This window comes from Ixodes scapularis, unplaced genomic scaffold (genome assembly GCF_016920785.2).
Source record: "Ixodes scapularis isolate PalLabHiFi unplaced genomic scaffold, ASM1692078v2 PGA_scaffold1__304_contigs__length_218370807, whole genome shotgun sequence".
Lineage (NCBI taxonomy): Eukaryota > Metazoa > Arthropoda > Arachnida > Ixodida > Ixodidae > Ixodes > Ixodes scapularis.
This window is the reverse complement of record NW_024609846.1, coordinates 20,119,475-20,191,563: the sequence shown is the minus strand read 5'-3', so window position 1 is coordinate 20,191,563 and position 72,089 is coordinate 20,119,475. Positions and strand designations below refer to the sequence as shown.

General features: G+C 47.5%; 1 long non-coding RNA gene and 2 pseudogenes across 1 annotated transcript; all 3 read left to right on the top strand.

Annotated features, from left to right (window-relative positions):
- Positions 1-17,189: 17,189 nt before the first annotated feature.
- Positions 17,190-19,872, top strand: LOC120836675 (annotated as a pseudogene).
- A 26,670-nt stretch (positions 19,873-46,542) lies between these two features.
- LOC120836670 lies at positions 46,543-47,753 on the top strand. The gene is made up of 3 exons (XR_005714715.3): positions 46,543-46,669; positions 47,285-47,434; positions 47,516-47,753. It is a non-coding gene; the product is annotated as an uncharacterized LOC120836670 (long non-coding RNA).
- Positions 47,754-52,377: 4,624 nt separating this feature from the next.
- On the top strand, positions 52,378-57,861 carry LOC115329113 (annotated as a pseudogene).
- The last annotated feature ends 14,228 nt before the right edge of the window (positions 57,862-72,089 follow it).

Genomic DNA, 72,089 nt, shown 5'->3' with positions numbered 1-72,089 from the left:
CCTACTTATGACTGACTGCAGTGGATGCTACGAGCCATTGCAGCCAATCCAGTGCTGTGAATGCTTCACCTGGCTACACAGCCCACACATCGCTGCACCTTTCCCAAAGGTCACGCACAACATTGGATTGCCTCCCATGGCTCATAGCATTTGCTGCAGTACACCATAAGGGGAAACTGAGTATAGCCGGTCATCTGGCGTCCCAGGTGTAGATGAGAAATTTATTCCGTGAAGTGCCACTGGTTGCCTAGGGCCTAAAGAACATCACAAAGTAGTGATGGACAATTCCCATTCGGAAGTTGAAGATTGAGAACTACTCACTCTCTCAGCTTTGCAGTGCAGTTCGTATAAAAGCGAGTTAACTTTAATCTTTGCTTCATTCCAGAGGCAGGCTGGCAGGTTTCTTATCTCATTTCCAACGTGAATCCCATAAATCCTAAAAGGATCGTTACTGTATGGGTTTTCGGCCCGACTCGCCATTTGTCTCGTCGACTCCTCGACTATGCGACGAAGAGACCCCTCTTCCTCCTGGGAGTTTGCCCGCCCCACCTTCCTTGCCCGCTTCTTGGCCGGCGGCTGATCAGCTGCCTGGGCAGGCGATGCGTGCTGCTGCACTGGAGCATGCTGTGAAGCTGGTGACCGAGCTGGCACCAGCTGCACAGGGGTGGCAGCTCGCGGTTTTGCTCCAGCTGCAGCAGCACCTCGCAGGTCTCCGAGGGTTCGAAGTCCTCCAGCATGGAGTCCTAGGAAAAGAATTCTGCAAGGCAAAGTTGCGGCTAGTTTCTTCAACATTATCAATACCGGAGAAAGCAGTTGCAACACCAGCACACACAGCAATCTAGTCAAATGGGGTGGTGTAAGTAGAAGCGAGGACACTTGGTCCGCACAGCACTATACTTATTTCCACCCCAAGAAGAAAGGAAGTTTTGCGCATTGTTCATACGACGGACAAAGAAGTTCTCACAAAATTTGATTGTCGGAGGCAAAAGTGATGCCTTTGATGTTCGAAACATGTACATCCTAATAAAATGGCATATATCTTTGCCTCCCATGTGAGTGGCTGCATCTGGAACGACCGAAACAACAAACCTATTGGGTGTTACGGAAAGCACAACCGTGCGCCCTGTGTTCTGGTTGTGATTCCTCCAATCCAGTGACGGACATGGTACCAGCAAACATGGAAATAGTGAAAGGTTATCCTTTTTCACGTGAAGTACTCTCCTTATTCGTGGGACCAGGGTTGTGTTACAATGGTAAAATAGCATGTCCCATACTCCGTTCAGCCCTCAGCTGAGACTGTGAAGGGAGCTACTTGCCCGCCGGACCAATCAGCCACCTCCCTTTCGTCACCTCATCCCGCTCTGCACGTGGGTGTGGGCGGGAGCGTGATCACATGGCGAAAGACACGTGTGACAGGTCCAACGAAGACATAGCTTCCACTGCATGCAGTCTCAGCTTAGGGGTGAACGGAGTACTCTAAAAAATGCTTGTGCATCTACTTTCACGCACAACACTCGGAGAGCCAATCACCGCAATTTACAGAGGCAGCTCAGCGAATGACAATTCCGAAACATATGTTTAGACCGAAAAAACGCAGTCTGAGTTGTGACATTAAGCAATGCAAAACGTCACACTTGCATTGCTTAATGTCACAACTCAGACTGCGTTTTTTCGTCTAAACATATGCTTCGGCATTGTCATTCACTGAGCTGCCTCCGTAAGTTGCGGTGATTGGCTCTCCGAGTGTTGTGTGGGAAAGCAGACTCACGGGCTTTTTTTAGAGTGAGTCACTGGCAAGGTGTGAATGGATGGGTGTCTCTTTCAAATGCCCCTGCCTCCAGCATGCGGCCACTGACTTTACCCATGCTTCGTCCGTGCGTGCACGTCAGAGGTTCAAGAGACTACGAAGCATAATCGGAGGTAGGAAGCTCACGCTGAAGGTCGGACAACTGAAACTACTGCCTGAAAGGGGGAAATTTTCATATGTTTCCATCTCGGAGTAAATCGATTAGTGCTAGCATTTGCACTGCTTGCTTTGTCTACGTGATCTCAAAATGAGACTTTTATATATATGTTGATATATTGCTGCTAAAATTTACGCTGCGAGCTCTATCCTGTAAAAATGAAAATAAATAAAGCTTGAGGCTATTCAAACCTGTCTGCCAGCAACGGAGAAGCGGTTGAGGTGCTGACAATTGCCATGTGTGCCAAAATTGCTGCATTTCTTCCAGCGGTTGCAGGAGTGTACATGCAGCGCACAGCTGTCATTCCAATCGCTGTGGTCACAACGGACGCAGTCGTTGTGACCAGTGAACTGGAACTGACTGCAGATCTCTGAACTAAGATTGCCATAGCAATGGTTAGATGATACTCTGACCACCAACCTCCCCATGCTATGCATCTATACTCCGTTTCACGATAAATTCGCAAACTGTGGACGTCACGGCCCCTCCGAACCAATAAGAGCATCGGAGCGAGGCACGTGACATCATGTTACTGGAGCGTGTGTCGCTGCGCCAAATAGGAGGCCCGGAGAATCTGGTTGTCGTCTGCTGGCCAAGGGTCGTCTGCTGTGAAACTAACTTTGGGCGTTTCCTCCCAGTTTCCTCCCATAGAGACGCATAGGATGAGACCTGCATGCTCATTTGAATTACCTGCGAGTTTGAATTAACGAGATTTGACTGTATATTGCCGATAGAGATGGCATCGTGTGAGTTCAATTGCCATTCAAAGGAAAAGAAGCCTAGAACTACTTTTTGTCATGGACGGCGCTGTTGCTGTGACGGTAACGAGGCCTCTGTGGGCTCAAACATGGAGGGTCTTCACGTGCCTTATGACGCACTTATTGGGTCGCAGAAGCCGCAGCCTCCACAGTTCAACAAGTTATGGTGAAACGAAGTATAGGGGAGTTAGGAATTACAGAAAAAGAGCAAGTGTGAGGGAATAGAACATTAGACGGGTGTCCTCCACGCTGTCGATGCTTCAAACCCCAGACTGCCATTCGTCCTCTTCTTGAGGACTGTAGGCCTCCATGAGCAGATCTGCGCATCAAAAAACAAAAATGGAAGTAATTCAGCACTGTCATAATCTAAAAAGAAGCGGAAGCATAAAATAATGTTCTAACATTCCTTATACAACAAGGCCAATATTCCTAGAAACTGGTCCCTGCCACTTAAAAAAATAGAAATAGAACACAGCTTTTGCTTGTGTGCTAGTTTTTCTGTTAAAGCATTTGTACATATACGTATAATGCCCGTAAACTTTTACTTTATCTGAAATAGTAAAAGGCGGTTCCACGAAACGCCTTTTGACTTCTGGTAAGCTGCGTCTAGCCATGTTGATGAACAGCATCTGCCACTTCCCTTTTTGCTTTCAAAAAGACGATTAGTTATTGGCATCATTTTTTTATGATGGTGAAATGCGAAAGCATGGAAAGCACCATCGCAGATGAAAATTAAAGAGAACACCTTCAAGGGACATTGACATCCCGGAACAAATGTTTATGTTTTGCCAGGCGATCTATTATGGTGCAAGACGACTACCCAATCAGCATTTTGCTACAGCGTCACATATATTTTTCATGAAGCCAAAAAACGCAACTGCTCGACACTGAAACCGAAACTGGACTGGGGAGGAAGAAAAGAGAGGAGAAAGATACCAGAAATTACGTGTCTGTGCTACTTTTTCTTTTTTTCGATCAACGTATTTGCAGTTTTTTAGAAGGCACAAAAAATGTGTATCATATTTTTGTCGATTTCTAGTATTGAGTGTGCTCCTCGATGACCCTCGACTTTGATTAGCTTGGGTGGTTGTTTCTAACCATAGAAACCGGCATGTGCGAAAGAAATCGTGCCCCCACCGGATGAAAAACAGTTTTCATTCTCAAATCCGCAGACTTGAAGAGGCAGGGTACCCCCGTCATGTTCTTCGAGATGTTTCAGAAACCTTAGAAAAAAAGATGAAAAAAGACAACAGCGCAGTGTGCGAAACGGTTCCAAGAGGGTAGGTAGGCCTGTTGTCTTGCCTTACATTCACAAGATGTCCCACAATCTCAAGAAGGTGGCCCATCGCTTTGACATACCAGTCGTTTTTTCAGCACCGAATAAACTATCTTCACTGTGTAAAAGGATAAGCAGATTAGGAGAGGAATCCGATGTGTCACAAGAGTCGTACAAAAAACTACATGTCACTAAGTTCCGCGAGTGCGCCACCAGTGTCACGTACAAAATCTCCTTGTCATCTGGTAAGGTGTACGTTGGCGAGACGGGGAGGTGGATTAATGATAGGGTCAGGGAGCATGCGTTGGCGATCAGGCAGTCCCCGTCTGGCCACTTAGCAGTCCACTGTGACCGTTGTGATTGCGGGCCCAACTCTGAAAAGTGCAGCCCCATCTTTGGTGACACCTGTGTCATGGGCCATTAGAAAACAAAAACGGCAAGAGAAATTCACGAAGCCTTCCTGATTAGGTCCCACCACGACAATACTTGTATAAGCGCTCCCTTTTTGTACTTGACTGATAACGAATTCTACTATTTGAAGAACCAATGACGCTGACATCTGAGGGTGGTGTGTTTTTAGACCATAGCTTTGGTGTTCTGCCAAGTGTGCCTGCTTTTATATTTTATATATTTTTTTAATTCTATCATCCAAATACACAATTCAGTTGAAAGTTACGCCGCGTCCTATCTAGTTCTCCCTTCGTTTTTTGTCTCTGTTGTTTTGGGCGTATTACACCATGATGTCTATGATACTTGTGATAATCAAAGTACCATCGTAGCGTCGCTGAAATAAATGACGGAGCCAGTGGGGTAGCCAGGATTGTATTTCGGGGGGGGGGGGGGGGGGGGGGGTTCTTTAACATTACTACTCCGAAACAGTGTGAACTCGGCGGTACACCCTTAATCTGGGGCCACCTAGGGAGCCACCTATAGCCGTGACAAATGAGATCCAACTTGTCACGGCAAATTTTGGGGCCACCTAAGATTGCCAGCCCGTTTGCCGTCCCTTTTTAGGTGGCCCCAAAATTTACCGTGACAAGTTGGATCTTGCCGGCCCGTTTTTTAGCTGGCCCGTTTTCTAGCTGCCCGTCTTCTAGCTGGCCCGTCTTCTAGGTGGCCCGTTTTCCAGCTGGCCCGTTTTTTAGCTGGCCCGTTTTTTAGCTGGCCCGTTTTTTAGCTGGCCCGTTTTCTAGCTGGCCCGTTTTCTAGCTGGCCCGTCTTCTAGCTGGCCCCTCTTCTAGCTGGCCCGTCTTCTAGCTGGCCCGTCTTCTAGCTGGCCCGTCTTCTAGCTGGCCCGTCTTCTAGCTGGCCCGTCTTCTAGCTGGCCCGTCTTCTAGCTGGCCCGTCTTCTAGCTGGCCCGTCTTCTAGCTGGCCCGTCTTCTAGCTGGCCCGTCTTCTAGCTGGCCCGTCTTCTAGCTGGCCCGTCTTCTAGCTGGCCCGTCTTCTAGCTGGCCCGTCTTCTAGCTGGCCCGTCTTCTAGGTGGCCCGTCTTTCTAGCTGGCCCGTCTTCTAGCTGGCCCGTCTTCTAGCTGGCCCGTCTTCTAGCTGGCCCGTCTTCTAGCTGGCCCGTCTTCTAGCTGGCCCGTCTTCTAGCTGGCCCGTCTTCTAGCTGGCCCGTCTTCTAGCTGGCCCGTCTTCTAGCTGGCCCGTCTTCTAGCTGGCCCGTCTTCTAGCTGGCCCGTCTTCTAGCTGGCCCGTCTTTCTAGCTGGCCCGTCTTTCTAGCTGGCCCGTCTTTCTAGCTGGCCCGTCTTCTAGCTGGCCCGTCTTCTAGCTGGCCCGTCTTCTAGCTGGCCCGTCTTCTAGCTGGCCCGTCTTCTAGCTGGCCCGTCTTTCTAGCTGGCCCGTCTTCTAGCTGGCCCGTCTTCTAGCTGGCCCGTCTTCTAGCTGGCCCGTCTTCTAGCTGGCCCGTCTTCTAGCTGGCCCGTCTTCTAGGTGGCCCGTTTTCTGCTGGCTATAAAAATGTCCCGTCGTCTACTCCCCCGCAGAGTATCTCGGAGGGTCCAGGACTGTGATCCACGAAGAAAGCCAGGGAATTGAGAAGTACAGCAAATATTCACCATAAAAATAAAGCTGTGACGTACCACTGAGCCTGACGTCTTCTTGTGAGACGTCATGCACGTAGCCAGGTCGCAACTTTATTTTTTAGTCGCAAAATATATTGGAAAAGCATTGCCAAGCTCAACTTGTATACTTTAGAGACTGACTTTCCGAGTGCTCTAGGGGAAAGTAAAAACACATGAATTGTCTCAAGGGCAAGGCCGATGGTTTCTAAACATTTAAAAGAACAGTGGGTTCGCAGGTAAAAAATCCATTTATTTATTTAAATTAGATGCACAGCTACAGGTGGATACAGGTGAAGATACAGGTGGTGCTTTGTTGTAATAAATACCAAACTCAAACAATAAAATAGAAACGTAAATGAAAACTTGTGTCACTCGCTGAAACATTGGTGGAAGCATGGTCGTTGCTCTCACTTGACACACTTGGCGAACTAGGACCCTCCGCAGTTGAAGGTGCGCTCTCCGAGCCAAGTGTGTTGCAGTCAGCTGGAGCCTCGTGCCACAAGACGGGTCTCCGCGGCGCGTCCGAAGGCCACTTGCCTCTGCCGTCAAGGCACGATGCTGCTGCGATTAAGAATTTTCAAAACTTTATTATAAGAGAATAAGGGAGAGAGAACATGTCTTGGTATATTAATTACGTTCTAAAATTTATCAAACAGCTTTTTTTTTAGAAAGTAGCTTGCTGGATGTAAGACTCTATTCAGATGCTGAGTCATCGGCCACAAACATGGCCGCTAACATAATGTTTATTCATATGCTCTACGGAAAGAAAAGCAAAAGAAATTTGGCAATAAGATAACCGCTTTGCTTTCGGCGGCTATGCTTGTTTGTAGTTAGTCGACATTAAAAAGCAGTCTGACGTCATATGAATAGACCCTATAGCTTCGATGGCAGTTTGAAGAGTGGGAACAAAACAGTAAATTTTGACGCCAGCAGCAGGCAGGGGAGCTGAGGTTTTCCACTTGCCAGGATCTACAGGTCCATCGCTGAATCATACAGGCTGCGTCATGAAACGCTGGCTAAATCGTTGCTCAAAAACTACACGTTGCACATAAAAAGCTAATTTTGTTTAATATGAAAATTTATAAAGTTTGATGTTCAAATAATTATGGTGTCAAAAATTTTGAACAATTAACTTTCTGTAATTAGTAAATTTAAAAGTATGGTCAAGTCAGGGTAAAGACCTTGCTAAACTGCGTCATATATTGTAAAACAAATAGTTTGACATTTTATTTTCAAAAATATTGTTTAATACAATGCATTTCTTAAATTCAGTTACCCTAATGAAAGCTTATAAACTCATTCACACAATAAGAACGTTTCGGCCGACGTCGACGGCCGCGTGAGCAAGCGAGGGTGGACGCACAAGGGCAAACTTAGTGTGTTCTAGTTGTTTCATTCATCATCAATTTTAGTATAAATGTTCCTTGTGTGGCCGTCCTCCTTTGCTCAACGCGATCGTCGACGCCGGCCAAAACGCGCGACTATTCGCGACTCCAGCAAAACGAACGCCACCAAGCGGGAAAACCGGGAACCAGCCGGTCCAGGTCGCTCCGCGCCCCTCCGCGTCTCTTGTGGCTTTCGCGGACACGTGTTGTCGGCGCGGTGGCGAACAATGGAATTTGAAGAAGGTCCGAAAATTTCACAAGTTTGCCTGAGTGTTTACTAGTGTGGTGAAGCCTCAGTAGATTGTTTCCTTCCATCACGTGTTTGAAAGCCCGCTTACTCCACAACACACGGTCGCGTGTTTTCGATTTCTTGGATGGGGAGGAATCGCGTAAAAACGTTTTGATTTCTTGTCTGTCTCGAATCACATTCAAAGTGACGACTACTTGGTGACTGATAAGGGGCTTCTTTGTAAGGATGTAGAACAGTGGGAGGACGACAGACGAGGCATTTCACTGGAGGGAACACCAATGTTGCAGTCAAGTGAATGGGAAGGTTCGATAGCTGCTTTTCTTGAGTTTGGTTGTGTTCGATTAGCTTCAAGTTTGAGCCACCCACGCCGGTCGGTGCGTTGGCTATTCATCTTGGCTGCTTTTTGTCCAAAAAGCCTCTGGACCACTCTGAAGGAGTTGGGCTGATTTCGCAATTACTTGATTCAGGAAAACCTGCTCGCTGCAAATGATTTATGACGTAAATTTTCTCTTTTCAAAAAGTGGGGGACGCGTCTCACAACATTAGAAGCTGTTACGGCATTTTGATCTTTCACTCCTCCAATATTTATATTATATCCCCGTCGAAGCCAGCAGCAATATATGTCTGCATTGCTCAGGTTGACCGGCCACAAAAAAATACTTTTTTCTCCGTTCAGGATCCGAAGCAAAGTTCAATCCGGAGAGGTTCTGCGCGAACTCCAGTGAAGACTCTCTTGAGTTTGTCTCCGTGATGCCGGTTAGAACTATTTGGCTAAGTTTAAGTAGTATCTCTCTGTCTGTCAAATATACTTTTATTCAGCAGTTCACCTAATAGCTACTCAATTAAGCTCATATTTCAACCCGAAGAATATACTAATACCGCTTTAGTGGGACCCCCCCCCCCCCCCAATAGTACGTAATATAATACATACCCGCTCGTCAAAATGAATTCTCGATTGCTACAAAACCTGAATTGAAATACGAGTATCAGCTGCTTAGTGGGGTGCCGGCGGGTTAACATGATCCTTGGCTCAAGAAGCGCTTGCTTAATTTTCGTAATTTTCGTGCCGCCTGTGTTGTTGACCGAGCAGACGACTGGAGCTGTTTCTTAAACGCGGATACGCACAAAAGCTCGATTTCGCGGACAGATTAGTCGGATGGTCGAGGCATACGGGTTGGCTGAAAATTACTGTCGGCGGAAGAATTCTGCGGTTATTGCCGCTTTTCTTAGATGATCAAAACTGTTTAGTATATTACCGCCTCTCCAGTGCCCATATAGTTTCGGTTTTGAACGAAATCTTTGAAACGACAGTTTGACATGAAAAGAACAAAAAACACCGGGAAAACAAAACTATGCTCTGCGAGTTTTTGTGCACAGGCTACACTTAACCGTCTCAGTTTAAATAGCTATAAAATTGGGCATTAAACAAAAGAAAATCTGTTAAATTGAACGCGCCACCTGTTCAGGCGGCCCGGCCGAGCCGACGCGACCTGGACTCAGCCGTCATGTTTGTTCGGTGGTGGCGCCGCTTATAGGTCGCTGGAGTCGCGAATATACCTCGGACGGGGCAAGCTGATGAGTGCGCCGTATCGGCGCACTATCGGCGGACACTTCGGCAAGAGAAATGTACACCCCTATAAGCTATTTACACCTTGTCGCTGTAAAATGCTGGTGGCTACCGTCGAGGCAAAGCCGGGTAGCTTTCTTTGCCTCACCTTACCATAGGCAAACCGTAAGGGCTGCGACTGTGACCCGATAACTTTAAAAATTGTCACCCACCACGAGTGCTTGTGCACAGCCGAGCCGGCGTCATACGCGAAGAGTCCGCGCTTGTAGCCGTTATGGTAAGTCTATGCTAAGGTGAAACGAAGTAAACCTGTTTTCCGCTTTCCACCGGCTACGCCAGCCGGTATCTGAATAATATGAAAAGAGGCGGTTCCAAACGTGCTCTTTAGAATACAAATATATTGTGTATAGATACCTGTATCGTCCAGGACAGGGTCCCACTTGTCCTCTGTTGGCGAGAACACAAGTTACTAGTTAGGAACTCTTTCAGCAATGGGCTCTAATTCGTTATTAGCCAGTGAGCTACATAATTACCCAGTCGGTTATGCTGAAGAGGACTGTGCCCGCAGTAACGGCACCAGCCAAGTTGGCTCAGTAGGGGTGGTCGTGCTAGTCGTGCCGCCAGATCAGCGGGCCGTGTGAACCCATCGCATTCACATGTTTCCTCATAGTTACACCGCCCGCGTAGAATTCCTTTGGTATCTTTAGACGTCGGCATCCTGAAGAACTAACTCACTGTCCCGCGGCTTCGGCGCATTCTCTAACATAGGCTTACATCACTATGATAAGAAAACAAATGTCACCCGCAGATGCTTCCGATTAGATTCGTATTTCGTACGTTCGAAATTCATCGTCCTTGCACGCTGGCTGTGCGCGCGGAGAACACTGGGCGGCCTCTACTGCCTCCATCTAGCGGAGAGTAGAGTGTTTTTTTCCCGCTATTATGCGCATAGCCGGCCCGTTTTTGCCGGCCCTCCACAAACGGGCCGCCAAAAATTACAGGGCCGCCTACGGAGCCACCTATATAGCAAGTCGCACCATCAAAGAGGGGAAGGGCCAACTAGAGCCGTGACGTTGCACACGGCTATTTTGACGGGGCCGGATCAGTTCGCGGCTAAGTCCTGAAAACTTTGAACGTCACGGCTATGGCCGTGACGTTTGACGGCCCCAGATTAAGAGTGTACGGACGCTCATGCAAAGGTTAGAGAGGCGCTGTTGAGATAAAACGGTTAAAGCTGCATTGACATTTTTTTTTAAACGGAGCAGGCTTCATTTACAGGAATACGGGCGTGGGGGCTCACCGTACTACTATCGTCGTAATTGCGGCCCACCAACTATAAAAGCTTCCTCACAGAACACAGCTCCCTCCGCTTTGTGAGGTACCACTGCATTACCAACGCGTACCGGCCACATAAAACAAAAGAATAGCTATACTGTGATAAAAATTAAACAGTAACACAAAAAAATGAAAAATTAGATCAAGCGTTCATGCACAAACACTTGGCAATATTCCGAGCCGCTATTAAAATGGCCGAGACAGCGGAAGTTGAATTTTAGATGCCGTGAGTAAGAAGTAAGCAACGTCACCGCTCTAACATTCCCGCTGGAAGCACGGAAAAACATTTTAAGCGTTCCGTGTTCCTTCCTCTCGTGAATAACCTGATCATACAGATGGGAGATTTAATAAGCACCGGCGTACGTTGCAATTACCTTCGTCGCTTCTGCCTGCAACGATCTTGGAAAGCGGGGCAGGTCTTAACGCTGAAGAGTTTTTGGAGCTCTATTTAAGCCTGGTTTTAATTCCTGAACTCCAATGTGAGCTGCTCATATAGGCTGCCAAATGCAAGAGGGAGAAACGTTAAATGCCCGTTACGTATATGCTGCAGGCGGTCGCCCTCTGTCCGGAGGCCCTATTCCAAAATATTCATCGTCTCCTGAAGGTCCTAGCGACTCTGCCGGTAACAACGGCGGAAGCTGAGAGCTTGTTCTCTTCACTACGACGGTTGAAAGCATACCTGAGAGCGTCCACTTCGAATGAGCGGAGGACGTCCTGGGTATTCTTTGCATTGATGTTCAAGCGGAGGACGTCCTGGATATACTTTGCCGTGAACACAGGCGACTGCATCTTAATCTGTAGGCGCTTGGCCTAAGTGAGAGGATCAAGAGAGCCTGTAAATTGCTATCTGAAATAACTAGTCACAGTTACTTTTTTATTCATGATAATTTACGGCGTGCTAAAGAACGCTACTATTTCAATGTGCTCAATGCAGCAGAGGGATGTACGGACGTCACGTGGAAGGAGTTACACTGACTTTTATATACAAACCATTCATCTATTTATATTATTAAAATGGTGTGTAATGCCCGTGTCCCACTTGGGCCACAGACAGAAACAAGACAGCGACAAGCCTCAAACCCATGCAGCATGCTCGCGATGGTGCCTTTGACAGGCGTTTCGTCATTCGGTGCTTGTGAAGTAAGCACGAGCGATTGCAAGCCTGCCAAAGATACCCTTGCGTGCATAATGCTCGTGTTTGAGCATAGCCTCCTTTATTCTACAAAGCCTCTCAAATCGTGAAAGACTCTGGTTTGAGACTTGTCGTTGTCGTTTTTTTCTGTCTGTCGCTCTAGTGGGACACGGACATAACGGTGTTGAACTAACCGGATGTTCTATAGCGAACGCTTTTAAGGAGCATTTTGTTATTATTGGAAGCGGGATTGACTGTAACGTCTTGTGTTTTTGATGATGATAGAAACAGCGGCTCGATTGTTTTAGAACCGGTTGTAGAACCTGAGGTCATTATTGGGATTTTAAAACTTAAGATAGTGGAGCTTGTGACGTGGTAGTTTACAAATTTGGTGTGTTAAATACGTAGTTCATTTATTAGCGGCACTGCTAGCGCCTATATTTAATGTTTCTTTGGATAGTGGTATTTTTCCTAAACGAATGCAAATAGCCAAAGTGACAGTACTACACACAAAGAAGAGTGTAAACGATATGGGTAATTACAGACCGATCTCTATATTGCCAGTATTTTCTAAAGCAGTTGAAAAGGAACTTCATACACGTCTAATTTTTCAACTAAGCATAAGTTAATCGACATCAATGGGGTACTCATGTACATCAAAGGAGATAAGAGAGTGCCATGGCTGCCTACGCATTTGCCTAGTCTGGTGTAAGGTTATCCCACGACCATCCTCTAAGCGCCCACGCCGGCTTTTTTAAAACAATGCGACGTACCCAAGACCAATTTTTCTAGTTGGGCATGAGGGCAGATATCTCTCGGTACGTTCGTTCCAGCCGTCAGTGCCGACTCTGAAGCCACGGCAACAAAAACCGGAAGGCCTAATGGACAGTACTTGTGCCAGAGAGCCCATGCAGCAACTCAGTGTCGACCTGATCGGACCCCTACCAACAACATCCAGGCAAAACAGGCATATTCTAGTTGTGATCGACGAATTTACCAAGTACATTGAGTTATTCCCCATCCGTGCCCCAACGTTGAGGACTATAGTGGACAAAATGGTGGAAGTTTTTTGTCCGCATGGAGTCCCACGGAGCATCTCCAGTGACATCGGCAAAAACTTCGTGAGCGCCCTGTGGAAAGGTGCTTTGCGTCACTGAGGTATCGTTGACCGGGACAGAACGCCGTATTGACCATGTGGACAATTGGTAGAACGCCACAATGCCACCGTCAAGCAAGCCATAATGGCATACTGTGATGCACATCTTGATTGAGATAAACGACTTCTCGAAATAGCTTCTGCCATGCGAACCAGCGAAAGTGTAGTGACAGGTTACATGCCGGCCTTCATATGCTATGGTGTGGAGCTCCGCACTTCATGGGACTCAACATCTGCCCAGGACACAGATGCCTCGTCCTCTGCACGCCAAGCCTTTGCAACGGAACTTGACCAGCTCCTACAGGATGCCCTGGCCTTTGCGAGAGCACAGCAAAACAAAAGCCCAGGAAATTCAACGACGACAATACAACTCGACCCGACAACCAGGACACTTTGCTGTGGGTGATTTGGTACTAAAAGACGCATACTTTCAGCAATGCTAGCAAGGGAATTGCCGCAAAGCTTGCTCCTAAGCGATATTTACCCTTCATTATTACAGCTGGAGTCGGCTAAAATGTCTATAAGCTGAAGAACACATCCACAGAAAGAGCATGCGGTTTGGCTAACGCAGACCAACTCGCCCTCTTTCACAAGCCTTGGGTCCCTTTCACAGAATAAGGAGGGGGGTGTTGTGAGGGTGCGGGCAGTGCGTGCGACGGTCACGCACAGAACATAGGCGCTCGCGCCACACGCCGTGCTCGGCAAGGAGTTCACGCCCTGCCCAGTGGGTGGCACATCAGGGCCCGTTTGCTCGAAGCTGGTTAACTTTAACCGCGGTTAAGAGCTCACCGCCCTTCCCTACTAGGTACCTACAAGTACCTAGCCAAGTTGACGAGGGCTGGATGAGCGATAGCTCTGTGCTTTATTATGGGGTGGTAGCTGGTGTCACCTACCGGTTGTAGCGAATATAAGTGGCTTCCGCGGAAAAAGTCCCCCCCCCCCCCCCCCAAAAAAAAAAGGGGGGGGGGGAGCACAGAACCGCGCGCAACCGTGTTTTCGCGACGCAGCGCGGCATCCATTTTACCTTAAGAAATGTTTTTTGTTGCTTGTGGTGCAGATATTGGGAAAGATAAAACTAAATTAACCCTTGTTTGGAAAATTTCAAAATACTTGACTGTTTGAATTGAAGAAAATACTCTTTGAAAGTTTTTTCCAGGTTTGAAAGATGACGACGAAGTTCAGTCCTAATTACAGTAAGGAAGAAGTTAGCAGTGAAAGGCCGGCGGTACACCGGCAGCAACGTTGGCCAGCATGTAAGAACTGTATACAACACCATCATAAATTGAAACACCTGTTTATTCGGCTTCAGTGAAAATAGACTTATTGGTAAATTAACCAACCACCGAGGAGGACGCTGGATGTATAATTCTACGATCCGCGCGCGCTGTCCTTCCCCGTATAAAAAAAATTTCAAGTAAATAATCATAATAATGCTTTGACGAACGCGCGTGCAAGGAAAAATTTTTTTTAGTCTTTTTGCTTTAGAACAGTCACTACTGCAGACGCCGGCACGTGCAGCGCGTGTAACTGCACTTGTAGCATGCACATTGGTGCTTGGGACGCTGGCTGCTTCTGCGTGCTATCAATGCCCGCCCGATTGAGTCAAGGCAATCCACTCTCCGAAGACGTTGCCATGCCGACAATTATCGCGTTCATTTAGGCTTAGGTATGGCCACAATCGAAAGATTATCTAAAAAATGCGGCAAGGTCAGTGCTCATGCTTTGCGACTTAAGTGAGGTACGGCAAAGCGAAAGCCTCCTGCACTATTCGTTGCTGACTAACGCGCCCGATATTACAGCTGCAACGGCATATTAGTTACAAAGCGGGCGGCGCTCACTGGCCGGGGCACCGCCATGTTTCCCCGCCGTCCTTACTCTGCCGATCACGTGACCTAAAATCGCCCCTCGTATCGAAACGCGGTTAGAGTTAACCAGATTCGAGCAAGCGGGCCCGGGACAGTGTTGCTCATGGGGGACAATCCGATGGGACAGCAGAGCGTGCGCCAGGTCGGAGACAAGTGAAAAGAAGGAAGTTACGACGGTAACGGTTGAAAAATAGCTCATGTTGAGTGAATTTATGTAGAATAAACCCTTAGACCCTAACACTTTATAAAAAAAGTTGTAGGTGCCTTTCTAGTTTTGGTAGTGAGATTTTCAGTGGACTATTTGTCGTGTGTAACGCGCAAAAGATTGACCCGCGACCTTCTTGACGTACTTTTTCCGGTGCCGCTTTACGGACTGCCGTATGTGGCAGATCCTGGACAAGATATACTGGCCCGTGTTAAGAAAATGTGTGCGCCGCCGGCGGTAGAAACGTTTTTCTTCCGTTTACATACTGCCACCCTGCCAGTGAAGGTATGGCTTCAGGAACGGGGCATGTACGTTCCTTGGGATGTCAATTGTTTGCTGTGTCGACAGCCTGGTACTATTGAGCACGCGTTCCTGCATTGCTGGGACGCTGTCTTGTTTTGAGATGTTTTACAACGGACCCTGAAAAAAGATATATTGATGAATGCACTATTCATTTTCTTCGCGTGGAGAAAGGTGAAACTGAGCCTTACGATTTGTTTATTGCCCTTGAATTGTGCGGTCTGTGGAGGTCCCGTATGGCGGTGCGGTATGCCGAAGTCCGCCCAAAGTCTGCGCGTTTATTTTTTATTCAAGTTGATTTGCAGGTCAAGAGTGTTTTAGAAAGCAGTGAGACTCCGCCCTAATGGGTCGGCCTGTTAGATGGCTTAATAGGCATGACGGAGTTTTAAGGATCGTTACGGCCCCCAGCGAGGCACGTGGTGTTTATGCCCCAGTTTCTTGTGAGTGTTTTGTGTGTATTACGTATTTTGGGCAAATATAAAGAAGAAAAAAGTGGCCGAGTGGTACACCAGCTGAAAGCACGTGGAGCGAAAGCTCGCGCTGCAGAACCCAGGGACCGGTGTGCGGTTGTGTATCCCTACTGCGTGGTGCACGTTAAAGACCCCAGGCTAGTTGTTGTACTGCAGTGGCTAAATTGCTCATCTACAGCGAGTGACGCGTCGCAACTTTGAAATGGCTGACACGCTGTATAAATATCCACACAACCCCAACTATTTTCCGGTGGCGCTTGAGTCCAGCCACCGACTGCGCCTGTGCGCCGCCCCTGATCCGCATTACCAAGGCGGCGCACGCGATGTGCACGTGGCCGCCTTGATTACGCTTCCACGTGGGAAAATTCGCCACGTGTGCCCCGCAGTCGGGCAACGTGGCTGGGGAGCCGCCAGGGTGATCCCCCCCCCCCCCCCCCCCCCCCCTCAAACTTCGTCCAGCAAGTCGATGACGGAAACGTTGTTCTGGGCGTCAGGGGGTGGATGGCGCTGCTAGGCGGACTGGCATTGCAGGTCCTGTCGGCGCCGCTGGACGAGCGTGATGGCCCGATGGAGGTCGCGCTCGCCGCGTTGGTTGACGCGCGTGATGCGTTCGGCGTCCGCCCTCTCCCCAGCTCCTTGGTCACATGCTGCTCTTTCTGCTGATGCTCGGTCAGCTCCAGCTTGTCAAAGACGTCCTGCATCTCGTCCAGCTGTCGCTTGAGCTCCTTGTTCTGGCTCGGGGCTCGGCTGGCAGCCACCTTGTTACTCTGGATCATCTCCCCAGCAGGCGGCTGCTCTCCACGTGGTCCTCCTTGATTCGAGCCAGCTGCCTGTAGGGGTGGCCGCTGTTCATGGTTCCTTGGGCTGCCCCCGACGCGCCGATATCCTTGGTGGCCCAGTGCACTACGAGATGGCGGGTATGGTGACGGTGTTATCCACGAGCCATCTTCGTGGACACACAAGAAAGCAGACGACATAGGGGCTTAAGGCCCGTTCACACAGTTGCGTTCGGAGCGACCACTATGCTTACGAACGAATGCAACCGCTGCGACTTCAACGACAACTGTGCGCGACATGTACACACACTTGCAACCGCATACAACCAGACGAATCAACAGCCAATAAGAAACGAGCTTCAGCTCTTGCTCCTAGCCAATAGTAGGCAACCCAACTACGCTTACAAACATGGCGGACGGTTTCGTTCCCGACGCGAGGTCCTCACCGGAGTAGCCGGAGGTTTCGGCTACGGCGTGCAGTCACGGCGAGTTGCTGTACGCCTACAATAGCTGCGTGAGGGCTTATGTTGCCCGTGCAGGCAGCTGCACTGACTGGGCACTAGTCGCGCGGTCATCCGCTGCGATGTTGCTTTTGAGCCGCCAAAGACGCCCCCGCCGAGAATGGGTTCGGTTCATCCTTCGTTCGCGCGAGAACCTCGGCGAGCACCACCACCTTGTCCGCGATATGCGGCTGGACGACGGACGAGACTTCTTCATGTACTTCAGGATGACGCGGCAAAGGTGTGTACTGTACCTCACTCTTTCCAATGCTAAATGCATATCAAATAGCTTGAAGTCCCGCCAACGTGTAGGAGGCGCTTGTTTAGGGCACGGACTAGTCTGATTACCTCGCTCGCCCGCTGCCATTGGAACTGCCGAGTCCTCGTAAAATAACGCGCAGAAATCACATAAAAAACAAAACAAAAAAAAAAAAAACGAGGCAAAGAGCGTCGTTTCCATGGTGCGCGCATTTTTAAAGGTTCACTTTATAGCCCGAACCGAAGCAGCTAGGACTGGAGACGGCCTGTAAACGGTTTCCTCTGCAGGTTTGAACACCTGCTGTCCCTTGTTGGGCCACTGCTGCTGAAGCAAGCCACGTTCTGGAGAACGCCGATCACACCAGCGGAGAGGCTGTCCCTGACAATCAGGTGAGTTGAATAACTTCACTCTTTTCGGCTCTTTTTCAAACAGCTGGGTAACTCACCATTTAATGCGTACTCAGTTTTAAGTTTGTTTTCATTTCACCAGTCGGCTCTAAAAGTTGAGATGATCATGTTTTACTGTCTCTGAATTTGTTTCCCTCATTTCACTATTTTAGGTACCTGGCTCACGGAGCCTCTCAGGCAATATGCGCGACCAGTTACAGGATCGGCCGGTCGACGACCTCCGGGATAACCAGGAACACGTGCCTGGCCCTCCACAAGGTGCTCGACCCACTCTACCACCCTGTGAGTAGACATCTTCAAGAAAATGTTAATGCTTATGTGACGTCATGACACGCACTTTTCACATCGAATACAGATCTCTAATACCATCTTCGATCAGCACATACCGGAATTGCCCTGAAACCGAGACAGTCCACAGCGCTCGGTCGTGCAGCGCATAGTCGGTGCAACATTGAGGACAAACTGCGCCGTACCGGTACACCGCGGCGAGCACCACTACGCGTCACTTCGCGTTTTGTTTGTTTTTCTTGTGTACGTCTGCAGGCAGTGCCTATCTGCTGTCCATTCCTCCTGGCTTTTTACTCGTGTCTTTAGCATTTTTACACAAATGGGCATTGTCGACGTGATTGTCTATAGCGTCATGAAACAAGTAACAATTCCACAGGTATATTTTGCCCATTATTGTTGGCAAGAGTACCACCAGACAAAAGCCATACCTCGGTGTTATTGTAATGCTTCACAAAGCTTTCCACGAAGTTCGTAACTTTCGGGTGCTCCTTGCCACTGCAGCAATCACCGGTGATCGCAGAGATGGTAAGAAGCTCGTCTTTACTGTCAGAAGGGTTGGGAAATTCATAGAGTACCGCTGTTAGGTGTGTTTGCTTTCACAAAATCTCCATCTGCTCTTCCCGCCATCTCCTTGTTTCCCGGTCCTGGCTGCAAAGCCTGATGGGGCTGCACCCCGGTGCGCTGTTGATTTTTTTGGTGCGCTTTGGGGCAACAAAAAGCCGCATCGGGAGGGTGCGCTCCGTTGATCGAGTATGTCCGGTGCGCAACGGTGCACTTGATCGAAGACAAGGCGCACCTCAGCGCCCCGGTACACACCGGAGCGGATGATCGAGGAAGCTCTGAACGTTTAAATTATCTGGCTGGTAAATCAATGTACCCACTAAATTCAGGTTTCTTCTAAGCCTATCCTTCCTAATCATCAGATGCTACACCCTTTCTTCTTTGCTCGTGTGAAACAATTCAGTTGTTACTGAATTCTGGCTATAATGAGCGTTGTGTGCTATGGTGGCATTTAAATAAAATTACCCAAGAGCATTTTTTGACTGACTTTGCAGGCCCCCTACACTGCCCAGTGGAAGCGGCTCGCAGCGCAGTTCGGCAGGCTGTGGAACTTCCCGAACTGTGTCGGAGCCTGGATGGCAAGCACGTGGCCGTCCAAGCTCCACCTGGTAAAGGCTCCGACACATTCAACTACAAGGGGTTCCACAGCATTGTCCTCCTCGCAAGCTGCGACGCCAGCTACAAGTTCACGCTGGTGGACGTTGGGCAGCCAGGGCGGTTTAGTGAAGGGGGCATCTTTCGAGACTCCGAAATGGGACAGTCTCTGCTGTCGGGAGGACTTGGTCTCCCGCCAGCTGGGCGGCTACCCCATACATCAGCCAAGCCGCCTTTTGTCTTTGTGGCAGATGAGGCGTTCACCATGCTGACTAACCTCATGCGCCCTTATCCCAGGAAGGACTTGGAGCTAATGCAGAAAGTGTTCAACTACAGGCTATCCAGAGCCAGGAGGATAATTGAGAACACTTTCGGCATCCTGGTGGCACGTTGGCGCATTTTCAGACAAACAATCCACTGCAGGCGTCTGAGGAGACTCTGGAGGCCATTGTCTGGTCGTGCGTCAACCTGCATAACTACCTGAGGGTGTGTGAGGAGAGCGAGCAGGGGGAGCGTCGCTACTGCCCCGTCGGTTACGCAGACCAGGAAGCTGCATCTGGCGCTGTAACCGGCGGTCAGTGGAGGAGTGATGCGGCTGGCAGTGTTGCGCTGTCGGATGTAGGCCGTGTCAGCTCAAACAACGCATCCGACACTAACAAAGCAGTGAGGGACAAGTTCATGAGATACTTCTGTTCCTCGCAGGGCGAGGTACCATGGCAGTACAATGTAGTGTTCAAAGGTTCTGCTCCTGAAAGCTGAGTTCTTTTTATGCAAGCGTATGTAAGCTTCTGAATTGTTTTCTTTATTGTGTTCTTTACAATCTGAATAGGCAATTCCGCTTCATCTTTTTTTCTTTTTTTTTTTTAAACAATGCAGCCCTCATCAGCATCACCCAGGAAGACTGCACGTCGAATATTACGACATAGTTGCGTCTTGATGTTTCCTAAATGGCCTGGCAAACCTTGCAACTCGCCAAGTTGCCGAAATCGGCCGATTTGAGCGAGCGAATTGAGGTGCAACCAACAGAGCAGTCAAGGAAGGCTACTGCGTGGACATAACCAACATTGAGCTAAATGTCATCACATTTTCCCCCTTTTGCTTGTTTTTACTTCTCTGTGCAAATGTAACAGGTGACGTGAGCAACGTTTCCTCTCGGCGCTCAGCGGAGTCCATATGATTGGAGAAACGTGCCTGCGCAGCGCGCTTCTTGGAAGCCGTACGGTCACCCTGTCATTATTACCGTCGTCGTCTCACCGTTTCTGATTATTGTCTCTCGGGGTTTCGTCCACACTTCGGACATTATGTGCGCAGACTTATGCCGCAGTTGTGCAGACGTCGTCGAATGTCGTAGACACCAAGACGTGGTGAAGAGTGCGGTGCAGACTACACTTGCACCTGGCACACGCCCGCCCCAATCCCGCCTGTTGTTGTGTGGAGGATCATGTGACATCTCGTACCACGTTATAGCCATGTTCTTGGCGGCCAGAGGCCAATGTTGCCAGACGGAGCAGAATTTTCGTTTTAGTTTCCTGCTTGTGCTATATATTCCATTTTTCGGGACACAAATAACGTAGTCTTTCCCTACGACACTTAATGCGAAATCACTCATTAATCCGAAATATTTGAAATTGAGCGGAGTTGCCCTTTAATTAAACTGGTCTGGTCATTGTTGACTACAAAGAAATGAAGATATTTAAGTGATCCAACGTGCCTTTCTACCCAAGCCTTGTCGGGTGGAAGGAAGTGGAAACGAAATGAGTAAATGTTCCACTAACAGGTAAACAGCACAGAAAAAATATACTATCTTCACGACTCTGCGGTGTGTATATACTTAACCTTCCTTCACCATGTCACCATTCTCCCCTGCGGGTCTGGAATGCATCTGCTACTCTGCTTTAGACCATGTTTTTTTTTTTTTTCTCCTCATGACCGTTTCGGTTTTGAATGAAATATATTCTTCCTTAATTGTCCATACTTTTTTGTCTCTTGCCATTTAAACAAACTTTTTTAGAGCAACTGAGGGCTGTGACAAGTGTTATTGTTGTTGTCGCTTCCAATTTATTGCAATTTTATTTTAACTGTATTGCTGTTCTTGTGTTGCTCGGCATTTTAGTCATGTAACATGTTGCTGGCGTATTTGTTTAGCATGGGAAATGTGCTCTGAACTTTACAGGGGGTGGGGGTCCCTGTCATGCAGCGATGTCTTTTGCCCCTGCCTCCCTACCCGGTAATGCCGGTGAAAATCGAAATAAATAATGAATGAATGAATGCAGAGGCGAGTACTGGACTGGATGTTTATTCATCATGATCATTTAACATTTTCATGTAACACAGCCAACTCAAGTGTGTGTGCAACAAACATTGTTAACAAAAATCTAAGGAATATAAAAAGGATACCGAAAGGAAGTATGAGGAAAAAAGAAAATTAAACCCTGCAGTGTATGCAGGAAGTATATTGCTCATAGAAAAATCACAAGCAATATAAAAAGGCTGCCGAAGATAGGTATGACAAAAAGCAAAATAACCCCCAACCTTCCTCCTTCCTTTCTTTCTTTCTTCCTTCCTTCCTTCCTCCCTCCCTCCCTCCCTCCCTCCCTCCTCCTCCTCCTCCTCCTCCTCCTCCTCCTCCTCCTCCTCCTCCTCCTCCTCCTCCTAAAAACACAACTTCCAGTCGCCAAGTGGCCTCGAGGAACAGTATCAAAAACAAAGAAATGAAAAGTTATTTAGAAAGGTAACAAAGTGTGACGAGTTCGGGAAGTAGGTGATTTTCATGGGTAGCGATACAAATGGGGACTGTTCTCGAAAAATAGCATACTTGCCAGCCTACCTCTGTTTGAAGTAATTGTGCTGTGCCAGAGCTTGTACTCTATTTCACCTTATGACTGACTGCAGTGGATGCTACGAGCCATTGCAGCCAATCCAGTGCTGTGAATGCTTCACCTGGCTACACAGCCCACACATCGCTGCACCTTTCCCAAAGGTCACGCACAACATTGGATTGCCTCCCATGGCTCATAGCATTTGCTGCAGTACACCATAAGGGGAAACTGAGTATAGCCGGTCATCTGGCGTCCCAGGTGTAGATGAGAAATTTAATCCGTGAAGTGCCACTGGTTGCCTAGGGCCTAAAGAACATCACAAAGTAGTGATGGACAATTCCTATTCGGAAGTTGAAGATTGAGAACTACTCACTCTCTCAGCTTTGCAGTGCAGTTCGTATAAAAGCGAGTTAACTTTAATCTTTGCTTCATTCCAGAGGCAGGCTGGCAGGTTTCTTATCTCATTTCCAACGTGAATCCCATAAATCCTAAAAGGATCGTTACTGTATGGGTTTTCGGCCCGACTCGCCATTTGTCTCGTCGACTCCTCGACTATGCGACGAAGAGACCCCTCTTCCTCCTGGGAGTTTGCCCGCCCCACCTTCCTTGCCCGCTTCTTGGCCGGCGGCTGATCAGCTGCCTGGGCAGGCGATGCGTGCTGCTGCACTGGAGCATGCTGTGAAGCTGGTGACCGAGCTGGCACCAGCTGCACAGGGGTGGCAGCTCGCGGTTTTGCTCCAGCTGCAGCAGCACCTCGCAGGTCTCCGAGGGTTCGAAGTCCTCCAGCATGGAGTCCTAGGAAAAGAATTTGTTCGGCATATTTCATTTTTAAGAATTTAAATGTAATTTATTTATAGCTACCCTGCTGGAAAATATCGATGATGGAAAGATGACGGCAAAGGCTCATACAAGCGTAACCGTAATATGGGACATCCTATACAAGCGAAAAAGGCGGCTCCAGTATAGTGGAATAAGGCGGAACCATACAGGTGGGCGGAACCATACAAGCGTGTCGTATTATGGGACATCCTATACCAGCGTAGTGGATTAAGGCGGAACCATGGAGGTGGACGGAACCATACATGCATAACGTAATATGGGACATCCTATACCAGCAAAAAGGCGATACCAGCATGGTGGCCATATGGCTCCAGCATGTTGGTTTCGCCTTTTCACTGTTGTACAGGGCGATTTAGTTTTAAGCTTTACATATATGTTTAGAAAGGTCGTGAAAGCTAAATTAATGCGGTTTGTGCAGGCGAGTTATACGGCCAGGCGTACGTAGTATAGGGACCTAGTTGTAACGATCAGTCAGATAATTAAATACAATTTGTTAATCAACTTTTTAATTAGTGAAAATGAAAATATGGTTGCAATAAGAAACTTGCTGAGTCATTGAAAACCACAAAATCAAGTTTTTTTAGAAGGATATAATGCAGGGGTAACGTTTTATGCGTTCTGTAAAAAGCTTTATTTGGATGAGTTTCTAGGTTTCAGTTTCTTATCAGAGCTCATCTCTGCGCCCACGGTCCTGTTCCCCAGGGGCTTAGACACGCAACACACGTGCGCCTTGCTTCCCTTCATCCTACGAGGGAGGCGAGGGGGCGGCTTCGCACTGTGGCCACTGGGCAGCTGGACCGCAGGTGCAAAGATGCGCTCTGGTAAGAAACCGAAGTCTGGAAACGCGTCCAAATTGACCATTTTTTTTAGAACGCCATAAAATGCTACTCTTGTCTTATATCTTTACAAAGAAAATTGATTTAGTGTGTTTTGATGATGCTTAGCAAGTTTCTAATTGGAACCATGGGTCTATTTTAACTGATTAAAAATTTCACGAACATACTATACTTAGAGAGAGGCTGAAGCAGTTTTCTATTTGAGAAAACACTTAAATCTTCTTCATTCGACCTCCAGAATCTCAAATATCAAAATTATTTGCTAATTTAATTAATCGAGGCTGCATAGTCATTTTTAAAGCGCTGTGAAAGCACTTCCCTAGAGAGCGACGTCACAAGAGCAGCTTTCAAAATCTTTGTTCACGCATCTTCAGCGCCTATCAAAGCTATGCACGCACATGCTATTTTTTAAAAGGGCAGAAAAATGTGTCACAACTGGTGCCAATGCCGGAGAATATACCTAGAAAACTTGCGATTGGACGAGCGGCCCTTAAGCGACACACGCTTGGCGGCCGAAAGGTCTTCTTAAGATGTCACTGTTGGTAGGATGTTTTTGTGTGTTTTCTGACGTTTAGTTATATCTTTGAGGAAAACGAACGGGATATTCAGATTCGCGGGATAAAACTACGCTAGAATGAACCTCCATCTAGTTTTCTGAAAGAAGTCTGGCACATCTCTGTAATAAGCCGACGGATCATTACAAATTAGCCTTTTATACTATGCCGCCCTGGCCATATAACTCACGTGCACAGACCGTGTAAATGTAGCTTTTACGGCTTTTTTAAAAAAAATCTGTAAAACATAGAAAAAAACACTCTGTAGAATGTCCCCCAATACGATACGATTGTATGGTTCCTTCCCCGCTTGCATTGTTCAAGAAAGACTTGTGGACATCCAGCATTTCATTGGAATGCTGGATGTCAGCGAGTCTCTACATCAGTGAGTGGTTTCAAACAAGCATGATGTTTGCACACCAGTAAGCTCTTATCCGAGGCTCACCAGGAGCACTAAGAGCAGAGGCGAAATGTCGTGACCTGGTAAATTTGGTTGCAGGTATTTATTTTTACAAGAACTGCATGCAGCAAAGCTTAACTTTGCTCAAAAGAAGATTATTAAAAATTCAATACTGAACAATGGTGTCCCTTGAGCTGTCAGACCAAACTCCCACTCTTGCCACTCAGGAGTTCCTAACTTGTGCGTAGAGGATCAGCACAACCCAGATTTGTGCTGCGAGCGCACCTGCAATATAAAAGTTGAATAAACATGAGATGAAATATGAAGCGTTTACAATTCTCTGTAACGTGAAATTAGAGCACAGATCTTGAAGAGGAGGATGGGAGGGTATGCCCCTCCTCCCCCTCCCCTCCTCCTCTTCTGCTCCCTCCCATTTAGCGGGAAATTTCCCTGAATTTAGCGGGAAAATTTCCCCACTAAATTTAGCTGGTTAAGTTTCCCCCTAAATTTAGTGCAGAAATTGATGTCACATGACCTCAACACAAATGCAGTTTTTCCGCTAAAAGTAGCGGGGAAAATGACATCGCATGACCGTGTCACGTCATCCATAATAAAATTCAGTTTCTCAGCTAGACTTAGCGGAAATATTAACGTCACATGACCACAACATTAATTCAATTTCCTGCCAAGTTTAGTTGGGCGGTTACGCCGACAGCGACGCCGCAAAACGCGGAAACGGGTGCTAAGAGCTGCGCTAAAAACTAAATGCATCAGGTGAAATAAAGTGAACATTAGAGATACTGTAAGAAAAAGAAGAGAATCTAAGATACCGTTCTCAGATCCTTCCTTTTGTCCGTTCTCAAATGTTTTGATTTCAAGAAATGTTTATCTCTTTATTCATACCCAGAGAACCCCTCCCAGTTTCAGCATGAATGCAATAAATCAATGCAGACTAGACCTTGTAAACTATAATCCACATGAAAATGAATGTTTGCCACATAGTCATGTATGAGTCAGTAGCTCAGATCTCTAAATACATTTGTATTGAGGAACATTCTTGAATAAAACTTCTGGGCTTCGAATTCAACAGTTTGTACTTCCATAAGGAACACTGTATGGCACTGATTTCTTTTTGTTTTGTGACACATCAGAAACAGCACAGCACTGTCATCCTCGCATACCTAACAAGAATTTGTATTCTTTTTTTTAGCATGGCATGTACTATTCTAATGCTCATACAGCATCCTTTAACGAAATTTCCTTTGTAGAGCTTTTTATTGGTTCTTATTTAGCTCGCACGACAGATTCGGTACCTTGAATTCTCACTTGGCATCAACAGTTTTATATATTAATGTAATAGCGAAAGACAAGATGTATGGACTTGAGTACGGCTCAGCAAGCACAGATGTTGAGAAAAGTACTGAAGAAAACTCAAATGTCAAAATAAAAATAAGCTGGAATGTGGATACAACTATGGACATGGTCATGAATACAGTTAGCAGATTCAATATGAAGAATGTGTGTTAGATGCACGCTCAAAGAAACCTGTTGCATCTATATTCATTCAAATTACTTTGCAGAACCCAGCGCTGCAGTCTCAGGTGGGAGTTCGCTGAATGAGTCTACTGAAAATGAGTGTAGACGGAAAAAGCAGTTTGATCTGCGATAATGAGCATTACATAAGTGACATGTCATAATTACTGTTACAGTGCCGAATGTTCCAAACTGTGAGTCGCATCATTCTGTGAGTTCCCTCCGTACATTACAGGGTTTGGCTCTCTCGAATGCTTTGTGAGAAAAATGATGAACTGGAAATATCTAGAGTAGTTCTAGAAAAACTATTTCCAGAATCTTATCTCAGCATCGCAAAGAATATAAAAAGTTTCTAAAGACAAGGTTAGTGCAGGAGTTGAATAAACTAAATACTTTGTTTTTCGAAACCATCTTGCCATAGTAAACGTATGAAGTTCCCCTAGGTAGAGCTAGTCATTACGGATGATTGTGCCCATTGCGTACCATAAAAATTTAATTTGCGACCTACAATATTTACAAACTCAATTAACTCTGAATAAGTGGACCACTTGGCATTAAAGATTGGCCTCACCATGACTGTCTGCCAACATCTACATAATAATTTCCATGAACCAATGTATTTCAAGAAAATATTTGGTACGAGCTGCTTAAAACACAATAGCACTTTTTAACAAGTGCTGACTACGTTAGAAAACATGATTGTGCTTTGAAGACGGGGACATAGGAAGGACAGACACCACAGAGTGCTAACTTTCAACTGATTTAATTCAAGAACCTCAGCGTAGAAACACAATGCGTCACCGCACCACATCTCAACCAATCCGTGGCCCTGCCACGGACCGCAAGTACGCCAACTCCTTATCCGCCAAGTCAATTGACGCCACACTGACACAACACATGCCGGAACTATTTATAGCATCAGCCTCCATAATCTCTCTAACAGTCATATCTTTGTGCCTAGCAAGAACAGTAGACTGAGCAAATAATGGTTTGCACTCGCAGTCATGATCTGTCGTGTCACTGTCATGACTGCGGGTGCAAACCATTATTTGCTTCGTCTACTGCTCTTGAGAGGCACAAAGATAGGACTGTTAGCGAGATTATGGAGGCTGACACTATAAATAGTTCCGGCACAAGTTGTGTCAGTGTGGCGTCAATTGACTTGGCGGATAAGGAGTTGACGTACTTGCGGTCCGTGGCAGGGCCACGGATTGGTTGAGATGTGGTGCGGTGACACAGTCCGTTTCTACGCTGAGGTTCTTGAATTAAATCAGTTGAAAGTTAGCGCTCTGTTGTGTCTGTCCTTCCTACGTCCCCGTCTTCCAAGCACAATCATGTTTTCTACCGCACTTTTTAACACTAATAGAAAGCCTGTAGTGGGCCACAACTTAAGCAGTTTTCACTTCATTATAAAGAGCAATCACACATATGTGAACCATGAATATAGGCCTGCACTAAATTTTTTTCTTAAGCTGAACGTGCTATGCTCTGTTTACTATATAAATCTTTGCAGAGCTGACAATGTGCAAGTTCCTGTTTTTCTATATTTCACATGTCCCAACTGGTGGGTGTGGTAGGGACATAAGATTGATGACACCAACGAAACACAATGATTATTTTAAGAATTTGTTTGGGTATAGCACGAGCAAGGCGATCTGCGAGAAGTTATTTCTGTGACACCGTCGAACCTACATCTGCGGGCTTTAAGTTCACATGATAATCATGTCTGCAGGCTCCTTTTTGTAATTGGAATTTCATCCAACCCAAGATTTGAATATGTTTTTTTTTGCATTTTAGGCTTAGTAGTGCTTTTGCTGTTCTATTAATAGGTAAGAAAAATGCTTATTTCAAGTGGCATACCTAACACCTGGTGGCACGAGGACTCCCCTGTCGTGACGCTGATCGAAAGTCACAGGCAGGGAGATACTGCGATGCTCTTGTTGCTGGGATTACCTCCCCCATGGTCCTGGCCAGACCACAGAAAAAGATTGAGTCCAAGCTTGTGGCCACTAGGATCTCCAGATCTCGAGGCACCCAAGTAGCTGAAAATAAAAACAAATCACAATCAAGTACTTGGCAGAGCTACATTAGAATGGCTAGCATATTCTTTCGTGATCAGCACATAGATCCTCTTATTTTAGTCATAGTCACCCACCAGGACAAGGCTACGTAGGCGTTAAAATGATGGGTACCGAATTTAGGCGAATGATCAAATGCATTAATTTAACCCCCTTTCGCCCCAACCTGAGAGACTTCTGTCAAATATTCACATTCAACTGTAAAGACTACAAATAAAACTACTACTGCAATGCAAAGCCGTATAGTGGGAGAGTTTAGCCAGCGGGTGTGGCAACGAAGGCGCCGGAGAGGAGGAAAGGGAGGAGAACGCCGAAGGAGGGATAGAGAAGGCAGCAAAGAGGCAAAGAGATGACCGCCATTTTGACGCAAAGCTGTCGGCACGGAGCACTGCTGAGGCTATGAGTCGTCTGCTACGGGCTTATTTATTTTTTTTTGTCTAAATAAAAGTGCGTTCAAACATAGAGGAACTTCTTTTTTTTAGGTTTTTAAGCCATCGAGGAATAGCACTATATCATTTTATTGCCAGAGCCTGCCAAATAAAAGGAAAGAACCGAAATTTGAATATCGATCCCATGCCGGGCGAATGAATGAAAATGGCGGCCCTCCCTGCTCAGCTGGGAGCAGCCTAGAGTTCACGCGCATGCGCTCACGCCTCTTGCTCTGTGCCGCGGGCTGATCAGCTCACTCGGAAGGAAGACGTTACGGCAGCGAAATCATAGACTGCCGGACTCTCCCCATATATGGCTCTGCTGCAATGGAAAGATTTTCCTACCCTCGCGCTCAGCGAGTGTCGACTGTGGATACAACTTTAGTTCATACACTCGCTGAACATGAGGGTAGAGTGTACCAGCAGAGGGCAGGTGTCTGTATACAAAGAGTTTAGTTGGCACACCAAGAGGCTAACGAATAAGAATGGGTACTACTCTGAGCAAAATGCCAAAAAAGCGAGGATCTCGGCTTGATACTAACAGCGGCACACAGTATCTATTTTACTGACAAAGGGGTACTAAATCATTACTTTCAGCTACCTAACTAAACTAAATATTCTTCCCGGCTTGCTTTTTAGGAAAATCTCTAAATTTACAAGAACTACTAAGACAACGGCTAAAAAAAAAAAAAAAAAGCAATGGCAAAACCAGCAATCGAATTTGCCTGCTCTCCAGTAGCACGACATCTATGGCAGTCAGACCTGCAGATTGAGCAAGCAGTTTAAAAAACAGAGTATGTCCTATGTATAATTTTTTTTTATGCTGCAAAGCAAGCGCTGGAAGGAGGTTTCACGACATTAACGAAATTTCTTGCAATCAGTTGAGAACAAATAACAGCAGTGAACTCCTTGCTCCTGGCATAACGTTTTAGTGTTGCCCATGGAAACTCACATAAATTTGTAAATAAAAACAAAAAAGACTAACCTTCATAAAAAAATCTGTAACTGTGGCAAAGAAAAGTTACCTTGAAGAAAATATGTATAATACAGTTGTACAGCGTCCATTTGTGTGCTTAACCAATTTTGAGGCAAATCGGCGACAATGAAAAGAAGACGTTTGAGTACAATTCAGGGAAAGACAGAAAGGATGCATACCTACAACAAAAAAACTTTAGAACGACCACGGGCAGAAAACTTTGGTGAGGCTCTCGGAGCGACTCCCTGATATGGGCCTGCGCAGACCAGAGAACAAGATCAATCAGAGCTTGCAGCCGTAAGGTGCTTCATACCATGAAGTTACAGAAGCGGGTGCAATTGGAAGCAAAGTGCATTTCATTTCTCTGAAAAACGAAGAGTTTAATAGCTCGTATGCATTCATAAGGTGATACAGTCATGAATGCACAGACTTTTCAATGCAGCGCTATATCACCAACTTGTTAACCATGCCGGGCAACACTAAAAACTGAGAGCATTATTTTAAAGTATCTCAGCTTAAAGTTAACCACGACAGAAGCTTCAAGCCATCCTTGCAAATTCAGTGCACAAAGCAAGCCATGTGACCTTCTAGTTGGACGCCATGATACGTCTAGCTTATAATCATGTGTCATGCTGTTTTAGCTGCAATGGCTTGTAGTGTCAAAAGTGGTCCAGCTTAAAGAGACTAAAAGTATAGACGTTTATGAGTGGGGCCCTCACCTAGTCTGCAGCTACATTGCGAAATAGGACGTTCCAACCGGGATGTTTGCTGCCTGTAACCACACGATCAGCTTGTGCCCAGCGATTGTTCCGAGCTGAATAGATATCCTCGACAGTGCCATTATTTGACAAGCATTTCTATGAATGTTAAACATGATTGACTTACAGAGAGACTCCACCTCAACGACTAATGACTTGGGATACCTAACTGAATACTGATATATCAACTAAATGCAAAACAATTACCTGGCAAGCATTAAATTTTTCAAGAGGCTGGGTCGACTCTGCATTAAGTTGAAGGAGTCGATGCGTAATAGGACAATACAAACAAAAATATGCCTTAGAATTCCTTTTGCACCCCCAAAATGATGTGTTTTTGAAGGTAAGGTACACAACGTTCTTGATTTAGAAAGTGCCTCAGCTGTACAAATGCATATGCAATAAGGGCACTTGCCAAGCCTATTCTACTCAGCTCTGTGCAGGTTAAGCTAAGTTAGAGTATAGAAGTACACGCTCACTGACACCATCAGAAAGGCAGGGAGAAGTCTCCGTTGTTCCACCTCCAGCCCGTCTGCTGCCTTCGATGACGTTTCAGCGCCTGATGAGCCTGGAGCGAGCACATCTGTCCAAAGCGGGGTGAAAAGCACAAGCACGTGCTGGAGGACCCCCAGCCATTCTCTTTTTGTCATCGGCTATACTACATATTTTTAGTAAGACATATTTTTAAGTGAGGAAAAGTACTGCAAATATGCAGTCCACCTTAAAGATAACAACAGTTGCCATTCACCATTTTCCAAATAAGTGCTCCCACCTATCGTAACATCTACACATATGGTACGTGAGTAGGTTCAGGACTGAGAGGCTAGAAAACGAAGCACTCACAAGGCTTGTCTGGCCCTTCCAACCATGCGGGTACATTCGTTGCAAGTTCCCGATTTGTAGACAAAATGATTTAGAATGAGCAAATCTTGTCTACGCCCGAGGTAGAACATTGAATTGAGATTCCCCCATATTGTGCGAACCATCCTTCAAACTGCGGTACCACCTGCAAATGAACTATGTTGTGCTGCGGCACGCGTCCATGCTGCCTGCTTCAGAGGAAAACCACTGCTCCTGTTGAAGACGACATCCCACAGTGTACAGGCAACAATGTTTAATGAACTAAAACAAAATTGATATCATTCAATAGACACAGATAGGCTCACAAAGTGTCGACACCATGATTGTTGTTGTTGGTTTTACTCTTGCATACAAACAAAAGTGACTTCCTCTCTCCTCCGATGTACAGTAAAACCCCCTTATCTTGGTGGCCCCTATTTCTTTTCGAATCGGTCACAGAGGACATAATCACAGCCACTGAATTCCGCAAAATTACAGGCCACGAAAATTAAAGGGTCGCCAACATTAAGGGGTTTACTGTTCTTCTGAGTGTCACATGATGTTAACATTTCAAGGAGGCTGAAGGTATTGCTTTAAGAAAAAATTGACCTATGAAAAAAAATGCCCTTCTCCAGGTTAGGCACACCGAGGTTCTTTTGCACTACCTATAAGGCGGCAAGTTTGTTTCGGCAGAGCTTTTGGTAAAACGGAGTCACAAAAGCAGTTATACTTGGCGTCAACTATTTTGTGCTGCATTATTAAGCTAGAGTAAATTCCACAGTGTTTTGGCACAGCGCTGTTTGTTGCGAGAGCATATGTGGTTTATTGCTGCATCCCATTTGCATGATCTAGAGACACTAGCGCTGACAGAGTTGGAGCACTCCAAATATTAACAGCCGACTGTAGAAGCATTGAGAGATGCACACATGCGAACTGTGCATTACTTAAAGGTGGATTCGAGCAAAGGTAAAAACAATATCTATACTTACGGCGGCCATACTTGCCTTTCCCAAGCACGACCACTTTTCCCTCGGTAGCACCATCCAGTAAGAAGCACCAGCAACACGCCCATGAGACGCCGCCGACTCCTGGATTGAATGACGACCCGCCTGAGGTCTTGGAAGGAGAACCGGAACACTGCTTTAGGTCAGATGTTGTATCTGGTGGGGCAGGGACTAAAAGTAAAAATTAACAAATGTATATGAAGCGCTACATTCCTATAGGATGGCAGTATTTCTTTTAGGCCAGTGATGCGCTTTAATCATACACAAATGGTTGGTTTATATGATGAACCAGCAGCCCCTATTTTGCTTAAGTGTAACGCAGTGTCGAACGTTACGTCCGACGGAACCCGAAATAAAAATTAAAGTTACGCCCAACGTAACTGTCAAGCATTCGAGTTACGTCCGACGTAACCCAAAATAAAAATTAAAGTTACCGTATTTACTCGAAAATAGGTCGAACCCTATTTGTTGGACCCACCGAGAATAAAAAAATAAATAGTTCAAATATATGTCGACCTTTTTTTTATTTTTAAAAACGGGGGAAATTTTGGGCAAAAGAAACAAACCTTTATTTACATCACTCTCAGCTAAATCACGGGGCGATGCCAAAAACTTAATCACCGTCAGAACTTCTGGACATGTCATCGTCGTCCGAAGCTTCGTCAGCTTGGTAGACATCCTCGCAAATTCGCAACAATACTTCACTGACACCGTGGTAAAATGGCGACAAGAAGAAACGAAACAAGGTGCGAAGCGACGAAAGACAAACTACAAAGACGCAAGCAAAGCCGCCGTGTCGCCATGAGCAACACGCGAGCCGAGCCGCCTCAAACAACAAACAAAAGTAACTTTTTTTTTTTTTGTGCGCGTTTGCGAGGATGGAGGGCAAAGTGCATGGCGCATCGCGTTTCTTTCCTTCCCCGTTGCCCAGCAAGGGGAACGGTAGCGGCTAGAGGCGCGATGGCGAAACCAGGCGAAACAACGCGATGGCGAAACAACCACCTGCCACCGCGGTTGTTTTCGTGCACCAAAAGCGTTTTGAAACAAGAAGCGGCGCGGCTCTACGGCAACTCCGGCTCGGTGACTCGATAGCTCCATGCCTCCGGTAGGGTCGCAAAATTTGGTCGCGAATGTAGGTCAAAAGTCTTTAATCGCAATTTCCGAAAAAAAAAAAAAAAAAAAAAAAAAGGTCCATTTATATTTGAATGAACACGGTAGTCCGCCGCGCGACGAGACACACATTATGAAAGCGATTGGTGCGAGCGACCAAGGCGATGAGCGACGTTTTGAGAAGCCCAAGAACCGAGTGGCGCAAGCAGCGAGAGTGAGAAATCTTCGTCGCTCGGCGCCGGCACTCGTAGCTTCTCGCCGTCGCTCGTCTCGTTGATCGCTATATTGCTTACATGCCGTTCAGAAAGGCGCTCTAAGTGCTTACCATTGCATTGGGACCAGCCTCGCATCCAACCGTAACCAGTCTTGACTTTTTTTTAAAGCCGCCGAGGTAGAAGTTAACATCGTACATGCATCGTTTTCAAGCATGGCTCCTCGTTCATTGCTCGATTTATATTTTCCGTAAATGACAAACCGCAATGAAGCACAATTATTCTAGTTCAAAATTGTTACGAACACTTGGCACGCATGCTTACACTGTAGCGCACCTAACGTAATTTAAAAGTAGAACGAAAACGTGACGAGATTCGCTTACCGCTTCACGGAGACAGACGTCTTCGGATCCTAGGCCTCACGGCCGAACTGGGAAGTCGCCTGCGGTCCGGCGATCGGACGAGTCGAGCCGGCCTGACACAGGTTGACCACGCCTCGTTGAACTATGAGAGGCGCCGTCGAGTTGAGAGCCAGAGACGCAGTAGAAACGGACCGTAAAACATCTGTCCCCCAAAACGCAGAACGAGCCAGCGACGCCAAAACCGCCAAAACTACTACGTCGCCATCTCCGCGACGACCGGAAGCGTGGAAGCCGGGAAGTCAGAAAAGGCGCGACAGCGGAAGCCACTGGGCGGAAGCTTTTCGTTTCGGTTTCGCTTTTCTCCGACGCCGGGTTTGCGGCTGGTAGCGACGACGCGAGGGGCCACGAAAAGACGCCGAGTTGGCCGAGTACGAGTCACGGCCCACGATACGAGCAACGGGCCGTTTGCCGCTGTCGACCGGCGATGCGGTATCCGCGGCTTGGTGTCACGATCGGTTTGTTGCCGTGCACGCTGACTCAAAGCTCGAAGTTACGCAGTTCCGTTCCGGCACCAGCCGCACCACGTTTTCCGGTGCATCGCACGTGGAGGCCTTTCGACGTATTTAGTGACCGTAAAGACAGTGCCCGCTGTCTTCGGTGCTGTAGAAGAAGTTGCGAGACGGAAGAAGCATCGAAACCAAGGCGTTTAGGACTCCAGGCCGGGCCGCCAGTTCACTCTGAACGAGAGGCGACATCTGTGCGCACGCTTTGAGGAAGCCTCCGCGTTTCGCCGCGCCAGAACTCGTCGATCGCGACCGTACCCCGAGTCCGAGAGGCTCTTGCGCAGCCGGGAACGGCACCGAGGTAGGAGCTGCTCGTTCTGCGCTACCATGCAGTGCTCAACAGTGCTCGGGGCTCTCGGTGTCGTTCGTGCTTGCACCGATGTCTTTGTGACCCCTTCGGACACGCAAGTCGTACTTCGCAAAGGTTTGGACGGGGCCGCCCACACCGAGCAGCTCCGCTATATTCCGCTTAGTTATGATCACAATAAAAGCTTGCGTTTGTTCTCGGGAAAAAAATTGCGGGACCGCTCTCCGCGCCGCCGACGAGATTGGCCGCCTCCATGTTCTCAGCTGTTCACTCGCTCCCGCAGCGAGCGCCTTCCGATAATCCTCCCCGTTCCAAAATGCGATGCGATCTCCGTTTACATGGGCTGAATGAATGCGCACTCGATATCTCGATCCACCTCTGTCTAGCGACTTTAATGCGATGCGCTTTGCGCATTATGCCGTTTACATGACCGCATATGGAATGCGGCAACTGGATTCAATACGACTAAGTCGCATTCATGTAAACGCGGCTCATGCTCTTTTTCGACATGTATGGTGTATGTAACGATACCGGTGGTAAACGATGGACGTTTTGTTGGAAGACGGCGGTCGTCTCTCTGCATGTATGATTTGGATATAACGGTGGTGGTGTGGTATAAGCGTTTTTTGATGGAAAGATGGCGGTCGCCTACGTCATCGGCCGCAAAATCATACCAGCACACCGAATCATATCGGCAAGCAAACTGGCTGCCAGTATAGACAGACCCGGAGCCATAGCGGTGCCGGTATCTCCAGTTATGCAGAAAGCCGAACCAAACTAGCTGCATACATAATAACAAGAAATTATACTGGTGTCATACCAGAACTGTACAAGCAGCAGGTTTGTTTCTTGTACGTTTTTCCAATAGGGTATGTTCAAACTATCTAATTATAACAGCTGCAAGGCAAAGTTGCGGCTAGTTTCTTCAACATTATCAATACCGGAGAAAGCAGTTGCAACACCAGCACACACAGCAATCTAGTCAAATGGGGTGGTGTAAGTAGAAGCGAGGACACTTGGTCCGCACAGCACTATACTTATTTCCACCCCAAGAAGAAAGGAAGTTTTGCGCATTGTTCATACGACGGACAAAGAAGTTCTCACAAAATTTGATTGTCGGAGGCAAAAGTGATGCCTTTGATGTTCGAAACATGTACATCCTAATAAAATGGCATATATCTTTGCCTCCCATGTGAGTGGCTGCATCTGGAACGACCGAAACAACAAACCCATTGGGTGTTACGGAAAGCACAACCGTGCGCCCTGTGTTCTGGTTGTGATTCCTCCAATCCAGTGACGGACATGGTACCAGCAAACATGGAAATAGTGAAAGGTTATCCTTTTTCACGTGAAGTACTCTCCTTATTCGTGGGACCAGGGTTGTGTTACAATGGTAAAATAGCATGTCCCATACTCCGTTCAGCCCTCAGCTGAGACTGTGAAGGGAGCTACTTGCCCGCCGGACCAATTAGCCACCTCCCTTTCGTCACCTCATCCCGCTCTGCACGTGGGTGTGGGCGGGAGCGTGATCACATGGCGAAAGACACGTGTGACAGGTCCAACGAAGACATAGCTTCCACTGCATGCAGTCTCAGCTTAGGGGTGAACGGAGTACTCTAAAAAATGCTTGTGCATCTACTTTCACGCACAACACTCGGAGAGCCAATCACCGCAATTTACAGAGGCAGCTCAGCGAATGACAATTCCGAAACATATGTTTAGACCGAAAAAACGCAGTCTGAGTTGTGACATTAAGCAATGCAAAACGTCACACTTGCATTGCTTAATGTCACAACTCAGACTGCGTTTTTTCGTCTAAACATATGCTTCGGCATTGTCATTCACTGAGCTGCCTCCGTAAGTTGCGGTGATTGGCTCTCCGAGTGTTGTGTGGGAAAGCAGACTCACGGGCTTTTTTTAGAGTGAGTCACTGGCAAGGTGTGAATGGATGGGTGTCTCTTTCAAATGCCCCTGCCTCCAGCATGCGGCCACTGACTTTACCCATGCTTCGTCCGTGCATGCACGTCAGAGGTTCAAGAGACTACGAAGCATAATCGGAGGTAGGAAGCTCACGCTGAAGGTCGGACAACTGAAACTACTGCCTGAAAGGGGGAAATTTTCATATGTTTCCATCTCGGAGTAAATCGATTAGTGCTAGCATTTGCACTGCTTGCTTTGTCTACGTGATCTCAAAATGAGACTTTTATATATATGTTGATATATTGCTGCTAAAATTTACGCTGCGAGCTCTATCCTGTAAAAATGAAAATAAATAAAGCTTGAGGCTATTCAAACCTGTCTGCCAGCAACGGAGAAGCGGTTGAGGTGCTGACAATCGCCATGTGTGCCAAAATTGCTGCATTTCTTCCAGCGGTTGCAGGAGTGTACATGCAGCGCACAGCTGTCATTCCAATCGCTGTGGTCACAACGGACGCAGTCGTTGTGACCAGTGAACTGGAACTGACTGCAGATCTCTGAACTAAGATTGCCATAGCAATGGTTAGATGATACTCTGACCACCAACCTCCCCATGCTATGCATCTATACTCCGTTTCACGATAAATTCGCAAACTGTGGACGTCACGGCCCCTCCGAACCAATAAGAGCATCGGAGCGAGGCACGTGACATCATGTTACTGGAGCGTGTGTCGCTGCGCCAAATAGGAGGCCCGGAGAATCTGGTTGTCGTCTGCTGGCCAAGGGTCGTCTGCTGTGAAACTAACTTTGGGCGTTTCCTCCCAGTTTCCTCCCATAGAGACGCATAGGATGAGACCTGCATGCTCATTTGAATTACCTGCGAGTTTGAATTAACGAGATTTGACTGTATATTGCCGATAGAGATGGCATCGTGTGAGTTCAATTGCCATTCAAAGGAAAAGAAGCCTAGAACTACTTTTTGTCATGGACGGCGCTGTTGCTGTGGCGGTAACGAGGCCTCTGTGGGCTCAAACATGGAGGGTCTTCACGTGCCTTATGACGCTCTTATTGGGTCGCAGAAGCCGCAGCCTCCACAGTTCAACAAGTTATGGTGAAACGAAGTATAGGGGAGTAGAAAAAGAGCAAGTGTGAGGGAATAGAACATTAGACGGGTGTCCTCCACGCTGTCGATGCTTCAAACCCCAGACTGCCATTCGTCCTCTTCTTGAGGACTGTAGGCCTCCATGAGCAGATCTGCGCATCAAAAAACAAAAATGGAAGTAATTCAGCACTGTCATAATCTAAAAAGAAGCGGAAGCATAAAATAATGTTCTAACATTCCTTATACAACAAGGCCAATATTCCTAGAAACTGGTCCCTGCCACTTAAAAAAAATAGAAATAGAACACAGCTTTTGCTTGTGTGCTAGTTTTTCTGTTAAAGCATTTGTACATATACGTATAATGCCCGTAAACTTTTACTTTATCTGAAATAGTAAAAGGCGGTTCCACGAAACGCCTTTTGACTTCTGGTAAGCTGCGTCTAGCCATGTTGATGAACAGCATCTGCCACTTCCCTTTTTGCTTTCAAAAAGACGATTAGTTATTGGCATCATTTTTTTGTGATGGTGAAATGCGAAAGCATGGAAAGCACCATCGCAGATGAAAATTAAAGAGAACACCTTCAAGGGACATTGACATCCCGAAACAAATGTTTATGTTTTGCCAGGCGATCTATTATGGTGCAAGACGACTACCCAATCAGCATTTTGCTACAGCGTCACATATATTTTTCATGAAGCCAAAAAACGCAACTGCTCGACACTGAAACCGAAACTGGACTGGGGAGGAAGAAAAGAGAGGAGAAAGATACCAGAAATTACGTGTCTGTGCTACTTTTTCTTTTTTTCGATCAACGTATTTGCAGTTTTTTAGAAGGCACAAAAAATGTGTATCATATTTTTGTCGATTTCTAGTATTGAGTGTGCGCCTCGATGACCCACGACTTTGATTAGCTTGGGTGGTTGTTTCTAACCATAGAAACCGGCATGTGACCACAGAGGAGAGAGTGAGCGCGACTTAAACCAACCAGCTCTCAATGGGCGGCTTTAGGGCGGAAAGACAACAAGTTTTGAGCCGCAAATTGTGTTCTGGGTAGTTGGGCCCTTGTATGTCAAGTACAAATAAAAACCTTGACGAGCATAAATACCCTGTTAGTGTACCTTTAAGTGATCTGATATTACACCAAAAATAGAAAACAAATTATGTTCTACGAACCAAATGCCGCGGTGAAGATAAACCGAACACAGGCTGCAACTATTGTTTGGAATTTGACATTGGAAGTAATCGCCAGGCCTGTGGTTCCTTATAGCCGCGTCCCATAGAGCAACAGACAGCAACAAACGACAGCGACGCACGGCAACGAGTGACAGACGACATCGATAGACAGCCTGTTTGTCGGAGTCCGCCATCCCACCTGGCGGACACGACGCAGAACACGGGGACAAGGAAACCTGTTTCCTAGTGGGACTGGAGTTGTCAACAAAACACTTCAAAAGGCACGAACAAACTGAGTCTGGCGACGCAGTTTTTGTGTTTTGCTCTTTGGGCGTAAAGCGCGCTGACAAACATGGTGAAAGTGGAGACGATTACTTTAGTTCTTGATTAAAGCTTCCGCTTGTCTTCATATGCCATTGGCAACTTTCCGCAAACAGTCGTGACAATCGACACCAAACTTTTTCCGAACTATAATACCCAAATCGTTCCTTTTTTGGGTCGTTCGAGGAATTGTAGGTGAGCCCCACGGAATTTTACGCCGATTTTGAGGATGTTCATAACTTCACATCCGAATAATCGAGGGCAGGCGTTTTTGGGAGGGCAATACGGCATCCCAATTATCACAGAACGTGATGAGAAGTCTCTCGTCAGCCGGAATGATTTGCCGCGGAACATCATGTCCTACTTCGTGGAGAGCGGTCTTACTTTGGTCAGTCCTCGAATATGAGTGTATCCATTCTGATGCAGGGGCGTAGACCTTGGCGTCTTAAAGCACCACCTCGCGCACCAAGCTTTCGCGAGCAAAACCAGCAACAGAAATTTCCGTTTCGCTACACGACCGCCTGGTGCCAGCAAACAAGCCGCGCCCGCGACCACTACGCGCAATCGAGGGACCGGAACTGCGGGAACGAGGAGTGGCCGCCAAGGGCTTCTGTGAAGGTCGAGCGGCAGAGCGAGGCACGGGAGAAACGGGAGGAAGGGTAGAAGGGAGGGAAGGCACAAGCGGGCGAGGAGGATAAGTTTGTCTCCGAGACATGTTTCTCAGTGGGACTACTTGCTGCACTTCCAAGTCCAACGGCAGACAAAAACTCGTCCGTCGTCGATTGTTTGTCGGCGATTGTCGCGGGTGTTGGACGTTCCAGTGGGACAGCATCGGCGACACGGAACTTTGTGGTGTCGTCGGACAAAAATCGGTGTTTGTCGCTCTAGTGGGACGAGGCTATTAGCAAATCTGAAATTGTTTTGCTGCCATACAAATCCTAATAATGACCAATAGATGAAGGCTGATTTGGGTCAGTCAAATCAGAAGCCACAAGACCTCTCTTCTCATTTGTGTGTAGGCAAGAAGTTGTCACCGAAATATTGCCCGACCGTAGACTGGGAAACAGATCTAATTTTATTCCGTGTGTCTATAATGAACTTCCGTTAGTCGATAATGAACGGGAATGGTCCCAGCTCTAATCAACTGATGTGATTGACCTAAGCCATTTTGGCGCACATTTCGGAGCAACCAAAATAGTGTTTTGGAGCAGCAAATGTGGCATTTGGAGCAATCAAAACAGTGTTTTGGAGCAGCAAAAGCGGCTTTTGGACCAGCCAGGACAGTATTTCGGAGCAGTAAAAGTGGATTTTGCAGCAGATATTCTTACGAAAATTAAAATATTTGTTTTGAGTGCTGTAGAAACAAAGGGCACTTTGTGTTTTGTTGAGTTCTGATGTGACGTGTTGAGACGAAACTCGCTGTTTCTGTCTTTTTACTGCGCAGACATCCCACAAGTGTACAGTGCGGAAGGAATTGCCAAGCAATGAACCTTTTCCAAAAAGCGTTCTGCGCACGCGCGAGCGCCCGATGCCAAACGGCGGAAGTCGGAACGAAAAATCGAGGAAATTCGAAAGGAGGCTGTATATCAGCGAGTAGAACACGTAACTGCAGCATATATATAATTGTGTTACACAAAAAAAGAACGTCGACGGAAAGGAAAACACGACGTTTGGGTGGACGCCATGGATGCCCCTCTTTAAAGTCGCGTTGGGCAGGCGCTGCTGCTCAGAGTGCGAAGAAACTGGTAGCGTAGCTCTCATTATCGATTGGTAGCGCAGGTAGGTCACTTCCTCGATTTTTAGTTCGTGCAGCCACCGCCTGGTGCCGTCGGATTGTGGAAAAGGTCCATTTTGCAATACTGCTTGCCACCGTTTTACTGGTTCCCGACGTGCCAGATTTTCGTCAAAAGAAAGCAAACGTAAAACAATGAATTGCAAGCGTCCCAGCTGGTGCCTCAGTTTAGTTTTGGTTTTGAAAGGCGACCTAAATTCGCCCTCTGGCGCAGGCTTGGCGCGGATTACCAATTAATATTTTGGCGAAATGTAGCAGGATATAGCAGGGTTAGCCCCTTGGCGCAGCAGTCACATCACTGAAAGAGAAATCTCGCTCTCACCCATGACCAAAATAGTACCGGGGATCATTCTGGCCACCGACGGGTTGACCTCAAGTTAGCTAGCTCTTCTGCACTCCGAATAAAGACCGGTAAGTACAAAAATCAAAAGCGAGTACCAGACGCTATTCTTTTTTGTCGCCGATGGCTCCAGTACATGAGGTAAATCTTGACGCGAAAGAAATCAAGTGAGCTGGAGAACACTGCCTCCGCACATAGAATGACATGGGGCAAACGTCTGTCAACATGGCATCTAGCTCAGTGAGTGGAAGGAAGCAAGATCCCTAGTAGCACCATATGTTGCCATAACGTGACTGGAATGTCACAAATGTAATGTAACGTTGGGGCACATTTGGGTATGTTATAGCAATGTTTGAAAACTAACGTAACAGAAACGTTCTCCTGCAACATTGTTTGACTGTCACTGAACGTCATGTAACGTTACATCACATAGGCAAACGTTCCAGGAATGTTAGAGAAGCAACATTGGAGCAACGTTTAGAAATAACCTCTCGGTAACATTTCCATCCTGACATACGGGCAATGTTATGCAGCGATGTTGGCCTAATGTGACAAAATGTGACGCATCACCACATCACACAGAGGCTGGTCAAGGATACACGAAGATACCAAACTTATAATAGTTCAATGTTGATTCTCTTGTTCAGACATTTTTATTTTTTTACAAACAGAAAGACCGCTCTAATGCTTGTGACGGGCGTGTTTGAAACAAATGTTCAAAATGTACCCTGGAAAGATTGCAGAAAATTAAAAAAATATCTGTCCAAAAGGTTTATGATAAAATTGAATTCATTTGTGTGTATGGCATTTCCTTGCTTCCTTCCTGCCCCTTAACGGGTTGGCGAGTCTGCTCAATATTCACGAGCTAGCATGCACCCTCATCATAGCTTTTAGGTTAAGGTCATTCGAATGTCCAGCTTTTGGAACGCATGCTAAAGATAACAAGAGGGTGAAGTCATGGGGTGTTATTGTGTTATCAAAGGTGGAAAACTCACGCTGGTGACGCGACGACCCAAAGACCTCCCGAACATGTGTAGGATGGCATGAGAGTCGTAACCTGTAAATTAATTTTGAACACGTAGCTAGCTAAAATTATCACCAAAAGTGTATTTTAGTTGTGTGCTCTATTGCGTTATTTTCGAAGCGTAGCTCTGTTTCTGTGAAAAATACGAACATGATTACCCTACGGCCAGGTCGCAGAGAGCTCTTGGGGTCGACCGACTGCTCTATCCAACCCGAGCTTGCTGCAAAATGATTTCTACTATTTAAAATAGAAGCGAGGACTAATTTCACGACGGACTCAGGTCAAATCGAGCGACTGGGTGGTTCTAACTCTCGCCCTGTCTCGGTTGTCTGCGCCAGTGCTTGCCATAGAGATTTAGAGAAATCTTGGAGCGTGCAGTATAAGATACACCCTGGTTGAAAATTTGAAATAGTTACATGCAGAAGCTCATATTTCAGTCCAATTTACAGCTCAGCACTCTATTCGGAAAACTCAAAAAGTGGCGGCGCATTGCAGCACACTGCAAGTAAGACGACTGGCGGTAGCCATTGTCTCATAGACAGAGGAGGGGAAAAGGGAGACGGTTGAGGGGGAAGGTGAGCGATGAGATGGGAAGGAGAATAGAGGCAGGAAGAAAGAGGTCAAGTATGAAGGTCGAAGGCCAAAAACACACGCTCACACAAGGAAGAGAGGAGACAAAAGGAAAAGGGGAATGAGGATGAGAGGCTGAGGGAGCATGAAGAGAAAGATGAAGAGAAGTGGGGCAGGGAGGAGCAAGATCAGACGGAGGAGAGAGGAAAGAGGGGAGGAAGAGCACACAGAGGGAATATGAGACCAATGGGGGAGAAGGAGTGGAGGGGAATGAGGAGATGGGACGGGGTGGCGCCAGGTAAGACGTGAAACATCGCAGGTCATAGGCCTCGGTTGCATGGACACAAGGTCACACCTCCCCGACCACTCAAAATGAAGAGCCATATGCAGCTGCCACCAAAAAAGAAACGGTCAAAGGCCATGAACATAGAATCACTCAAACGAGAGAGAAGGGGGAAGAGGGGAGGAAAGATGAGTAGGATGGGTAGCGGGAAGAGGAAGGTGGACAAGAGAGTAGAGGAAGAGGGGAGGGAGGAATAAGGAGACCGAGGAGATAGAAGGGGAGATGGCGAGGAGGAGCAGTCAAGGGTCCGAAGTCGAGATCAAAGGTCAAAGGCAACGAACATATAATCCTATGAAGGTGGGGAAGGGGGGGGGGGAAGGGGGGGCCACAAACATTAAATCATGCGAGGAAATGAGGAGTGAAAGGTTAGAGAAGGCAACATAGGAGAGATGGGACGGGAATGGGGTGAGATTAAAGAAAAGTGAGTGAGAGGGGGGGAGGGGGGGAGGGGAAGGTAGGAAGGAGATCTAGCATCAAGGGCCACGGATACAAGGACGCACTCCGCCGACCACTCAAAATGAAGGGCCCCAAGGGGGGAGGCACTCACTTTATCGAGTGACGTGTTAGCGAATGTCCACGTTTCACCGAATGACACTTTAGCGAAAATTCGGACGCTGCGAAGCGGAGTTTTCGGGTGGGCCAAGTGGGTTCACATTTTTGTAATGAGCCGCCGCAGACTCGCCGCGCGGCGGGTGGGTTAACGCGCGCCCCCGTTATTCGCTAAAACCTCGATTCGCTCAAATGCCGCTGTTTGCTAAAACGTCATTCGCTCATCTAATATGGACCCTAATTATAATGAAACGAGTATAATCGCACACACATTGTTAGCCCCCGTTCACTTCTCGCCAAAAAGCCGTCGACACGAGAACATATTTGAGCTTGAGGCTTCGAAGCTCGCTCTGCGTGGACCACTCTTTGCCTGCATTTGTTATCTGGACACATCACAATGGCACAGCACAGTCGCATAGCTGCGGTACTACCGTTTCCATGTTAACAGTTCACTATCGTTACCGATATTACGGTAGAGGTCATCAACTGATCACTGCAAGACGTTGCAAGATCGCCATCGTCCGCCATGATTGCACACTAGTACGGCATTACGGTTATGGCTGTACGGCTTATACCAATTTCCAATTTCTCCAATCGATGTAATGTTTTATAACTCTTAAAAAAAACTTATTTTAGTACTGTCAGATAAATTTACACAGTTTATTCCTACTTGAAACTTCATGTTTAGTCGTTTACTCGTTTACGCACACTGTTGACAAGCCAAGACGCCAAGAGTGCAAGTAGCTCAAGCCAAGCAAGGTCGCCAAGAGTGCAAGTATCTCAAGCCAAGCAAGGTCGAAGCCAGGTTGACCACGTGACCGTATGTCAACGGACCGTCAAGGCCTGTTTCATCGGACCGCTGGGACCGCTCTGCCGATCTCTCGGCGTGGAGGAAACGTAAACAAAGGTATGTTTCATTTTCGTTGTTGTTACTACTTGTGCTGAACGATGGTGCGGGCGAAGCGTTCGCTATCAGAGCTATCCGATCGCCAAAAAAGACGTAGAGTAGCCGAAAGTGTTCGCAAGGAACTTGAAAGTTGCGGTACGAGCAGTGAGGAGTCGGTGGACACTGAGGAAGCATACCCTCTTTCACCTGGACAACAGGCCGTGGCAGCACATGCAAGTTTTTCCGGACAGTTTGAATACCAACGAGCTTCCGAGTGTGAATCTGAGTCGAGTGATACGAGTGGTGCACGAAATAACCTAATCTCAGAACACCTGTGTCAAAATCCCCGCTGCGAATTCCCCGCGTTACCTCCCCCTCTTCAAAATCCCCGGCCTTCAAAACCCCCTTTCCTTTATCCCCTTATCACATCCTCCGGGCCAGTGGTCCTTAGAAACCATTTGGAAAAGCGCTTTTATGGACACTTCATAAAGCTGAGCTGTGTTATGACAATCCTAGCCAGCCCCAAATTTTCTTTGACACACTGTGATCTTGCAGAATCTCTCTTGAGAGAGTTTGTTTCTGGAGCTGGTACCTTGTATGAGGGGGTTTATGTCTACAACATGCACTCCCTGATCCACCTGACAAGACGTTCGACGGTTCGGCCCTGTCAACACCTTCTCGGCCTTTCCCTTTGAGAACTTCCTTGGGAAGCTCAAGAAGTTGGTGAGGGGTCCTTCCTTGGCACTGCAGCAGGTTATCAAGAGGCACTCAGAAGTGAATCCCACCACCGTGTCAAGTTCTGTGCAACAGAAGTGTGCTCTGCTCGAGAAGCTTGGCTGAGCCGCCAAGCTTCAAGAAAACCCAGTGCAGTGAGCTTGTTTTAGAAGGAGCTCATTTCTCTCTGAAGGCGTCCGACAACTGTGTTAACTGAAGTATGGCAACATTACTGTTGTTAGGAACTTCATTGAGTCAGATGGGAACCGTACCATCTGCGGACAGTTTTTCCGAAATCTCGGCAACCTTTATACTTCAAAGCTGCCATCATCAGTGCTAGGAATTTTTAGAGCTACAGGGCTCTCCATGCAGTATTCAGTGGGGAGTGTGCAGGACATCAGGTGGAAGTGCGTCTGCTTGCACTATAACCAGGGACATGATTGTAAACCTGAGACTGGAAAGAAAGGAGAACACAGCAGAAGGTAGAAAAAGAGGAGGCAATGTCTCAAACTCAGCTGCAAAGTCTATTTCGTACACGCCTTATATACCACAACTCCAACGCTGTCTCTACAAAAAAAAATATATGACAAGAGGACAATGAAATTTGGGTAAGCCTTCTCTTATCTCCCTTGACCTCTCCTGCGAAACACTCACACAAAGAGTCACATTCTAGCGTAACCACCGCCATTCGGCGTTGGAGTTGTGGTATATAAGGCGTGTACGAAATAAACTTTGCAGCTGAGTTTGAGACGTTGTTTCCCCTTTTTCTACCTTCTGCTGTGTTCTCTTTTCTGCCCCAGTCTCAGGTTTACAATCATGTTCAACTTACACCAGCTCGCCTGCACTCTGACTATGTTTTCGATAACCAGGGCTATGCTGTTTTTTTATCTACTTCACTTGCAAGTGTGATCTATGTTTGCAACTATTGTACATTGGTTGTGCTTAATTCGAAAACTGTATTTTTAGTGACTTATGACTGGTCTTTAAGGTAATAACGGCTTTATTTGTTGATTTCAGGAAATGTACTCTCTTGTCCATTTTTTGGCGGAAAATGATGTCGCAGTTGTCCCCACCTGTTGGGTGTGCAATGGCTGCACGGCATGGCCACCCTACAAATCAAATCGGTTGATGATGGCAATTAGAGAGCGTGAAGAGCCCTCGACTGACTGGGCCACATTCTCCTGTCAGGTGATGGCATCATGTTGTAAGTATAGCAGGGTGTCTAGCAACCGGGAATTGTCAGGGAAATTTTAATTACCGGGAAAAATCAGGGATATTGTCAAAAATCAAGCCCAGTCATGGAAAATGAGCCGGAAATGCCATTGAGTGCCCTGAGCAAAGAGTTGTGAACCTTGGGGCAGAGAAATAGGCAATAAATTCTGCTTAGAGCGGAGCGCGGACTCTGCTCACCCAATGTAGAGTGTGCTAGAGCACTGCACGAGCCAGAATTTCTAGACCTGGCCCAGTAGAGGCACGGCCCGGGTTTGGCCCGAGCCTAATAGAATATTTAATTTCCGGGCCCGGCCAGACTTGACCTTGAAGAGACACGGCTCGGGCCTGGCCCGGACCTGACAGACTTTTAGACAGAAGCTTGAGCCCAGCACGAGCCCGACAAAATTTTTGTTTTCTTTAATATAAACCTGAGCTGGCCCAATCCTCACAGATTATATACATGAGCCCGAAAAAGTTGGCAGGCTTTAACCTAAAAGCTGTCTAACCATAAAGCGAACATATTTGATTTAATGAACAAAAGTTTAGGGTGCAAACAAGCTTCTGGTGGTTAAACATTTGACTGGTGTGCTCGGCTTTCTTGTTTCAGTGACATATGAAGATGCAAAGTACAAAGAAAAAAAATTCGGAAGCGACGTCCGACCTAACATTGAATAATGAAGAGCGGGAGAAGAGAAAAAGGAAGAGACTGCAGCATACTCTTTCTTCATTTGAGGATGAGGACTTCTATGACCAAGATGTATGCACCTAAATTTCTGCAACACCTTTGTATTCGGGATTCATTTGCCCTCCTTTTTCATCAAGCTTGCCTCTTCTGCAGGAACGACGTAACACTCAGCCAGCCCCTCAACTTCCAGAACGTGCACCAGAGCCCAAGCAAAAACGCACACGTGTATGTTTGCTTTTTGTTGCTGCAATTTCTTAACGCTTTCCAGCATTTAGATTTTTTATTTTATGTGATTAGCCTCAGCTTGGTTAGCCGCAATTGTGATAATGAATGGTATCCATATTGTTTATTGAGCACCTGCTGTTTTGGTGTTTCTTTTAGAGCGCAGCTCTTAGGCACCGGTTTCCGGCTTGAGTGGTGTCGCCGTCGCCGTAACCGCGGCGACGTTTCGGCAAGGTGACGTTTCGGCACCATGCCTAATTGTCCTCGCGGGGTCACGTGACCTCACGGTTACGGCGACGCCGCTCAGAGGGGGGTGTGGCAGGGAGGAGGGGTATACCCTTTCCTCGGGACCCTTCCCTCCTCCTCTAGAGCTGCACTCTAATTTAGCGTTACAGGGAGTTGTAAACGGCTTTCATTTTCTTTATCTAGTCATTTTTAATTTACAAAGCTGCTAGTTGTGGTATGCTTCCTCGCACAAGGACAGTTATAGCCTAAGGGACGGTGAAGTGGATATTTTTAATTTGACGGTGCATATGTTTGCTTTGTATTGCTGCAACCTCATGTTTGCATAATTCTGCTGTACAAGTCATTTTTATTTTACAATTTAATTTATTTTGTTTATTTATCTATGCTTTCTGGTCAAAGGATACATTAGAATGCTTGCTGTTTGTGCACTCTAACCCTAGCACTTTTTATGAACCTGTCCTCTGCTTTATATGTAGAATGGTTTGGCCAGCTTTAGGATTGACCACTTCTTAAAGAAAGGTGGTACATTTTGTTTTACACCACCGAGCACTCTTTGGTGTAAGGTACATTACCATATAGCTGAATGACACAATCAGCTATACACGTTTGCAAGCAGTCATGTTTCCAAAAGTAGTCTAGCCAACATGGGTAGGGAAACGTGCTCTCAGGGTACCAATCTGTCAATTAGCTTAGTGACGCTTTAGCAAGCCTTCATAATCGGATTATCTGGGGTGCACCCGAGCTGGAAGATGGCAGTGCGCAAGGGCCCGCCATTTTGCAGACTCTGTCTCATTTTTGTTAGTGAGAGAAAACAAAGGCTTCTTCAGTATCATCTAGGAAAACCACATGTCCAATATTATCTCCATTTAAATCTTTATTGCATTGACGTGGCTGTGCTAAATAACATTGCCCGAAACTTTGTAAGTCTTTGACTTCTTGAGCAACATAAAGACCGATTTCAATAAATTGTTTTAAATTGTGAGTGGTGTTCACTTATGAGGTGTTTAGTAGCAGTTCGTACCACATCTCCAAACTTCTGTAATCGACAGGGAATTTAAAACCTGGAAAAGCTGGGGAACTTAAAAGGAGGAATTTGCTAGACACCCTGGCTGATTTCATAGTTACCGATGTTACCGAAGCTGTTTCATTGAACGCAGTTTTATCGAACGCTGTTTCATTGAACGCCATTTCATCGAAGTTGTTTCATTGAACGTAGCCTATTTGAGCAGTAGAAATATTTTTCTTTTTAGTGCCGGGAGGATAGCAGTGTTTTAATATTTATTGTAACTTATAAACTTATATATATATAAAAGGAAGGAACCTTTTTTTGTCACCTTCTATTCTTTTTTTTTTAGTAAATGATGACTTCTGTTAATGAGGCCAATAAGGCACGGTAACACTAACGACACTTTTAAAAGCTGTGATCATCAGGTGCAGTGATGAATGCACGTCCATTCAAAAGCGTATATATATCTTCGTCCTTGAGGAGACCTATTCTGCTTCAAGACGAAGCCGTCCTTGAGGCAGTGATCTGTCTCCGTGGCCCATGATACGGGGAAAAGAAAAGACGTGTCTCCTCTTTTTGTTAATTTCTTATAACCGACAGAACCGTGGACCTGCCGGATATTCGACATACAGTAATATACTGCATGTCAAAGATCCGACAGGTCCACGGTTCTGTCGGTTACAAAAAATTGACGAAGAGGGCAGGCACGTCTTTTTTAAGAACATCTATGTTCTTAAAAAGAAAGCTATTCTCTTAGGATAAAATGAAAACAAAGTTAAATCTACAAATACAAAATAAAAAAGGCGCTGCGTAAAATAGCTGTTTCCCTCTTAAGAAAGTGCCTTTCACGCATGAATAAATAGAAGGTTGAAGTGGGAAAAAGTGAGCGGCCGAGAACAGCCGCCTACCTTGCCAGAAAAGAATAAGTCGCGTGTCCACTGTCTTCTGTGGGTAGGTCACACTTTGCGGTAAAAGTCTAAACTGGATGAAAAGAATGGCTTGTGCATGCAAAGAAACTGTGGTGAAACTGCTAGGACAGATGTAGGCATTTCTTTTTTTATCTTGATGACACTCTCTGCCCTGAAATAGGCACCCATTTTCTGAATGCAACCAACTTTTTTGTGTTATTTTTTTGCAGGAGCAGTGTGCCTCTTCTCAAGAGTGACTGAGGGGCTGCCACAAGGGGAGAAGGCAAGCATGTTTCTGATTACAAGGATGGACAGTTGGGCTGGGCTAGTTGGTAAGAATTCATGTTGAAAAACGGTGCGAAAACCAGACAAAGGAAAAAGAACACACAGTGCCTTGTCCTGTGTGTTTTCTTATCCGTGCATTTTGCGCTGTTTTTCAGCATGTTTCTGCCTTGATTTTTCTGTTAGTTTTAAATGTTAGTAGTTGGTTACTTTGATCCCAGTTGGAAGCATGTAATTGGTTAACCGTGCTAAATGCATAGAATTGAAAGAAAAAAAAAATTCATGCTACCTAAATCATTTAAAATGCTTTTTTTTCTAATGATTTCTTTCTCTTTTTTTTTACAGCCATCCCATGAGTAGAGTCCCTGTTGTTTGAATTTTTTATGTCAATTTGTAATATGCATATGTTACCTTTAATTTCTATTCATGCATACATTTTAGCCCCAGCTAGTGGTTTCTTTTATTTAATTTATGTACACATTAGTGTGGTATTTTTAGAAGATTTAAAATTTATGTTCTTTTTCTAGTCATTTTTGGTTTATTGCCTCCGTTATTTATTTATAGGTCCTAGCCCAAGATCGGGTGTAATTTGAGATACATTTAGAATTTTATTTTAGGCTACTTGCTTTATGTTGCTGGAAGTTTTAATATTTTACATTTTTATTTTTATGCAGATCAGCCTTGTGATTTAGTGTGTTCTTTACAATTTTGTAGATCTAATAGCTTGTAAGAAACAGAAGAATTCTCTGGTACTTGTAATGTTGGTTTCGTTTTTGAAATAAATTTATTCCAATAACTTCTTGTTTTCTTCCGGAGTCCTGCTTCTAGGATTTCAAAATGCTGATTCATTAATGGCCTGTAATGCACATCCATTTACTCATATCAGGCACCAGCTCAAAAAATGACTTCATGACAACCATAAATGCAGTTTCCTGGCAGCGCTTGTCAATGTATTTTCGGATAACATTGTTCAGTAATGTCCAAGTAACACATGCAGTAATATCTGGCCAGTGCCAGCATATTGTAAAAATGTTTACTGAAAGTTAACAGAATAAAAGCACTGAGGAAGAACAGATGACCGCTCTTTCATTTAGTTACGACGCTCGTTTTTTGGAAGCAAAGACTCGCGCACAGGTCAAGATTAACTGCAAAAGGAAGGCTTGATCAAAGGAACTTTAGGGAGATAAGGGATGAGTCAGTAACACTCCACCTTCGGTATCTAGTTGATCTCGACCTGTATGCGACTCTTTGCTCCTCAAAAAATAAACTTTGTTGCGAAATGAAAGAGTGGTCGTTTGTGTATGTTCTTCACATTTTTATTCCTTCACTTTTAAGTAAGCCGTAATGTCAGTGCAACATTTTGGTGTAACATTACGGGATGGTAGAATTCGTGGCCATTAACAACAACTAGCAACGTTAGCGACGACGTCCGAGTAACATCACTGATCTAGCATCCAGGTAACATAGAGAGCTATGTTACTGCAACATTTTGATGTGACGTTACTGGAAGGTAGAACTGGTGGCCATTAGCAACGTTTGGCAACGTTATCTAACAACGTTCCAGTAACATTATTTGGGTAATGTCCAGGTAACGTATGCAGTTACGTTACTGTAACATTGTGGTGTAACGTTACTGGAGTGTAGAATCCGCGGTCGTTAGCAGCGTTCGGCAACGTTACCTGACAACATTCCAGTAACGTTGTAGCCACATTTTGTGCTACTTGGGATGCTGCCCTTCCTAACAACACTCGGACATGCTAAGCATGTTTGTCTTTCACAATGTCCTTGACCTTCATTTTTTGCTTTACCACAAGACTTTGTAGGAGAAAGTAGGTGATCCCAAATCGCTTCTAGATTTTGTTACCGTGTAAGCAAACTTACCTCTAGGGGTCATGCCCGACTTTTCTGCTTCTGCTGCCGCTGCAGAGGTGGATGCCGCTCCCCTGGCAACAGGGAGCACTCTGGTGCTGATAAAAGAGAGTAAAATTGTGTTAGACTCGGGATCAACTTTGCGTGTTCTTGGCAGTAAGTAATGTAGCATATTACCGTCGGTGCTGAATCTGGTTCTTGAGGAACGCGAGATATCTGAACACGTACCATGTCGTCACAGGAACATCATCGCTTCCAGCACCACTCCGGCCACTTTGTTTTTTGGACTCCCTTGCATACTTGGCCCTCAAGGCCCGCCAAGCCTGGCAGCAGGCATTGGAGTGGCTGCCTGAAGTGAAAGAACTAAATGTGGCATAAATAATTAAAGTGTCGCTTATGGAGACAAGTTTTAGAACAGAAATCAAGATCGAACTAGATTTCTAGTACAACTTCAATTAGGACAGCCAATAGGTGCAACAGACATGCATCAGGTTTGCTTGCCAGCATTCAGCCAAAACTTTACATACCTTCTTCAACTTCTTGAAATGTAAGATTCTACCAGTTTGATCTATTCATTACTGATCGCTCGATCAATAATCGCTTCCCATTTCGTACCATAATTTTTGCAAACGGTTATGCGAGGTACGCAAACGAGGTGCGAGCAGTAGGTTGGGGGTGGGTATGCGCTGCCCACTCGGAAATGTTTGGTTACGGATAGCTGCACGGAGGCCGCATCAGTGACTCCGAGACAAACCGCCGGCACAAAGAATCATATCCCCAGTTGGCGGGTTGGAATCCTAGCTGAGGAGCCCGCAATCTGACCGAGGTTCATTGGAGAGAAGACGCCGTGTAACCGAGATTTCAGTTTCACGTCCAAAGAATCCCAGGTGGTGTAAATTAATCGCTGAGGTATGCGATGGCATTCCTTGGTTTGGCATGCAAAACAATCCAAACTTTTCTTTGCGAACGGCAGGGAAGTCTCTTGGCAGTCCCGCCTCTGGCGTGACCCAAAACGAACCTTTGATAGCGCTTTGGCGGCTTGCGAGCTTCGAGTGGGAACGCCCAGACGCGTGCAGCTGCGCGTGAACGCGAGCGTGCATGCGCAGCGAAAGCTTGGCAGAAAGCAACGAGCGCGCGACGAAGGCAGGGCATCCAGAGAGACGCCCTGGGCCGAGGCGCAAATTATATAGTTCTGTGAAGAGGTCATACTCACCCAAAGCGATTCCAATCGCATTCCAGGAATTCTCTCGCTTTGCCGTGTCCCGGTAATCCATTCGGCTGGCATTCCACAAATACGGATAGCGCTCAACTTCCTGAATGAGCGCTTCTTCCGAGCAAGGAGCCACCGGAGGAGCCGCCATGTTGTCAAGGGAGAACAGACTCACGACCGGCATACAACGCGCGCGGCTGCGGGCACCTCGACTCGTGATTGGTCTGTTGTTCCGGTCGTTCCCGTGCACAAGGAGAAAGTTGAGCTCCGTTCAACTCCTTGCGTTGCGAACGAACACGAACGAAACGACCGCTTGGCGCTCCGTTGCCATGGCAACTCGTCGCTCCAAGCGGTTGCATTCGTTCGTAAGCATAGTGGTCGCTCCGTACGCTACTGTGTGAACGGGCCTTTAGTTGAGGGTTTAGCCTGACGTTATTTCCACCCCCCTTCGAGAAAGTTCGAAATAACAGATTTGAGGTGGGCACACAATCTTCTCCCCCCTCTCTTGAAAAGGGAGCAGATCCGTGAAATTAGAAAGCTACCCTCAAAATGCGAGAAAAACAAAACCGAGGAGACAAGAAAAAAAAGAAAAAGGTTCATCTCTTTTTGGTGGTATTGACGTCGCAGGTTACACCGCCGCCGTGCTGGAGACGAAAGGGCTTCCGGAACGGGAGTGCCGTCAGTGTCGTTCCGGTCCTGCGAGGAATCTTCGTCTTCTGCTTCAAAAAACATTTTAGGATTGGTGACATGAACAGGTCCGGTTTCTTCACTAGACTCACAGTGAACTAGTTTGTAAGTGAGTGGTGAGCACTTTTCACGCACGCGAAATGTACCGTACCACCTGTTTGCAAGGGAGGCTACGAAGCCTCGAGTGGCGTCACTCAGTGTGTGAGTACGCCGAAGTACAAAATCTCCCACCTCGAACTGCAGGTCACGTCGGCCCTGGTTGTGCTCAGGCTTGTGCTCCTTACTTGAAAACTGTAAGGGTTTACAATTACAAATGACCAAGCCTCAAATGTAATGGATTGCCGTTACAAATTACTGTCACTGAAAAGTAACGGATTACTTTAGTCGCTACGTTACAAATTACTTTCACTTTGCATTTTTTGTACACTTATTTAAAATTTTATATTTTTCCGACATGTTCTGCAGCACTACTTTTCATTTCTCATACGCCCGTATTATGGTAGTCCCTGTAAAAATAAAATATTGTATTTAAGAGAAAGAGTGTAGGTGCACTCCGTTCACCTGTGAGCTGACAAGGCGCCGAAAGCTGCAATCACACCCGCCATCCCGCTGGCTCCCGGCCACCGGAAATGATCCCTGGAATTGAGCAGACAGAGCTAGTGGTGCGCATGCTAAGTAGCAGCGTCTACCTCCGCTACGAGATTCGGAGTTAAGAAGCGATCTATGAAGCTCCTTTTTGACTCGGGTGTTTCACCTGTTATTCACACGAAAAGAAAAACTTGGTTCTATCGTTACAATGTATAACCAATGTAGAATACATGTGTCCCAGCTTACCTTGATATGTGCTTCCGTAGATTAGAGTTTGTTGTTCTTACTGATGACAATGTGTTTCTTTTTGGCAAGCAAAGTATGCACGAAACCTCTAGGTTCCCGTTCTCTTTAATGCCCTGAATTTTGAACATCTCATTAAGAGATAGCCATGAAGACGACGGACACTTCATGACCGAAAACTCCACCAGTCAAAGAAAAGGTGGCGGTTACGGGATATCGATCGTTTGTCGGTTCCCATTTTCATAGCAATATTCGCGGAGGCCCGGGGGGGGGGGGGGGGGGGGGGAAGGGGGGGGCATATAGAGCGGGAGAAGCGGTAGACATCGGTCTCAGAAAACAATAGAGGATCACGCCACTTTTAGGCGTTAAGTCTCCCTGTTAGCACTCCTTAGATGGCCTAACCACCCCTTCCCCCTTTTTATGTTGAAAATATGAAAATGAAAATAAGAAAGCGCAGAAAACAAATAAAATGTTTAAAACATTTTCTGAAAAAAACAATTATTTGCTTTTCTGAGTTTTCTTTTTATTTTCATTTGAGCAGTACGGTTCTATTATCTGCATATTTGAAATATTAGTCGTCAGAGCCCCGAAAATGACGGAGAAGCATCCTTGTGATATATATATATATATATATGTATATATATAGGCCGGACTCCGACAGGAACGTCGAGGATTAAATCGTCTGTTGTTGCTGTTTTCACTAAGGCTTATTTTCTTCTTATATGCATATGCATATATATTGTGGAGATCTGGCTGCCCTCCCCCGCGCCGAACCTCCGGACCCCAATTTCCGGCAACTCGCACTCGATGCCTCCGACATGCGTCATGCCTCGGGGGACCGGCCATGGCCTCGCGCAGCACAAGGTCCGGCTGGACCACTCCCCTAAGCCGTCTGACGTCACGGGACTGGCTTCCCAGGAGAAAGGACCCAAGGCTTGAAAAGGGGAAGCCGGACAAAGGAAGGTCTCTTGGACGGCAGCGCTCTCGAACGGCGGGACACGGGGACAGCGTGCAGCGGTGACAGGAGACGAAGACGCTGGCGCGGGATTTGGCGGGAGACGGACGCAGGCGTGGGGAAAGTGCGGGCATTACGTCGAGTGGCGGACTCGACAAACGAACCGGACAGCGACCCTGGACGACGACGTCCCCATGACGCGGTGGGGACGACCACCGCTGGGACTTGGAGCAGCTGCAGTTGCAGCGGACTTACCCCCGGCCGCGCTGATGACCGTTCCCCGATCCCGAAACCCCCCAAGGCAATCAGTGAGTGAATAAACCCTTTTGCCGAGAGCGAAGTATTGAAGTGTCATATTCATCCGGGGACAGGGTTTGTGAGAATCGGAGCTAGAAGATGCCCGCAATATATATATATATATGTATATTGTAGCGGAGTCGCAATTACCAAAGGGGTAATTGCGACTCCACTCGCAATTACCCCTTTGGCCCTCCCGAAGCTTCTTTTTCTCAATTAAGATGTTCATTCTCTCTTTCTCTTTCTCAGGTCGGGCGGGAGCATGCGGGCACTCCGTGTACACGGCTCGCTTGACCGCAGTGTCAACTGTTGGGGACCCCTGGTACTGAATAAGCGCTGCTGGACACCGGGATCATCGTTGTTGGCATGGCGTTGGTTAACCCGGCGCGGCGACCGCCCTCGCTGGTAGCCGTCGGCCGCGTGGTGGGACGGGCATCAATTTCACCTTTGAACACCGGTCCGCGGACGTAAAGGTACGTAATCCCTCTTTTCTACAATATATATATTGTAAGGAAGAAGTGGCACGGACAGACAAGCAGGGGTTTGACCAAGCGCGCGCTCGGCACGGGCGCTTCTTGAATGCTGTACCGCCATTCATACTGGTCGCATTTTCCTCCTATCTTCTATTAAATCTCTTTTATCAACGTCTCAGCACTTGGTGGAGGTGCGCTAGCGATCCCCAACCTGATCATCTGGTAATTCCGACTTGGAGCTGCGCAGCGGACGGTCGACTGTCACAACCATGAACGACGATAACGGGAATGTAAGAGACCAGCGCCCCACCAACACTTCAACGGTCAAAACTCGCCAACGTGACCCCCAGGATTTCACCGGTTCAGCCGACGCTGACGTTCTGACTGGCTCAAATATTACGACCGGGTGAGCCAACACAACCGTTGGGACGACACCATCAAACTCGCCAACGTCGTATTTTTCCTCAAAGGGACTGCACTCCAATGGTACGACAATCACGAGGAAGAAATTAATTCATGAGATGCGTTCAAAACCGCCTTCGCAGACGTCTTCGGTACACCTGAACGCAGAAGACAACAAGCGCGGGACAAACTCTCCAGGAGGTACCAAGCCCCCTCCGAAACATCGACGTCCTACATCGAGGACGTCCTTCGCCTCTGCGGACGTGTCAACGCAGCTACGCCGGAGGACGAAAAAATCAAGCACCTCTTCAAAGGATTATCCCAAGAGCTGTTTTCCATCGTCGCACCCAGGTCACCTCAGACCGTGGAGCAGCTCATTGCAGAAGGCAAGCATTATGAAGACCTTCAAAGTGGTCGGATCTCCAACACCGGATTTGAACGGCTCCCTGAAGTTTCAACTACAACTGCCGACACTGACCTCCCCAATCTCATCAGGGAAATAATTCGAGACGAACTACGCGACTTCTTGGGATCCCTGCACCTCTCAGCCAGTTCTTCAATCTCGCAAGCCGAGGCGCCTAAGATTGAACAGGTAATCAAAGACAAACTTCGTGCTGCCCTTCGTCCTATTTCTTCGTCGTCTCCCACATGCATGGCACCATCGACTTCCTCACCACCCATCTGCTCTTTACAGCACTCAGCACCACACATTTGCGCTCTGCAAACTTCTCACAACGTCTCAAGTCCATCCACACGCTACCCATCACCCCGGCGGACAGAGGAATGGCGCACTCAAGATCAACGTCCGATATGCTTCTACTGTCACGCCCCAGGTCATATCATCCGCTACTGCCGACGCCGCATGAATGCTGAAGCCTACAGTCGCACCCCACAGAATCAAACTCGACATTCTGACGACCACGACACGCGCCGAAATTTCGACAACCACGGCAGTTCCAATGACCGCCGCAATTTTGCCGACCATCGCAACACACGTCCCATTCCAGCTGCCGAATTCCGACGTGGTCGATCACCCTCCCCCTATCCTCGACGAAACCGTTCCGTCTCGCCGTTCACTGACGCTACTACCGGACTTCCGTCGTCAAACTAAGCAGCGCAGCCTGTCTTAACAATGGAGGTCAGGCTGCACTACCGTCTCCGGTCCTAAATCCTCCTTACCTTGGCCCTACAACTATTACCGTCTACATTGGAGAAGAAAAACTTTTAGCATTAGTTGACACAGGTGCTGCAAAATCCTGCATTTCTAATCAGCTTCGCCGCCGTTTACACAAAGTGCTCACCCCTCCACCCGCTGGACATTTTCTACGAATGGGAAACAGTGAACTTGTGCAACCTCTTGGCTACTGCCCCATCCCTATTTCTATTGGAGGCACTTCCTATATCATTTTGTTTACTGTACTTGCTAATTGTGTCGTCGACGTCATTTTGGGATAGGATTTTTTGTCGGCCACCGAGGCATTCATTGACTGCGCCAGCCGCGAACTTCATTTCAGCACTCGGCAGACTAGTTACGACGTGTACGAAAATTCACCCATTTCGCTTCACACCGACGACGATTACCTCTTGCCGCCCCTTTCCGCTATTGCTATCACCCTCCTGCCGGACCGTCCATTCGAAAGCACCACTGGTTTCATTGAACCCATCGCAAACTTTGTCGCAAAAAAGCCAGTTATTCTTTCCTACTGCATCGCCACGACAACTCAAGGACAAGTTTCTCTTTTCATCACCAACACTACTGAGTCGCAAATTGTTCCCCGTGGTGCACGTTTGGCCACTCAACATCTCATTCTTATACCACGCTTGCAACGCTCTCCGAACTTACATCTATGAGGCTACCGTCAGCTGCCCAAAGCACCGCCGCACAAGTTGCTAAAATGGTAGACTCTAGCTTGCCTCCTCACCAGAAGGAAGCCCTAACAAAGCTTCTTGTTTCGTATGAACAACTCTTCGATTTTAATAGCCGCTCTCTAGCTCAAACTTTGTTAGTCTCTCATCACATTGACACCGGCCCAGCATCTCCCATTCGAAGCCGCCCTTATAGAATTTCACCCACCGAACGTAAGGCCGTCGACGATCACGTCAGAGATATGCTCCAAAGAAACATAATCGAGCCTTCATCCAGCCCATGGTCGGCCCCTGTTGTTCTCACAAAGAAAAAAGACGGATCATGGCGATTTTGTGTAGATTACCGTCGACTTAACCAGATCACCACTAAAGACGTCTATCCCTTACCTAGAATCGACGACACCCTCAACACTCTTCAGGGATCATCATTTTTTTCTTCCATGGACCTCAGAAGCGGTTATTGGCAGATACCCATGGCCGACGCCGACAAGCCAAAAACTGCTTTCGTTACACCCTCCGGCCTATACCAGTTTAATGTCATGCCGTTTGGCCTGTCCAATGCGCCTGCCACATTCGAACGCATGATGGACACTGTGCTACGGGGTCTCACGTGGAGAACCTGCCTTTGTTACCTCGACGACGTACTTGTTTTCTCCGCCTCATTCAACGAGCACTTGCACAGGCTAGAAGAAGTGCTGAATTGCTTTCTCACCGCCAATTTGCAACTAAACACAAAAAAATGTATCTTTGCAGCTCGCCAAATTCAGGTCCTCGGTCATATCATTAGTGCAGATGGCATTCGCCCTGACCCATCTAAATTACAAGCTGTTTCCGAATTTCCATCTCCGAAAAATTTAAAAGACCTTCGGTCCTTTCTTGGCCTTTGCACATACTTCAGAAAATTTATACCCGGATTCTCGCACATCGCTGAACCTCTCAAAACGCTACTCCGTAACAACAGCGCTTTCCAATGGAATCGCCCTCAAAGCAATGCTTTTCAAGCCCTGAAAACCGCCCTAACCACTGTCCCAGTGCTCGGTCACTTCGTTCCTGGCTCTGACACTGAGATACGTACAGACGCCAGTGGCCATGGCCTCGGCGCCGTACTGGCCCAGAACATTTCCGGTGTCCAGAGAGTAATCGCCTACGCCAGCCGCACATTAACGAAAAGTGAATGTAACTATACCATAACTGAACGCGAGTGTTTGGCCGTTGTGTGGGCGATCTCGAAGTACCGTCCCTACCTATACGGCACTCACTTCACTATTGTAACCGATCATCACGCCCTATGCTGGTTACCCACCCTAAAAGACCCTTCAGGAAGACTCGGGCGTTGGTCCCTGAAACTCCAAGACTATAACTACACGATTCATTACAAATCTGGAAAACGACACCTTGACGCTGACAGCCTTTCCAGATGCCCCCTTCCCCACGGGTCGCAATGTTCGAACTCCTCCGCCCACGAAGACACAACTGCTGTCCTGAGCTCCGTCAACATTGCAGAAGAGCAACGGCTCGATTCTTTATTGCACCCCATTATTCAATGCCTTGAAGGTGCTTTGCCGCATCCTTCTGTGCAAATTCAGCGCCGTACCCGTCTTTTTCAACTCAGAGATGGCATTCTTTATAGGCGAAACTACGACACACAACAAGGACGGCCATGGCTTTTAGTGATTCCCCGCCGATTACAAAAAGGATCTTATCCAAGCAAACCATGACGATCCAAGGTGGACGAGCTGGCCACCTTGGATTTTCCAAAACTTGCTTTCGCATCCGAGGCAGTTACTTTTGGACAGGCATGACCCGCAGCATCAGCAAGTACGTTCGAGCGTGCCACCACTGCCAGACCAAGAAACGTCCTACCACAAAGCCTCCAGGCTGCCTACAACCCCTCCCCAACCGCACCGCCCATTTGAACGCATCGGAATTGACTTCCTTGGCCCCTTTCCCCAATCCACTCGCAACAACAAGAGGATACTTGTTGCGATTGACCATTTAACACGCTACGTCAAGACGGCCTCCGTTCCCGCCGCTACCGCCCACGAAGTCGCAAACTTTTTTATCCACTCGATACTGCTGCGCCATGGAGCTCCACAATACATAATCACCGATCGAGGCACTCCCTTTCTATCCAACGTGCTCCAAGATGTCCTCCGCCTTTCTTCGACTGTTCACAGCGTTACAACAGCCTACCACCCACAAACAAATGGATTAACAGAGCGCTTCAACCATACTATCGCTGACATGGTTTCAATGTACGTAGCCGATCATCACGAATATTGGGACATCATCCTCCCCTACGTAACCTACGCATACAATACTGCACGACAATCTACCACGGGACACTCTCCCTACTACTTGCTCTATGCATACGAACCCCTAACACCCCTTGACACGATATTACCCTACCAACCTGACAACTTCATGCAACCCTACGCAGAGGAGATTGTCTCCAGAGCAGAAGACGCCCGTCAGCTTGCCCGCATCCGCACCCTTAAATCCCAGCAACAACAAAAACTGCGCTATGACGACCGCCACCTTCCCACTGCCTATAACATAGGTGACGAAGTCCTCTTGTGGTGTCCCCGGAGAGCACCGGGCAAGTGCGAGAAGTTTCTCAAACAGTTTGTTGGTCCTTTTCGTGTCATCCGACAGCTTTCCCCAACCAATTATGAAGTCGAGCCCGTTACGCCGCACCGCGACCTTCGCTCCAAGTCCTCCGACGTGGTACACATCAGCCGCATGAAGCCCTATTACCGCCAAGACTCATAATATAAACGCGCCGGATGACCGGCGCTTACAACACCGGGGGGGATATTGTAAGGAAAAAGTGGCACGGACAGACAGGCAGGGGTTTGACCAAGCGCGCGCTCGGCACGGGCGCTTCTTGAATGCTGTACCGCCATTCATACTGGTCGCATTTCCCTCCTATCTTCTATTAAATCTCTTTTATCAACGTCTCAACAATATATATATATATACAGGGTGATACAAGGAGACGCCAGGATCTTTAAATTGACCGGAAAATTCAGTTTCCTAACCTATCGCGCTACGACTTTGCGCAGCGTTTCCAACAGATGGTGCATTATTTTTTCAAAAATTTGCAAAGAGCGAATTGACCTGAGGAAAACATAAAGAAATAAAAGGCTTAGCTCCTATGGAAACGCAGCGACGCCACCGGTCGTCAAAGAGCAAGGCGCCGTTTCGCACGGGACACAAGAGCTGGCGCAACGAACGCCGCCAATGAACGAGCATACGGCGCCGAGAGCCAGCGTCTTTAGCAGACAACCTTTTCGGCTCAAAAGAGGCGCGCGTTCCCCAGGCGGCGGAAGTCGCAGAAACAAAAACAGGCGCGGTAACAACAAGGAACTGCAGTTCCTTGTCTGCTAAATACGCCGGTTATCGGCGTCGTCTGCTCGTTCGTTGGCGGCAGTTGGCGTCGCGACCGCTTGCGCCATCTCTTGTCTCCCATGCGAAACGGCGCCGTGTTGTTTGAAGACCGGTGGCGTCGCTGGGTTTCCATAGGAGCTAAGACTTTTTCTTTCTTTACTTTTCCCACAGGTAAGTTCGCTCTTTGCATATTTTACAAAAAAAAATGCACCATCTGTAGGCAACGCTGCACAAAGTTGTAGCGCCATATCGACCGGAAACCGAATTTTCCGGTCGATTTAAAGAGCCCGGCGTCTCGTTGTATCACCCTGTATATCTTATCTGTTCATACTGTTCATACAAACATGTGGTTCATGAAGCAGCAGTGACTCCAGGAACCCGGAGGGTATCTTAAGGAAGTTGCATACAGGGGTTCCTGAGGGGTTTCCCCAATTCCCGAGGGGTTTCCTCACGAATTGAAATTAGGGGGGTCTAAATTTTTAGGGGGTTATGGGAGGCGGCATTGAGAATATTGGAGTCGTTGCGAATTTACGGGGCGCCTTCAAAAAAAAAAAGAGGGGGGGGGGGGCGGGCGTGTACACCCGCCTGGGGGTGTGTAAGGAAATCACTGGTTGTATACACAATGTAGCATATGAAGACTTCAACGAATATGAAGAAGGCTCAGAGAAGTGTTCGCTCAAGACTTCGTTAACGCGTGCATGTCGGAGCTTGCGATAACAAAATGAAGCAATTTTACGCACTACTCCTATGGGAGCCATAGCCACTCACCCTACTAGCCAAGTTAGGCCTTTTGATGGTGACGCGCAATTCAAACAAGCCCCATAACCCAACGTGTGTTTTCTAAGATAGTCGTCGCATTTAATTTGTGGCAATTGTAATTAGCGCATTCGCTCAACTGAAATGATGCGTCTTTTGAAATAAAAAACTAAACTAGCAAACACTGAGCTTGCAAAATATCAGATTGTGTGTATTAGAACGATCTTAAATTGCCATGCATTTAATACCAACAATTGTTTTTTCCAAGAAAATTAGAACGAGGGATGAAAGTGTTAATTAAATTGATTATGTCCGAGGGGGCCCCACTTTTTCGCGCATCAGGCAAAGGAACAAATTCAGGATCACACAATTTGGGTAATTCTGGAGGCCGAAATTCAGGTCTTCTACTTGGTTCAGGCTCATTGACCGCAATGGATGGTTTCAACGTTTGAGAAAACAAACTGGGGCTTACGAAACGTATTATGTCGTCTACTTCCGTAGTCTGCAGGCAACATTATTAGATTAGCTCAGTTACGGAACTGCTCATAGAAGATGCATGCACAAGCAGTTACCCCCCCCCCCCCCCCCCCCACCGCCCCCCCACTCACCACGACTCGCGTCATGTCGTTCGACAAGCCGGACGGCTGCTATGTAACTGCAGTGTATTAGAATACCTACGTTCCGAAGCGCAACGGGCGAGCCCCCCTTCGTAGTCGGCGCCTATGGTTGAAGATCAAATCCGAATAGGCACACGTGCGTTGATATCCGCCGGCGAATCTCTGAGAAAAGCTACCCGCAAAGCCGGCGAATGCGGGGAAAAAGCTCACCACACTTTTGATAGATGCGGAGAAAAGCTCGCCTACAATTCTGCGAACTGATAGGGCAAATCGTTCAGAATTGGGTGCCGACATTTCACAGACGCCGTTCTATCAAAGTCATTTTATCGACCGTCATTTAATCAAACGCCGTTTCATTAAAGTGGTTTCATAGAACACTGTTTTATCGAACGATATGCTTTCTGAGCATACTGTCTCTCGCCTTTGTGAATACTGTTTTCTTTTTCTGTTTTTTTTTTTTTTTGGCCTCGGAATGACGGAAATATGTGTTCCGTTTTTCTTTGGTATTGTGGGGACCAATGACCTCTTTTAGTGAAGTAGCATGTGACGGACTTTATACTTTTTGGAGGGTGGTCTATGACAATTTGTCGAAAGCGCATTCGTCGACGAACAACGGTAAGACAGATAATTCGTCGACTGGGGCAATTCGCACGAGGCGAATTCGTCAAACGAGAAACTTGACGAAGCGGCCCGTTCGCAAGACTATTCGTCGAAAGAACTACAACAAAGTTGAAGTGATGTGCTTTTGAGCTTGAAAGAAATCTAACCACGATTCGCCGGCTTGCAAATGCAAATATGATGATGAAATTGAGATAACGAGCGACGACTTACACAGATAAACTCCTCGGTGTAGCCTTTTCGTAAAATCATGACTAAATGGCGTCGCTAAAAAATTGTGTAGGTCAAAAAGGAATAATTGCAAGTGAGCTTTTTCGAGTTCCGTACAAATTCTGTTTTTACGAGTTGTACAAAGTATAATTGCGAAAACAGGTTTTATTGTCTTCTTGCGATAGCCGTGCCTTCGAGGCTGTTAGGCTACGTAGCTTTGCAGACTTTTCTTTGCTGACAAATCCAGAACTCCGTGGTGGCTGTAGCAACAGCAAAATGTTGTTGGGCGTATTACAAATGTACGTATGACCATTCAGGATCAGAAGACTAGCCCTTCGCTCGGTCTTCTCAAATTCTATGATGATTGAGTCAAGTGAACGTATTCACGCAGAGCCCAGCTTTTATAATTTTGAACAACCCAAATTTTCACGATTCATTACTGGACCCTTGTGAATTCTTAGAACTGAATTTGCAATCCTTTATTTTTGGCAAACAGGGTCCCATTGTTGACCCTTGAAGGCCCCGGGTGACTCCAGACACCCTGTGCAACGTTTTTCGAACGTTCGACTAATACTTCGTTTCCCCTTCAGTCCGAGCGCAGCGGACGCTAGGAGCCATTCCAGCCGATCCAGCGTTGAGAGAGTGTCATGTGACCAGTGGCGTAGCCAGGATTTTATCTGGGGTGCAAGGGGGGCGAGGGGGTTCAACAGTATTAGTTCTTTCCCCCCCCCCCCCTTACCCCGAAATACTGCACACAAACCATCCAGGCATTCTGGCGATGAAAAGCGCCGCCCCAAAAGTCTTATGGTGCCCAAGGCTAAATGCCGACATTGAGGACACCGCAACTGTGCGATACCTGCCCGCAACATCATCAGGCAAAAACAACAGTACCTAGACCTGACTGGTACTCTTGCTAGATTCGGTCGCAGCATCAAGCAACCAGCACATTTGCAAGACTATGTCTTCAGTTTTTACCCAGAAGCGAGAAATTGATATACACTGTTAGTATCCGGTGGCGCAGTCAAGTATATACCGCGACTACGCGTACAAGAACACGCACGAAGTCCAACCGCCGACCGCCGAGGGCCCCCGTACAAAAATGCCAGATCGGAGTGGTTCCAGTTCGGAGCCGCGCGGTTCCAAATTTGTGGACAGTTCAGATCCACGCGGACCCGATCTGGTACCGCGCGGTTCTGCGTGTAACCAGTCGGATCCAGTGATGCGCAACGCACTGGAACCGCACGGGAATGGGTGGATCCGATCCATTCCCCTTGGTACAGTAGGGTCTGCTCCCAGCCAGCGGGCGCGCACAACAAAATGAAGGCCGCAGAGTTCCGAGTGCTTACGTCACAATGTCGGAGAAGGAAGGCCATGGCCCAACTTCGTAAGAAAATATCAAGTAACGACGTGAAAAAAAAAGTTTTTTGTCAAGCGCCGCGGTGGTGGTTGTGCGCGTTTATCCGACATTAGTATACGTTTTAAAGCGCAGTATCACACAATTTATTACATATATATACATATAGAATATAAACCTAATATGCAACGCGTTACCAAGGTTGAAAGTACCAATTTGATATTTATGATTATCCCCGTAACAGCGGGACTACGTGCAGTCCCACATCTCCCCACACTTTGCGAATGAACCGGCTCCGATGCGAAATCTTCTTCCTTCATACGGGCTCCGATTCTGGTAAATTTACGTTTTGTGTGAGCTGCTGACTGTCTGAAAACTAACGCCGAGACATTTCAGAAAAGAAGGAAAGCGAACAAAATCCAGTCATCGCCGAAGGGTGCGCACACAGGCAAGAAATGGGTCGACAACGTTAAGCCTACAGTCCCACACTGCTGCAACTACTCTCGTGTGTGTTTATCTTGATCCTTTTCTTCTCGTCGTTTTTCGGTGGTCATCGCAGCCACAGGTAGTTCTTTGGTGTTCTCTTGGCACTATGGCATTTACGTGGATTCGCGGAACAAGTCCAGGGTCGCTAAACTCGTCCAGCACAACTTTGTGCACGAAGTTTGCAGAACGCGCTAATATGACGCTAATGTCGCGCCGAGCGAGGTGTTAATTATTAGAACCCTCATTTCTTTGAGAGTGGCAGAATGTAGCAAAGTTCATCGGGGCGTGCGTGCAGCGCGTGAGGGGCGCGAGGAGCCCGCTGATTGAACGGCTTCGAGGATGACGTAGCGCCCGTTTGTCCCTACATGACTACATCCCTACGCCAAGCTAAAATTAATGCATTGCAGATTCTCCCTAGACGACCTGTTGACGCTCCAAATCCCTCCAAAGTTTGTGTAAAAAAAAAGTGATTAGAAACCTCGTTTGTCGAAGTTGTCGCTGACGTCAACGTGATGTCTCCGAACTTTGCGAGAGCCGTGGTTTGAGCTCGAAATCTTCGCTTCGGATCGAGGCGAACTTAAACTTTGTCAACATGGCGGTGGCGTACGCTGCGGCCAAGCTTATCTTCCGCCACCGTCGGCGTCGCTACCGAGACCACCGGGACGCCTTTCAACTCCCCGACGACGACTTTCGGCGACAGTACCGGCTATCGAAAGCTGTTGTGCGTTGACTCTGCAGAGTCAACGCACAACGCCTCGAAGTCCGGGCGCCGGACAATCGCGTCTATCATGACCTTGGAACAACAAGTTCGCTGCGCGCTCCGGTTCTTCGGAACCGGTAGCTTTCAAGGCGTGGTGGCGACTGACGAGGACCTGTCAGTCTCCCACATGACTGTGAGCCGGGCTGTCAGAGTTTTTGCGGCTGCCAACGTTGTTTTCTGTAATATCCGAAGAGGTACTACTAAGCTGGTATACAATTCAGAATGTTGAAAAAGAAAAAAAAAAAAAAAAAAAACAGGAACCGGGGTAATGTTTAAAGGGCGATTCCGGTCCATACTTTCAATTTTGGGATTATGACTGTTTTTGGTGCAGCCAGCGTCCCTGAATTGCAAGGTGTATATTTCTTGTCGTTATTGTGCGTAGTTTTAAAGATATCGATGGCTCAAAGATTTGTTTAGGGCGCGGCCAACGAAACCGAAACTAGCCTCTCGAGGCCCCCGCAACACTGGAAATCAGCCGCTATGTGAACGTGACGTCAGGATCGTTCTCCTTCAACGAGTACGCAGGCCGAGCGGCACCTACCTTTGTTGTGCTAGCCGTCTAAAGCAAGGAGGTAAGCTGATTTTGTTTTAATTCTGTATACGTGGTAGTTATCCAGCATATGTATCAAGAGCTAGTGCGTATACCCAAAAGCTAGCGACTGGAAAACCCGTGAACTCGTACGGTGCCGTACTCGGCGGCCGCCGCCGTGTGTGCGCTATGCCGTACTCGTCGCTTGTATACCCAAAAGCTAGATACTGGAAAACGAGTGAACTCGTTCGGTGCCATACTCGGCGGCTGTCGCCGTGTGTGAGGTCTTCCGTACTCTCGTCACTAGGCCCAAAATGTCATCGGGGCTCCGGGGGTGGAGCGGAGTTGCTCTACGCCGCGCTGTCAGTGACGTACAGTATGGGGGACCTCTCGCTTTCGCGCTGTGGGTCTGTCCCAGACAAGTAGCTTTGAGGCTCTCCGGCGCGGGCCGCGGCGCCCGAACACACGTGTGCTGGGCTGTACACGTCTGATTTTTCGTTATTTTTTCCTCGGGCGCGTACAAGCCGAAGTCTAAAGTCCACTCGTCGAACAGCATTCACCCATACCTTCTCAAATTTCCGGTACGTTGAAAACTTGAGAAAAAAACACCTCCGTGTTGCGCGGCGGGCTGTTTGAGCAGCCCACAGCGCTACAAGTTGCACTCGGCATCTTTCGATGAACAAGTGGGCAGTCTTGGGCGCACCGAGTTGCTCGCTAAAAAGAGTCTTGGAGTCCTCACAAGGGTAATAAACAAAAGGCTATACCGAAGCTACACGGGCTACAGATAAAAGCAACGGCTAAACACTCCAATCACAAGCCGAAGTAGCTGTGGTAGCGGCTCAAAGAAGCGCACTCCGCGCAACGCCCGGACCGGGGAAAAAAAGAGAGAACGATACTGACGTCACGGCCCAATGTCGCTTTAGCGATCGGCAACTCGCTGGCCACCCGCTAAGGAGAACCGGTTCGCGGCGGGTCGCATTTTTATTATCGGCATTAGTTGAGAATGCGGCGTCCCACGGACGTAAAATTTTGGCTGGGGTCATTTTTTGTGTCACTACAGCGATGGCAGTAATTTATTTCATTTTGAGTTTTGGCCGGAGTTGCCCTTTAAGTAGGGTCGAGTCTCCCGGCAGCCGGCAGAATTATTCCCTGAAATTCTACTGGCAGTCGTTGCTCATTGGCGGTCAAATCAGTTCATCGAACGACGTGTCTTCGACAGATCGTTTCATCGGCACGCGATGTAATCACATGAAAAATATTTTCTTCAGTTAGAGGTATATACACCGATTAAACATTTTCATACCTTTATTAATGTAAGTGAGGTGTCCCATAACTAACACCCTAACAAGTGTAGCGATAGACCTTATAAAAAATGTTAAACTCACACCCTTAAGAATGTGTGATTTTTTAAACACATTTCTTAAAACGTGTGATAATGCACTACACCTTGATATAAAGATGTAAAACTACAATACTCCTTCTCGTTAAGGTGTAATTACTACAGTTCACTTTTTTTTTTGCGTACACAGTGGCCCGGGACCTAATAAAATGACTGAACAAAACAAAACACAAACGAGTCGCGAAACAGCACGTCACCACTTGGCGAGTGTCCAGTCAATTTTGGCCGAAAACCGGCTTCAATATTGGCCGGATGTACGGTTTTGCGCCTCGTCCCGACATCCGGCAGGTATGGGCGTTAAGATGCGAATATGTGCTTTATGTCTAATAGAACTGGCACCACTGATCTCTCAGTAGGCTGGATCGCGGATAGAGGCCTGTATTGCTGGGGTCGAGCGGCACCGCCGGCAGTGATCGCTTGACATGAGCTAATGCATGCTATAGGAGAAACGACAAAACTCAGTTTTATTACGTTAGTAGGTTGTTTTAGATCATGAAACTTCTATCGTGTTTTCCGCGAATAGTAGTTAATATTGTGGGCAAGAATATGAAATGCGTTAGAATACCACTATTTTTATATAAATGTTGTGGTGTTGAGGGTCGAGGGCGACTTTGTTGGGCGTGTAGCCCCCGAGCTACAAGGACGAGAACGACAGCGAGATCGGTGTGTTTCGGCGCCACGCGATTCGTGGCGGGTGCCACGAGAGTCAGTGAGATTCGGGGTGACGTGGTGCACGGACGTTCTACGATGGCCCGCTCCTGCATCGCAACTAACCATTTGTAAATATTGTAAATATAAATGTAGTTGCACAAAACCAAGCACGCTACATTTCTGGTGACCCGGAATCCGCCGCCATGTCTACAGGAGCTGACCAAGACGTCCCCCTCGCCATTGGAGCTACCGCTGTCCTGACTCTTCCTAAGTTCTGGGCAGAAGATCCAGCACTCTGGTTCGTGCAGGTGGAGGACAAGTTCCGCCTGCACCGAATAACCTCCCAGATAAGGCAGCACGAGCTCCTCATCGACGCCCTCCCACCCCAAGCCGCCACCGAGGTTAGAAACATCCTCCTCTCGCCGCTCGGCGACACTCCGTATGACACACTCAAGGAGGCTCTCGTCAGTCGCCTCGTCGCTTCAGAGCAGCGACGCCTCCAGCAGCTCCTTAGGGCTGAAGAACTGGGTGACCGTCGCCCATCTCAGTTCTTGCGTCACCTGCAACACTTGCTAGGCGACAAGGCGGCCTCCCTCGACGGAGCCATCCTTCGAGAGCTTTTCTTACAGCGGCTCCCGTCTCCCGTTCGCGTCGGCTTAGCTGTGGCCCACAGTCTTCCACTCCTGGAACTCGCCGAGCTAGCTGACCGAATCATGGAGGTCAACAGCCCTACCATCGGCGCAACACAGCGAACTTCCGACCTTACTTCGGACATCGCCGAACTCCGGAAGGCCATGGAGAAACTGACGGCAGAGGTGTCCGAGCTTCGACGAGAATCCTCCCAACGTGCTCGGTCGACGGGACGGCGCTCGCGAGACCGTGCAGGCCAACGCTTTGGTCGCGACAGCTCCCGTCAACCCTCACCATCTCCCCCGCCTTCTACAAAGTCGCTGTGCCGATACCACCGACAGTTTGGCTCTGAAGCCCGCCACTGTCGGGCTCCCTGTTCCTGGGACCAGGGAAACGGGATGGGCGGTCGCTAGTGACGGCCAGCGACCCATACCAGCCTACTAGCCGCCTTTTCCACGTTCGCGACAAGATCAGCGGCACACGTTTCCTGGTCGACGCAGGTGCAGAAGTAAGTGTCATCCCTGCCTCTACTTTCGACCGCAGAAATCGTACCCAAACATCTTCGCTGCAAGCCGTCAACGCTTCCTTCATTGCTACCTATGGACAAAAATCACTGACCCTGGACCTCGGTCTCAGACGTCGGTTTCAGTGGTTGTTCTGGGTAGCTGACGTAGAGCACGCGATCGTCGGTGCCGATTTCTTGCGAAACTTCAATCTCCTCGTAGACATGAAGAACAAACGGCTGATCGATTCAAGCACCAAGATATACGTCTCGGGAGTCCTATCGCGGGCTCCAACGCTTAGCCCAACTTTCGTGAAGCCGCCCGCAAACGAGTTCACCCGAATCCTGCAGAAGTATCCCGATCTGACCAAGCCAAGAAACTTCGAGGAGACGCCGAAGCACGATGTAACGCATCACATTCTCACGACCGGACCGCCAGTTCATTGCCGACCACGTCGCCTTGGACCTGACAAGCTGCGCGTCGCTCGTGAAGAATTCGAGCATATGCTTCAACTAGGTATTGTCCGACCCTCATCCAGTCCCTGGTCATCCGCCCTTCACATGGTGCCCAAAAAGTCTGGCGACTGGCGCCCCTGTGGTGACTACCGCGCTCTCATCGCCGCAACAGTGCCGGACCGCTACCCCATCCCAAATGTCCAGGACTGTACATCGTTTCTGACGGGCACGACAATCTATTCCAAAATCGACCTCATCAAGGCATACCATCAGATCCCCGTTGAGCCATCCGACATACCGAAGACCGCCATAACAACACGTTTTGGCCTCTTTGAATACGTTCGGATGCCATTTGGGCTTCGTAATGCGGCCCAAACGTTCCAACGTTTCATCGACGAAGTCATCCGTGGTCTCCCCTTCTGCTTTGCTTACCTGGAGGACCTCCTCATTGCCAGTGCGAACCCGGATGAGCACAAGGTCCACTTGGAGCAAGTCTTCGGTAGGCTCCACGATCATGGAATTGTAATCAACACCGACAAGTGCCAGTTCGGAGCAACCGAACTTGAATTTCTTGGCCACAAAATTAACAGTCAAGGAATCAAACCGCTTCCAGAAAAAGTTCAGGTTATTTTGGACTGTCCACCTCCAACAACAAAGCGCGCTCTACGACGATTCCTTGGCCTTGTCAATTTTTACAGGCGTTTTGTGCCACAGTGCGCAGTGTTGCTACACCCCCTGGAAGCCCTACCCTGCAGTTCCACCGCAGAGAAGTCACCCCTTGCTTGGCCCCCTGAGGCAGCATTTGCTTTCGACAAGGTTAAGAAAGAACTCGCGGACGCCACCTTGCTTGTACATCCTTCACCTGAAGCACTGACTTGCCTGATGGTCGATGCTTCCAGCGCTGCTGTTGGCGCCGTCTTGGAGCAAAAGATCGACATTTGGTCTCCCATCTCTTTTTTCTCACGAAAGCTGCAAGACACTGAAAAACGCTACAGCACTTTTGGTAGAGAATTGCTGGCTACCTACTTGGCTGTAAAGCATTTCCGACATTTCCTAGAGGGACGCCAATTTTTCATCGCGACAGATCACAAGCCGCTCGTTCATGCTATTCAGTC